The sequence below is a fragment of the Cibotium barometz genome, chromosome 33, assembly GCF_041138505.1.
Source record: "Cibotium barometz isolate CiBa-2024 chromosome 33, ASM4113850v1, whole genome shotgun sequence".
NCBI lineage: Eukaryota > Viridiplantae > Streptophyta > Polypodiopsida > Cyatheales > Cibotiaceae > Cibotium > Cibotium barometz.
This window is the reverse complement of record NC_141078.1, coordinates 12,175,150-12,247,238: the sequence shown is the minus strand read 5'-3', so window position 1 is coordinate 12,247,238 and position 72,089 is coordinate 12,175,150. Positions and strand designations below refer to the sequence as shown.

The 72,089-nt window shown below is 40.3% G+C and overlaps 1 pseudogene; it reads left to right on the top strand.

Moving 5' to 3' along the window:
- Positions 1-41,633: 41,633 nt before the first annotated feature.
- On the top strand, positions 41,634-49,723 carry LOC147619308 (polyadenylate-binding protein 2 pseudogene; annotated as a pseudogene).
- Positions 49,724-72,089: the final 22,366 nt, after the last annotated feature.

Genomic DNA, 72,089 nt, shown 5'->3' with positions numbered 1-72,089 from the left:
TATGCTTACATTCATTGATTTTTTTTGGTCATTTCATGCTTTCATGCTTTTCGGTAACATGTATGTAACTAGTAAAAAAAAATAATGCTCGACCAAAGATTACTTGTTTCTTCATTATCTCGGTATTAAGCTTGTGGAAACTACCGTTGGGATCTTGGTGTTGAAGGGAGTGAAAGGGGCGCAAAGGCCACGTGGAAAGAGAGTAGGCGGGCTCACCAAAGTGTAGGAAGAGAAGTAAAAGGTGGGTGGAAGCCGACCTGCGTGAGAGTGGTTGTAGGTGGAGGCGGAGCCAAACAGTGAGAGCAAAAGAAGGTAGGCGCAGCAAAGAGAGAGAGAAAAAATAAAAAAAAAAAGAAAAAAGCGAAGGCGTCAGGCTCAAGGCGGCCAAAAAAAAAAAAAAAAACGCTGAAGGAGTTGCAGAAGGCGGGCTGTGGGGGGCGTCTTCATCGGGCGCACTGGTCTAAGATAGTTTGCAGGCTACGTCCAGTGTCACCGCAGGGCAGGCAAAGGAGGATGAAGCATGGACTAGCAGCGTCACAGAAAGTAGATGCTGCGCCTCCGGATTGCAAAAAGCGACGTGTTGCTGCTGCTGGTGCCCGCCCGCGAGGGATTGAAATTGATATACAGCAAGCAAGCAAGCACGAATCGATCATCCTGATTCCTCAGCCAAAGTTTGGGATAACAACCAAGGTAGCCAACTTGGCTCCAGAATTATTATCGAAAAAGTCCAAGTGACCTTGCACTTTGTTTGAGCTCTGGTCCGCGCAGCAGCAGTGGCTGTCGAAGAGGAGGTGACTGTGAAAGTGGCGTCGGAGCGGCTGACGTCGGCTGCTCTGCAGGCGTGGAGTAGTAGTCGTGGTGGCCGCGTGGAGCGAAAGGCTGGAGCATAGGCGGCAGCTGCGGTTGCGAAGCCAGCAGCTGGCTACAGCAACTAACGAGGAGTCTAAAGCAGAGGCGGGTGCGAAGGCAGTACTGGCCGGCTGTCAGTGGTGGAAGATCAGAAGGGTGGCTTGAGAGCAGCAAGCTGTGGAACGAAAGCTGGTGAAGGTGAGGCCGCGTCAGCTCCTCCGCAGGCGGAGAAGGCGCAGCAAAACGCGAAGGTTGACGAAGAGCCGGCCGCGTGGTGGAGGTGAAGCAAGCGCAGAAGGGAGAAAAAAGGTGGTGTAGGCGGGCAGTAGTGGTGGCTGTGGCTGCGAAGGCACCTGCTGTGCTGGTTATGGACTGCAGAGCAGAAGAAGGCAAGAAGGCGAGGAAGACGAAGCGGTGAGGAGGCACGTGCGCGCCGGCGAAAAATCCGGGAGGGAGCGGGCGAGCGGCGAGGGATAAGGTAGGTGCAATTTTTATTTTTTATTTTTTTTCTTTATTTTTTTATTAATTTTCCATGTTTTTTTTATTTTTTAAATAAAAAAAATTAATAATAAATATAAAAAAACAAAAAAAAATTAAAAAAAAGGAAAGAAAAAAGAAAAAAAAGGAAAAAAACAATTAAATATTAAAAAAAAAGAAAAAAAAGATTTAAAAAAAAAGAGAAAGAAAACCATAAAACAATAAATTTATTTTTTTTAAAAAAAGAAGAAAAAAAAACAATTTTTATTTTGAAATCATTGTTCATCATTTAAATTTTTGCATAATTAAAGAAGCTTGCATTTTTTATTTTTATTTTTTAGAAGTATGTAAATGATGCATAATTAGTAAACTCATATTTTTTGGGCACGAAATTTATTTTTTTTAAAAAAAATAAAATAAAATAAAAATAAAAACAAACTAACTAACAAATAATAAAAACCAAAAAAAGAAGGAAAAAACAAAAGAAGACAAAAGAAAATTTTTGATTTTTTAGGAGTCTACTTTTTTGCATAATTTGTAATTCTTCATTCTTTAATTTTTTGCATAATTAGTTTAACTTGCATTTTTTAAATTTTTGTAACTTTGTGCATAATTAGTATTTTTTTAGTGTGATTCATAATTTTTGTGTTAAAAAAAAGTAAAAATCATAAAATCATAAAATCATTAAAAAAAAACATTTAAAAAAACAAATAATAAAAAAAATAGGGTAGATAGTACACTACACATATTCTTTTTAGTTGCCTTTAGTGGTTAGGTAGGGTGAGAAATATATAAAAACCAAAACCAAAACAAAACAAAAACACATAAAAAAAAACCAAAAAAAATTTGACCTTATGCACTTGCGGTCGGGACGTCGTGTAGATTCTGCCATAGGACCTAGGGCACCTTCTAGAGTACCTACGCAAGAAAGTGGGACCCAATCGGTAGGAAATTTGGCAGATATTGCTGAAACCCTATCTGAATCCTAATCCGATACCCTTTCCTCTAGAACAACTAGTTCATTGTCCATGGACAATCTAGGGCCGACAAATAGTCATCCCGTAGCCCCAAATAGGACACCCTCCAGATCCTTTAATCCATTTGAAGCTGACACCATGGGGTTAACACTCAATGTGAGACTCCAATATGTCTACACAAATGCTCAAGGAGCTGAGATCTTTAGGGACCCACAACAACGGTATCTTGTTAAGATCGCCGACATATTCTCAGAACTTGATAGAGCACCTCTAGTCAATGACCAGGGTAACATGTATATGGGTGGAGATGGTGTTCGCTACGAAGTCACCTACCATCCAGAAAAGGTAGACAAATTAGGGGAGCTCTCTAAAACCGAGTTCTTAGACTTATCAGAACTTTCCAGAGCAAGGGAGTCTAGAGATGATTGGCTCATTGAGCCGGATATACCTGGACCATCCAATGCCCAATCCTCAAAGCCATCCATAGATGATTTACTCCTTGTAGATCTAAATTTGGAAAGGGATAGGAAAGGCAAGAGCAAACTGGATCAGGGGGCTGAATGCCAATGGGAGTTTGTACAACAAATTCCTGTGACAAAGGTCTTACAGGATGACCCACTTCAAGAGGTCTATAAGGACTCGTTAGAGCGATATTATGCCACAACTAGATTGCCACAGCTGGATCTTCCTCTAGCTCATGTGGTGGTAGTTGAGAAGCTTGCAGGACACATGAACAGAATAGTTGATAAATGGGCCAATGAATACCAAACCTTAGATTGGAAAGAAATTCGGGAACTCACGTGGAAAGGACAACCATTATTTATGGAAGTGTTCTCAACAAATACAGCCAAACCAGGAGAGACAGCCTTTCTTGGAGAAACTGTTGCTCCTCCCCTACGAGAGTTCACTAGAGAGGGACCTTCAACATCTAAGTGGACCACTGCTAGTAGCCCAACTCTAGCACCAAGATATTGTCCTACACCAAATGTGCGACCACAAGTCACATCACACCAACATCTTTCTCATTATAACAATCGGAGAATAGGGGAGCTAACTCGGCCTCCCATAAATGCACCTCCTGAAATGAGGGTGACAAGATCTTTGGAAGGGATTGGTGAGGCTGGTAATAGGGTACCCACACCAATTTTGGAAACATGTGGACCATCTTTCCAAAGAGAGGAACAATTCCCACTAAGAGCGAGAGGCCGTAGGCCCTATGACGAGTATTCAAGACAAGTAAGACCATCAACTCTTCAGAAATTGGTTAAGAAGTATGAAGGGTCGGGAGATCCATACGATCATGTAGCAGCTTTTAGGCAAGCAGTTCGAGCTGAGCAAGTTGCTGATAAGCATACTCAAATAGAAGGGTTTGGACTCACTCTTGAAGGAAAAGCCCTTGCTTGGTTTCAGGCATTAGAAGCTTCTGACAAAACTTCTTTACGAGTTTTGGAAGAGCGATTCATTGCAGCTTTTTCCTTGATGGGAATTCAACATGACACGGTAGCACACATCTACTCTTTCAAGCAAGGCGAGAACGAGAGTGTTAGAGACTGTGTAAATAGAATGAAGCAGTACATTAATCGTTGCCCAGAGGATGAGAAGCCCGCCCAAAGTCGATTAATTTCTCTCTTCTTAAAAGGACTCAAAAATTCGACACTGCATACACATCTCTATGCGAAGAAACATACAAATTTCAATGAGTGTTGCCATGATGCTATGGATTTCACCGATAACTTCAAGTTCCAGGATGGTTCTGGCCCTGAGGTGAAACCTAGAAATCAGTGGGGTGATGACCAAAGTTCAGGGTCTAGCGCGCTAGTAAATCCAGACCAGATAGCTAACCTAGTACTACGGAGATTGGGACAGACCTATCGTCCACCCATGCAGCCACAACAACAGCAGCAGAGAATGAGGAGTGTACTTCCTACAGGTCCTCATCTTTGTGGAGCATGTGGCGGTGACCATAAAACAGAGGACTGTAATACCTTTTCTCCTCTAGTCACAAACCAACCCACAAAAAAATGGTGCCAAGCCTGTGCTTGGAACTTTACTCATACCACACAGGAATGTACTCGCATCGCGAGAATGAGACAGGAACGTGAGCAGCCGAGGGGTGGAGTGGCTCCACAAATGTATCAACAGTATACTAGTTTTGAACGTAAGCCACCGATGGCACAAGAGCAAGCACGACCTGTTCTTGGTGCTCAACCTCCTGCTCCAGGGACTGCTCCTGTGAGGGTTGTCGACTATGATAATTTAAATATGTGTAGAGACTTGGTAAACCCAGGCTATGTGGAGGAGGAATATGTATCATATTCATCCAAAGAAAATATCTTTGAAAGTCCCGCATACCCAAGCCCAGCACTGGACGCTCAACCAGGGGAACAAAACTCTTTAATGTTGCTAGGCGGCTACCAACCTAGGACTCCAGGCCCCTCAGGTCAATGGCAGCCAAGGAAAGTAGAAGCCAAACCAATGGGCCCCTGTTATGAGTGCGGAGAACCCCATTGGGCTCGTGATTGTCCACATCGCTCAAGGCAAGCATCTCGGTCAAATACAACAGTACAACAGTTTCCACCGATTGAAAGATATTGTCTAGGGTGTTGTGTAGAACACTTCCCAAAAGACTGTCTGCTGAAACCACATGAGGAAGGCACCTCTCAACCAAAGGTTTCACTCAACCTTGTAGGCACAGTTCCATCGCCACCTTCATCTGAGAATGAGGATGTCGTGCCACTTAGAGTCATGACTAGATCACAGACACGAAATGCAGAAATGCAAACTGATGAGACACCTCGAACTAGGGATGCAAAGACAAATCTAGTGGATAAGACCCTACAGTCCAGTAGAAAAAAAACCACTCGGAGGAAGAAGAACCGAAACAAACAAACTAAAAGTACATCCACTAGTTCTCAGGAAACCTCTAAACAAAACATACGGGATAAAACTTTTACATCCCAGGAAGTGCGTGAGGAACATCAACCTCAACCTGAGCCTAGTGTTAAACAAGATGAGGCTAGTACGACTGAGGTTAGTTCTGGGGGTTCTGTTTTTGTGGATAAAGTGAATGAGACTCTAGAGGCCATCATTGATGCTCATAGAAGTCGCATTGCAGCTTTATCTGAGCTACCCAAGAAGCTTCAAGAATACCCAAACCCTCGTGAGGAGAAGATCAATCTAGCTGTACATCAGCAACTCATTAGGGAAGCTCAGTCAATACTTGAGGGACCACCACCACCTATTCCTCGGGGCCCAACCTCTCTTAAGCCAACATTAGAAACCATACCGGAAGTGTCATCAAGTCGGGAAATGAAAAGTGAGCTCATTTCACAAGCTCATAGCGAAAGGTCTGCACCAATTGACACTCCATTGAAAGATGAAATTCTGCCACCACCTAGCCTTGTCTTCCCATACAATGATGAAGTTATTGATGCTAATGAGGACATGGCAAATGACATGTGGGCCGCAGTAAATGAGAAAGTTCATGAGAACATGTCTTCCATTAGTTCGCCTCCATTCTCTGAGGTGGATTTTACCAGAGGCACGGAAAATAAATTTAGACACCCAAGCATTCAGGAGGAAGTTCAAACAATTGTTTCTCCTAGAAGTAAGCATACAATGAAAACCTTACCATCATATCTGGGAGAATATGAGAATTGTTCTCAAACCTTGAGGATACCCTCCATGCATAAAAGGTTGACAAAGGAGAAGGATATGAGTATGGTGCAAGCTATTTTGTCAGCACCAGTGGCTTGTACCTTACCTTTGCTTGAGTTGATAAAGCTTAAACCTGAGTTGTGGAATGATATTGCCACATGTTTGTCAGAGCAGGTATTGCTACAAAAGGGTCACCAAGAGTGTACTCTACACTCTGAAACAAAGCATGTAATGCCAGTTCCTATCAACAAAGTAGGAAAATTTTGTGAAGACGATCAGGGAAATGCTACCCTCCCATTAGAAGTGCGAAAAGTATCTTCAACTGCAATACTTGATAGTGGCGCAGGAGTGGGCATTGTGACAAGGTCCATTTGGGAGAAATGGGGCAAACCAGCTATTAGGAGTACAAGGATGCGCTTGCAGCTAGCAGATGGAAGCTTAGAACATCCCCTTGGGTTGCTTGAGAACATATTGGTCACCACATGTGGGATTGAATATGAGCATACCTTTGCAGTTGTGGATTTTGGAAAGCATCCAAACTATGAAGTGATATTGGGTAGACCATTCATGCGACAATTTCAAATGATTCAAGATTGGGGATACAATTATTTGTACCTCCGACATGATTCTGTCATCACAAGGGTCAACCTAAGGAATCACTCATATCGTGATGTAACAAGGTCTCCAATAGATGAGTTTGATTCTGCTTCATCTGAGGGCTCAAAAGTTACATTGACAGATGGGCGAGAAGATCTGTGGATGTGTGGAGCCTCATGTAGGGATTTCAACACTGAGAGACTTAAGGGTAATCGAAGTGTATCAGACGAGGCATACATTCCACAACCCTTCCCTGAGCATTTAATTGATCCATTAGAATGGAGTCATGTCCTTGCAACATTATCGACATGTGCTTTACCGAAGCCAATTCAATTCTGTGACTCAGATGGATATGATATTGTTCCTATACGAATGGTACAACCACATAACCTTCGAGATGATTTGTACTATAGGAATGCATCCACAACAGCTATGCATGTCGAGGAAGTCTCAGTTGAGAATTTAACACTCAAATTTGTTAATGATGCTGATAAGAAAGAGACACAAGCTCCAAAACAAATGATGTGGATAATTGATAAGTACTCAAGTGAGGGCCATGGCTGGCATGTTCCAACTACTCTAGTTGCTGCTCAAAGAAGGCCGGGCAAGAAGGAATTATCAATGTGGCTACCCAAAGATGCGTACAAACTTGTACCATCTAGTCCAGTTGCTAAGCCTCCTAAGAAGCACATCATTTCCAAGCCCAAACCTCGGATTGTTAATCGATGGGTCCCAAAACATGTTCTTAAAGCACAAGGCTATTATGAGGGTGCAACAGCAATTTGGCTTCCAAAATGCCATGCTTTGGCAGGGGTAAAAGAGTGTTTCAGACAGAGTCCAAAAGCCACCCTTGATTTTCCATATCAGTGGGTGCAAAAGAAATCAACACAAACTCTTCAAGAAAGGAAAGGTGGCTGTGATAGCACCTACAAATCTACTTGTGTTGATCTTCCTAAAACATGTATTGAGATACCTGTTGTCCCTATTTCTCCTTGTTTCACAATTCAACCATCAACTAGTGTACCCAAGACACATCCAACTCCAAAGGAGTCTCATTTGAGCATAGATTCTAGCATTTCAAAGCCTAAATCCTCTTATCTTGCTCAAATTCCTCGACAATTGATAAAATTCCCACCCAAGAAGGACATACCTAAAACCAAAGATAAGGCATTAGCACTACAAATGAAGCTCTTTGGTAGATCAATGTTTGAATAATGTGGTGCCTTACGCCTTTAAAGGATTATGTTCTTTTTGAGATAATCTCCACTACCAGGGCAAGGGTAAGCTCAGCGACTCCACAATAAGATCGACAAGCCAGGGCACTTTTCTCCCATTGGGTTTTTCCCCTCGGCTATATTCGGTGTTTGGCACCAATGGCAAATTTTATTTTTTTTCTTTTCTTTTCTTGTTTGTTAATAAAAATTTTGCAGAGATCTTCGCTAAAACAAGAGCATCAAACACGCCCCAATAGTCCACCTATCGTGCACACAAATCAGGAAGGGGGGAGACATGCTACGCTTACAAAGATCAAGGAGGAGCAATCTGCACAAAAGTAGCAATTAATCAATGCAAACGAACAACATCAACAGGGCACTACAACAGGTGTATTCAAATCTTAATCTTTATTTCTTTATGTGCTCTTATCTTTCGAATATATGGTTTGCATGTTCACACAATATTGGCTGGTTTGAGTTTTTGATTAGTTGTTAAAATATGGTGAGTGAATTCTAGAGTCTTAGAAGACTTAGGAAAAGATATTTCTACTTAAAGACAGTGTAGGATATATACCAATGGAGTATGCCAAGTACTTATGTTTTCAAGGTATATTAGTTATCCTTAGTGGTAGTTACCTCTTAGATATGAGCTAGGTGCTAGGAGTCATAAAAATTTATGAAAATATACCCTAAAAATATATATATATACAAAATAAATTGAGACAGGAAGTGTCTACCGCCATGTGAAATGCTTGGTAGGACCTGAGGTTGTCTTAGCACCTTGGGGCCGATGCCTTGGTTTCCATGGGGTGAACACTGATGTCTGAAAACTTCAGAAGAAGAACTTTGAGGAATCTATCGCCTTGATAGATGTTGGTAGGACTCGGGGGTACACTATGGGCCCTCAAGACCGATGCTTTCATCTTCAAGGGGTACTCCTTAGGTCATAACAGAAAGAAAAAGGGTCTGTCGCCCTTGAGATACTTAGCGGTCTTTAGATTCTCTTGGCGGAGGTCTCTGGGCCAATGCTTGGGTCTCTTTGGGATAGAACCTTAATCTTTATCACCTTCTACACACATATCAAAAAAGAAAAAAAAAATGAAAAAAATGAAAAAAAAACGAGAGTTCCAATCACCTTTGCTCATATTTAGGAGTAGGGTTGCCACTTAGGAATAACTTACATACTTATATGACATTGAGACTGCGGTCATAACCGGCGGTGTACAAAGCACACTTGCCTTTGCATAGCATTATCTACTACTTAAGTCTCACTTTGACTAGTCTTTACTCACCTATTTTAGTACTCATTAAAACTTTAATCAGCCTTGCACTTGTATGCTCACGTGTGAAATCATCATTGCTGATTTTTCTTTTCTTTTCTTTTCTTTTTCTTTTTCAATAAAAGACTTCAATGTATCAATTGTTTTTTGTTGCAGCTCTTGCTACTACCGCGCTCGAGGACGTGCGCAAAATAGGAAGGGGGGAGTGTTGCATGCAAATGAAGATCAATACAAGGATGCAACAAAAAAACGATATTTAGGGCTCTTGTAAAGAGTTCCACTTTGTAGATGTATGTGGGAGAGGGCTTCACAATAATCCCACATGGGAACTTTTGAGAGTTCTAGAATTTTTGTATAAAAGGTGGCTCATTTGAGAGCATGGACACATTGGGCAAACTCATGTTTGAGCTCTCTTGAGACTAGCTCTCCCTCTTCTTCCATAGAGGTGCAAGCTCTTCTCACTCCCCATCAACATTGTTGTAAGTTCTATTCTTTTGTTAATTTAATGCAATGAGTGATATTTGTCTCTCTTCTCTTGTCAATTCTCTAGTATGCATGTTTCTTATTGATAGCTTAAAGGATTGTGTGCATGCTAGGGAAATGAGTATTGAGAATGAGGAATGCTTGATCTTGTGTAAGCAATAGCTAGGCTTTCTTCTTGTTTGGATGTATGGATGAATGGAATGTGGAGTTGAGTGAGCAATAGCAAGATTGAGCTTGAGTGTGTGTTGAGTCTATGTCAATAGTAGTAGTTTTCTTAGCATTCTCTCCATCAAATGGATAAGCTTTTGTGCACCGGTACGGGTTGAATCCCTAGCTCCGAAAGGGATGCAAATCCCATTGGATTGAGCTAAGTGTGGATCATACTACTCTTGCTACAAGTGAGAGAGTTTTTCCGTCTCTCCAGGATACAGCGTGGCCCTGATGTGGATCCGAGTGGCATAGATATCTCGATCGAGATATTGTGGTGGCGGTGACATGTATTGGTGACATGGATGACGCCTGGAAACCCGGATCTGCTAGCATGGCATTAGTTGGCATCTCGATCGAGATATGTCGATTTAGGCTCGGGAGGTACGTGTCGTCTTTTGATTCGCGGCACTATCACGATCGAGGTACTCCGCCCGAGATGCATGGATGTCCCAATTTTAGAGAGAGTGAACGAAAGTGAGTACCCTCATCTTGCAACCACCCAAAAATGGATCGAGGCAATGGAAGAGTATTTTGATGTAACCAGTTATAACGAGAAGAGCAAGATGGCTCTTGCAAGATTGAAAATTGTGGAAACAGCCAAGGTCGCATGGAGGAACCATTGCGACACAAACCGTCTTGACCAAAATACCCAGACCTGGCCAGATCTTCAAGCTTACCTCAGGAAGAGGTTTTGTCCCCCCTCTGGGCTTCCTGGAAACCAAAATGAATGAGTTCTTGGAACTGAAGTAGAATAGCCGGACGATTGAAGAATACCATCAGCATTTGCCCTTCTCCTCAAATATTCTCCACTTTTGGATGAAGAGTAGTTGATGGCCAGATTCATTCGAGGGATGAACGAGCCATTGGAGACTTTAGTGAAAAATACCAAACCAGTCTGAATGGCAGAAGCTGTCAGAATGACAAAGGACTTTGCCAAAGCATTTGTTTTTAAGGTCCCACTGAAGCCTGCACCCTAAAACTTTAAAAGGTTCCAAGCCCTGGGAAGTGCTTCAAACTTTCCACCGCCCCAAAGAGGCAGCAAGGTCCTAATCAGAATCAAGATGCTGGAAAAATTAAGAAGGGAAGGAAGACCCTTCCCTCAGAACACTTTCTCAAGAGCCCCACCTCTTTCTCAGGAGCCCCACCTCTTTCAAGGATTCAGAGGGATGAGCTTAGAAATGAGAACAGGTGTTTTGGGTGTCAGGGTTTCGGTCACCAGCTTAAAGACTACCCACCGACTCCTGCCATGTCAAGAGGACAGGGAAGTCAAGGACCCAGAGTGCTGAGACGAGCCCCTTCTTATTAGTCAACCGTCTTGCCAAAATAAGGGCAAGCCTAGGAGGACTCTAGCTCAACCATCTGCCTCTGTTCAGAGTAATTTCAGAACTCCCTCCTAGAACTGGGATAACCAAAGAGAAAGAGTTCAGCCCCAATCTGTAGCAGCCAGAGCAGTTACGATAGCAGAAGTAGTGGAAGAAAGAGGCCATATTTATGCCGCAATTGAAAACCAAGGGACAAATCGTCAATTCTCTATCATCCATGCTCCAGCTGAGTATAAGGGTACGCCATTTAAGCTTTTGATTGATTCAGGCAGTAATCATTCATTTATTTCCCCAGGATGCTTGCATAAGCTAGTCTTAGAAGAACAGAAATCAGGGAAACCTATGCAAGTTGAATTGGCCAGTGGGAAGATTCTTTTCACTCACCATGAGAGAGATCGTATTCTATTTAATCTAGATGGGAATGTAAAGTGACTACTGTCAGGTAAAAATCTGAAAGGTGTTTTGAGCTAGTGTACATATGGGATGCATGGTTTGTGAATAAGCTTTGCCTTGAATGCCCTGGCAAATGTATAGAGCGGGTGGTTTTACAGTGAGCTAGTATATGCGTGTTGTTTTTTTCGGAGCAGATGCTGGAGATTTGGAAGCTTTTTTATTGCAGCAGTATGGTGTGGAGGTGGTTGCCAAATGCAGGGCACCGACTCATTCGGAAGAGAGGCCGCCTTTGGAGCAGGGGCAATGGTCGTATTTTGGTAAGTCGAGGTGCTGCTGATTACAAGTAGGGGCAGCTCTGGCACTGGAAGGAAGGTTATGGGCGCGGCATGTTCACCTGAAGCAAGGTAATGAAGAGTGTGTGGCCATCATTTTGAGGCTTTAAAAAATAATAAAAATACACCACAACGTGGCCGGCTGTAAAAAACCACGTGGAGGCAAGCTTTGTTGCAACATAGCCGCCAGCACACCCTCTAGAAGGTTGGCGAACAGCTGAAGGGCCGCTTTGAAAAAGGGAGACGCTCGACTATGAGAGGTGCGAAGCCTCATTGTGGAAGGCCGCTCTGGTGCAACTGCGGAGACAGAGGATTCAGCAGGTGAGCTGTCTTTATGGTGTGGGTGGGTGGTGAACTATGAGAAGTGTTCCAGCCGGTGTGGCTGGTGGTGCCCCCGTCCGTACTCGAAGTTTGGGAGGTGAAGGGCTATAGAAGCGTGGTCTTTTTTCTTTTTTTCACCTCACAACTACCAGTTTAGAGTCTTACCTTTGGGAGTTTTCAACGGAATCCTTGGAATGGATTGGCTCCACAAAAATCAAGCTGACATTCAGTGTCACAATGGAACCATTTCCTTCCGTGACGACCTTCACGGGAACAAAGCTCAAGGAACTCGAATTTTTGGATCCCTAGATCTGCAATTAGTAAAAGCTTCTAGGACTAAAAGGACTTAGAAAGAAGCAGCTCATTTATGTTGTCAAAATGAATTTGGTAGACACAAAGTTAAAGGCTAAAGAACTAGAATGGTTAAGTGAGTATGATGATTTATTCCGAGCACAACTAACTAAGATGCCTCCGATTCGGGAAGTAGATCATGAGATAGAATTGACCCTCGGAGCTCAACCACTAGCCCAGCGCACGTACACAATGCCAGTCCCTAAAGCCATTGAACTCAAGGAACAGCTTATGCAGCTGTTAGAACAAGGGTTTGTAAGACCCAGTGTTTCACCTTGGGGAGCGCCAGTTCTCTTTCAGAAAAAGAAGGATGGAACGTTAAGACTCTGTGTGGATTACAGAGGTCTCAATCAGCTGAATCAGTATCCTATTCCCAGAATTGATGAGCTTCTGGACAGGCTAAATGGAGCCCAGATTTTCACAAAGATAGATCTTAAATCAGGATATTACCAGATCAAGATTAATGATCAAGATATTCCAAAGATAGCCATCAATACTCGCTATGGGCACTATGAATTTACTGTCATGTCGTTTGGATTGACAAATGTCCCAGTTACATTCAATCGCCTAATGTAGGATATTCTCAGAGAATACTTGGATGATTTTGTTCTTGTTTTCTTTGATGATATTCTGATTTACTCAAAGAATGCAGCTCACTACCATGAAGCTCACATCCGTAAAGTTCTCGAGATTCTAAGAAAGCACCGACTCTTTGCAAAAAAGATCAAATGCACTTTCTCTCTCGACCATGTTGAATACTTGGGCTTTCTGGTATCCAAAGAGGAAATTTCTCTAGATTTCGCAAAAGTCCAAGGAGTCATAGATTGGCTTGAACCAAAGATAGCAAAAGAAGTCAGGGGATTCTTGGGATTAACTGGTTGGTATAGAGTTTTTATACCTAAGTATGCTCTCATAGCTTCCTCCATGACTAATCTTCTCTAGAAGAAGAATACCCCGTTTCAATGGTCTGCTAGGTGTCAGAGCGCTTTTGATAAGCTTGGTAACCAATCCCGTTTTGAAGTTGCAAAATTTCTCTCTACCCTTTGAGGTAGTAACTGATGCTAGTGGTTTTGCTCTGGGAGGTGCGCTCATGCAAGAAGGTCATGCAGTGGCCTATGAATCTCGAAAACTCAGAACGCATGAGAGACATTATGCTGTCCATGACTTGGAGCTACTTTCAGTAGTCTATGCGCTGAAGTTGTGTGGAGACATTACCTACTGGGTCAAAGATTCACTTTAATGTGACAAATCATCAGAGCTTAAAATGGATCTTCACTGAGAAGGATCTCAACACGCACCAAAGAAGGTGGATGCAAACCTTGCAGAAATTTGATTTTGAAATCAAGTACCGCCCACATGCAAAGAAAATGTGGTGGCAGATGCCCTCAGCAGAAAAGCCTCCTTGCTTGCAATCACAGTGGTGTCAAATCCATTGATTAATGAAGCAAGAGAGAAGATCATGCACGATAGACTCTTTGGCCCTATTGCTACCCTACTTATGCAGGAAAGCAAAACTCCTCAAGAGTTGAACCGAGTTCAAGAGTACAGCCTGGATGAAGGAATTATGTATTATAATAGCAGGCTATGCATTCCCACCAATGATGAGGGAACTAAGGGTCAAATTTTGAATAAAGCCCATGATAGCCTTATAGCAGGACATCCAGGTTTCAGACCTACATGTCTGTAAAGAAAAGCTTCTTTTGGCTTGGACTAAAAAAGGATGTACTTAAGCATGTACATCAATGCCTGATATGTCAGAAAGTCAAAGCCGAGAGAGTAAAAATGCATGGGAAGTTACATCCATTAGACATCCCCTAGATGAAGTGGGAATGTATTAGTATGGATTTTATTACTAGACTACCTTCAGTGCAATCAAGTTACAACTCCATCTTCGTGGTAGTTGTTGACAGAGTAACCAAAGTTGCCCATCTGATTCTAGTAAAAGAAACCTACACTGCAGTGGATGTGGCCAGAGTGTTCCTCAAGGAAATCTTCAGATTGCATGGCCTACTACCTAGGAGAATAGTAAGTGATAAAGATCCCAAATTCACATCAAGATTCTGGACTGCATTCTTCAAACTTTCTTGGATCTCAGCACAGCTTACCACCCCGAGACCGAGGGTGAACCAAGTAATCGAAGATATACTTCGGTCATGCTATGGCAGAGAACCCAAGAAGTGGCTAAGCTATTTGTACCTAGTCAAATTCACCTACAATGCTTCTTATCACCAAAGTATTGGGATGAGCCCTTTCAAAGCTCTGTATGGACAAGACTGTCTAACACCATTAACTTCGTCTGACCCATTGATTAGGGTCAAGATGTCCAGACACATGCTTGATGACATGGAGCAGCAGATGTAGTCAATTTGCAAGGATATAAAAGTTACCCAGGATAGACAGAAGCAGTATGCAGATAAGAAGAGGTCAGGTAGAAAATTCAAAGAAGTGGATATGGTCTTCATTCGAGTACTCCCCAAAAGAGGTTCTCTATCTCTTGGGAAGTACAAGAAGTTATCCCCCAAATACTATGGGCCATATCTGATTACAAAGAAAGTAGGTGACTTAGCCTATGAACTTCTTCTGCCTCCTCATCTCAAATTACATAATGTATTTCATGTCAGCCTACTTATGAAGTATGTACCGAGCAGCTCGAATCATGTGCTTAATAATGAACTCTTAACTTCTTTAACCCAAGGGCAGATGGAACTCCAACCTGAAGAAATCCTTGATATTCAAGAGAAGGTTCTCAGGAATAGAATTCCGAGAGAATTATTAGTCAAATATATGGAAAAATATCCCTTCTTATTAAAATAAATTCCCCCGAAACAAAAGTTTAAAAAGAAATTCCTGAGGTGCATTAGAAATAAATTATAGTTTGCACAAAAGACCTTAGCCTAAGGGCCCCTATTTTTAAAAAAATTTGGATTAAGGTCCAAACAAAGGTTTGACAGGCCAATGAGGTTAATCCAAATGTAGGGAGGAGATAAATTGAAGAATAAAAGAAAAAACTCCCCAAAAATGAGTAAATGCTCACATAAGATGAAGAGTGGACTAAGGACCAAAGAAAAGAATTAAAAAACTGAATTTTGACACCTCAGTGTGGGGATCTCCCCTCATGAAGTAGGCACCTTTTTCTTATCATTACCCCTAATTTTTAATCAATAAAATGAGATATTTCATCTCTCCTCTCTCCTGTTTCAAATCTAGATCCAAAAAGTAAGCTGAACTGACCCAAAAATGGGTCAAAAATTGACCAAACTGATCTCAAAAATTCTAGAATCAATTTGCTTCATTAGAGACTCACTTTTCCTATAAATAGAAGCCCCCCCTTTTGTAAAAGCTTAATGGTGTTTATGCACTGTTACTCTACTCCTGTCTGAGCCATCTACATTGAATTTTTTTAATAATTCAATTGTTTTTGGCCTAATCCTCTCCAAAGTGAATTGGTGGCCACTATTTCTTCAAACAAGAGTAGAACCCTCAATCCCTCAAGCCAAAGGAGAGCTTACAAGCTCCATGTAAGCTAATTTTCCTACTTGTTTACGAATTTTAATGAAAATCTATGGTTTTCTTGATTTTTATGTTTTGCAAATGATTGAATTAAATTCAAATGCCATGCCTTGATGAAAAGGCCACCCCCTTGTGTTCTTTACATTCCAACCTTTCTTAATATTAGAAAGATTAACTAAGTGATTAATTAAACTCTTCTTTTTGTTTACTCTCTTGAATTTAGAAAATTGTGTAGATTAGAGTTCTATAATTCTAAATTGGGTTAATTAAGTTAAGTGAAGAAAGATAAAAATGAAAAATGGTCAGCCATACAACGGAGGTTATTGTAAAATTTTCTAGAATTTTGTGAAAAAGAAAGTTTGTTTTTATGTTATTCCAAAAGAGTAATTCCCACCATTTTTGCATCTAAAAGAAATATTCTAATTACTCCATGTACATATTCATCTATGAATATGCATGGATATCTCTGATATTAATTATTAAATTTGATTTCAATGCGTATAAAGATGCATAAAGGAAATTTTTTAGTATAAAAGTGTTATTCTTATTAAATTTGATTTCTATGCATAGAAGGATGCAGTGAGTACCCGCAGTACCCTTAGCCGCAGCACCCCCCACGCTGCCCATTTGCATAAAGGAAATTTTTTTATTATAAAAGTGTTATTCTTATTAAATTCCATTTCTATGCAAAGAAAGATGCATAAAGGAATTTTTTTAACTATAAAAGTGTTATTCTTATTAAATTTGATTTCTATGCAAGATGCATAAAGGATTTTTTTAATTATAAAAGTGTTATTCTTATTAAAATTGATTTCTATGCATAGAAAGATGCATAATGGAATTTTTTAAATTACAAAAGTGTTATTCTTATTAAATTTTATTTTTATGCATAGAAAGATGCATAAAGGAATTTTTTTATTACAAAAGTGTTATTGTTATTAAAATTGATTTTTATGCATAGAAAGATGTATAAAGGAATTTTTTTATTATAAAAGTGTTATTCTTATTAAATTTGATTTTTATGCATAGAAAGATGCATAAAGGAATTTTTTTTATAACAAAAGTTTTATTCTTATTAAAATTATTTTTATGCATACAAAGATGCATAAAGGAATTTTTTTCATTAAAAAAGTGTTATTCTTATTAAATTTGATTTCTATGCATAGAAAGATGCATAAATGAATTTTTTTATTTACAAAAGTGTGATTCTTATTAAAATTGATTTTTATGCATAGAAAGATGCATAAAGGAATTTTTTTATTTATAAAAGTGTTGTTCTTATTAAATTTGATTTCTATGCATAGAAGAAGGATGCATAAAGTTTATAGAATTCAAAAAATCTATCGAAAGCAAAATATTCAGATAAATGATTAATTTATTTCTCATTGGAATTCGTAACTAATTTAGAAATCAGTTGAGTGAATATTCAAAGAAAGAAATTCAGTAAAATAGACTGAATTATCAAACCTTTTCGAGAAAGATAGTTCAGGAAAAATCTTATCCAACTCGAACCTTGAATCAGACTATGACTAAGACCAAACTTTTTCATCAGTTTCAAGGAAAGAAGGTGTGACCAGTTTAGAAAAATACACTCAAAACTCCCGCCAAATCTGAAACTAAGTTTGAGACCCTTCGAATTGATCCAGCCATTTGGTTCTTGAGATCTTTAATTTCGGTGAGAAACACATCCACCATTTTACCTTCATTTAGTGTCTCTTGTTGAAGCTAATTTTAGAGATTATGAATCCTTGAGAAATTTATGGCTTTGTACACGCTCTGTAATAAATCCCTTTTAGCTATGGAGTCATGCTGAATCATGGCTATTGTAGAGATTTCGAGATTTTGAATCCTTGAGGGATTTGTGGTCTTGTATTGGCTCTCTATTAACAAATCCCTTGTAGTCGTGACATGTTGAACCATGGTCAGCCCACTATATTCCATGCTAGTAAGGATGGTGTAGAAAGCATCGAAATCCCTTCATCTCCAAGCTTGGACAAGGTTGACAACATGTGGTATAGTGTCCCTTGTTAGTGGTGGTTAAACATCAATACTAATGATGGTGTCTTAGAGCTCATAGAAGGAAAGAATATCCTTAAGCTTGAATTTCCATGGAGAATAGTTGTTGGTACCATTAAGCTTTCCATTAGCATCATAAATGATGGTAGTACGGGGTCTTGTAAAACATGCCATTTCTCTAAAGATTAAAGATGCTAGATGTAACAGTTAGCAAAGAAAATTTATACCAAGCCAAAATTTTGATACCATGTAAGAGGATACAACATGCTGTGTACACACAAGAGAATACTCATAAGAATCACATGACAAAACTTTAAAAATAAATCTTAGACAATAACACAAATAGAGAAGAATAATGCATTTCTGAAGTGATAGCACAACCCTAAACCCATGCGCTCCTATGAATGGAGTTGTGACGGCTTTTTTAGAACTACTAAACGAAGGTTGTATGCTAGTTGAATCTAGAGAGCTAACTCACCATGATGACTCATGAAATATGGAGAAGGGGTAGGTTGTGTATCTTTATAGGTCCATATAGGCAAGGCATCCATGCCATGAATGTGTAGGTCCATAGTCATAGTCGATATGTGCCACCATTGATCGCGGCATAGACTCGGCCCATAAAAATGTTCTTAAAATTGCATAGCAGCACTGCCTATGCATAGTAAAAATTGTCCCACTAGTATCCATGCATCAAATATTGACCACAAATGATCTTACCAATGTCAAATATCATGTATTGACTCAAGATAAGAATTTTTCATTGCATTTTGAAGAAATGTTTGCATGACCTTCGGGCAACTGCTACTAGATCTCAATCCAAAATGTGACCACAAACAAAGCCTAAGCATGGGAAATATATATATACCAAACAATTGCAATCACTTTCACTTTTCTTGTTCCATTTCTTTCCCCAAATGCAATTACAAACTTGTTCCATGTGCCATTTCTTTTTTGCCCCAGATGCAATTACCAACAAGATGATTTGTCGATGAAGTGTGTTAATGCTTTTGCTAATCTCTCAACCGAGGACTTCCCACCCTCTTACCAAGTTTGGTATCCAAGGCAAGATTTGGGGCCAAGTCTTCACTCTGATGTACCTAATCCCTCATTGTATCATTGTACCACAACAGTCATGGCACGGTGAGTTCAAACCATCCTCCCCTCGGTCTCTTCTCCACATACTGAGTTACCCTCACACATCACTCGGGTAACTAGAAATGAAAAGTTTAGAACAATGTGATGTGGAGAGTGATTGAATCTCAAATAAATGGTGAGATCCATTACAAGTTGATTTTAAGCATGACACATGCTCTTAAAAATGTTCATATACTCAATCATGTACTCATACTCATCCATCTTCAAGCCATAGTTCCATAGCTCCCATATGATCTCAACACATCAAGTGTCTATAGTATGTCCTTACCATGGAATAATATAAGCATAGACAATACAACCAATCATCATTTAAGCATGGATTTCATCAATGCATGTGTATGAGAAAGATTCTTTCAAAATCCCCTTGATGCCAATCGATTCAATCTTACTAGATTTGGTGTAAATATTGCAAGAGAATCTCCAATCAAGGTATTAACCATTCCCTTGTGCATAAAATCAATCATGAAACACTGAAAATGGAAAAATTATCCATGTAATAATCCCCATTTTCCATCAAAGCAACAAGCAAGTGATTAATGCTTTTACTAACCAAGCATAAATTTCACCAATGCTTATGACTTGAATCACAGCCAACAACCACAAAGCATGGCCATCAATGCATCCACGAACCCGATCTGCCAATGCATAGTTTATGATAGCTAATGATGGTACTGGAACACATCCCATTATCTTGCAATCATGCATGTAACATCTCCAATGGCATGTATGGAACTAGAGAAACCATCCAATCCTTGCTATAGCCAAAGCTTGCCTCAATGGATAAATCTTAGCACTCAATGGGGATATGTGAATCTTAATAAGTTTAAACTAGAAGAAAAGCCTCATTCAAACATGAAACAAGCCCAAAAACCCCGATTTTCATGAAAATCCCCAAAATTTACAAAATTAAATGGCTATTCTCATTATGCATGCAATCCTTTATTTAATGGATCATTAGCATTGTCATTTGAAGATATTAAAGAGCTTACCCCTCATGGAAATCCCCAAACTTGATGTAAGAGAGAATTATTCAAGGCCAAATTGGTAAAAATTTACGAGTAGATGCATCAATCAAGCATTGGTATGGTAAAAGAGCATAAATTAAGCAAGGCAAGAAACTTCATTAAGGAAGTAATCACTCATGAAATCCTAAATTAGGCACAAATCATTTTTCCCATACGAGAAAAGATAGTGCTAATCCGAACCATAATAGGTACTTTATGCCTTATAACAAGAGAACAAGACATAGGAAAACAAGCTTTGATGATTGTAGTAGCTAGTGTTTGAAGATTGTACCAAAACGTAGGCGGAAATCTTCATGCATAGGTTGTGAGGTTGCATGGCCATTTTGCTCAAATGAAGCTTCAAAATGATGCCAACAGTCCCTCCAGTGCCATCCCAAATGTCCAAGATAAAAACATTGCTCCAAATCCACCGAGAATCAGAAATGTGAGGGAGAGATGAAGAAGAAGATGCAAGTCCACACCTCCAAACTTTGGCCCCTAATCAAATTTTGGTCCAAACTATGTCTATTCATCACCAAGATTTCTCCAAATTTGATGCAAGTTTTACCAAATTGGGCTCAAATCTTGACCAAGATCCATGATACTCATGCCCATGGATCCATGTGTGATGAGCTAATGAACATGAAACAATATTTTCAAGAGAATTTTGGAGAAATTTTAAGAAAATCAAGAAGATCAAGAAAATCAAGAATCACAAACATCTTTTTTTTTTTAATGGTCAAAAGTGAATGAAGAGTAAGAAGATAGATCAAGAGCTAGGCTCTGATACCAATGAAAGAAGGGATGAAGGAGACGACTTGTTAACATGGAGTTGGGAACACGGGACATTGTTTACATGCAATCCAAGACATTGAATATTGTTTACATAGAGTGCAATGTATGGGTGTTTACATAGAGTGCAATGTATGGGTCACCCATGAAATCTTGCATGAGCAAGTCTTGAATTGATATTGAGTAAAAATAATTTTATGAGTTATCTACAACTTGGCTAAGTTATAATTGTCTTATATACTTTGGTCAACATTTCACACTTATTAATTTCCTTGGCCTTCACATTGGGCCATGCCCAAGGCCCATGTGCCATATCTAGTCTCATAGCACTTTATTACACATGGTCACCTTCACCTATGGGGTGACAGATGATGTGCTCAGGGAGGGTGGTATGATTGATGAGGAGGGCGGGCCTTTTATGGATAACACCATAGGATGGAGATATTTTTATACCATTTGTCATTTAGTCAACCAAACCTATAAGGATGCCTTTAAACCATGGGGAAAATAGAAGGATAGAGATTTCATGTATGTGGTGAAGTGTATGCATGAGAGATTCCCAAACCCGGTGACACATGTATTTTTTTGATGAGTGGTTGAGGAATCGCATAATAAAGATCCTCAATAATAGGAGATCTTGCACAAGGAGGTGTGCAAAAGCTGGGAAACAAATGCCTGCCAACTATGCCATTAAGGAGTGGAAGAAGGCAAAGAAAGAAGCCAGGGAGGGTACTCATCAACACCCTCAACAACAAAATATGGCAAGCATGTGAGTCAACTGTTGAAGTACGGTGTGATAAAGTATGGATGCGGAGGAAAGGCTGACTGCCTCACACGATTTGTAAGTTTTCTCTTTCCCATTTTTCACTAAGTTTATTTCATTTGTCTATGTGCATTTCATATCTCATGCATGTTGTAACTTGTTATAGTAGGAAAGGGTTATAGGTTGTCCCCTAATATCTCGAGCGAATAAGTACCATAAGAATCAATGAAGTTGAGACTTGGGAGTGGCTCAAACACAAGGGAGAAGTCAGCTGATGCGCATATCAATGAGCTCAGTAGGGTAACTTGGTGAGTAGTTAAACTTGAATTTTAATTGTTGTCACCCAACTTGTTTTGTTTATGGCTAGCTTTTTTACATTGTATCAAAATTTAACGTAGGAAGACGATGATGAAAGTGATAGTGATGATGAATGTGGTATTGCACATGGTGAAGATGTGGGCAAAGATGAAGATTATGCATTAATTTATTTAGTTTTTGATGTCTTCATCTTAATTCTTTTTTAGACATGAACACATTAAGCTAGTCCTACTGCATTAATGCAAAAAATGACCCATACTAGAGAACCGGCCAAGTCCATGATTGAGTTGGTCAACTTCATCTCTACCCCAAAAGGGAGCTAATGTGGTGCCCAATTTGTCATGCTAATCATACTAGCATAGAGTTTCCACATCTACAACCCCATCCCACCCTCTACTGCACATATTGGCAAAGATGGGACAACCATGAAATTACAAATTTCTATCAGCAAAGGGCCACTCAAGCCCGAGCCCTGCCTCAAGCCTACTAGTAAACTATAGGCAACCGTTGGCCTTGCCAATACCTGCACTTCATAACGCACCTCAACCAGACCAAGAATTGGCCTAAAGAGGAATCCTTAGGGTACCAGAGATGCCCTTACTGCTCCCTGTACTTCCACCTCAATCCCCATTACCCCGGGTCACCCTTGTTTGTTGTCAACTAACCTTGACATAAATTTTCACAAAGAAGGGGATGAGGGGGAAGTTGTTGAAGGAACCACTTATTACGAGCCTCTTGAACCAAGCAATCTGCCCTCCTCCCAAATTTTAAGCCACTATGTGATAGAGGGCGACCAAATGTACCATGTATACTTAGCTACCCCAACTCCACGAGGAAGGGACATGAACATTGTGGCTAAAAAATGACCCATTTAATGTTGCCATTGCGCAGAACCTCATCGAGTAGTTGAGTATCCGATCAAAAAAGGGATGACAAGTACCTCCGTATAGGTGCTTCCACACTAACCCCTCTATGCATTGGGTGTGGAATTAACCACATGTATAAGGACTCTCCGTTGGAGTAGGCACAGTAGGAAAAGGTCGTGAAGCTAATCCCAGCACTAGCATTAACTATTGAGTATAAGAGATGGCTTAATCCATACGGTCCCTCTCAACATAGTCACGAGATTGCAGAACAAATAAAGGGCCGCAACAACTCACGCTGCAGAGCGGAGGCACCAACCTTGCTTGAGGACAAGCCAAGGTGACCTTTCTCAAAGAACCGCATTTTCTCCTAGAGACATTGCAGGTCTCTCTTCCTTTCTCTCTCCTCAGACCAAGATCCCCATTGGCAGATTGGGGATGGAGGGACGCCTTGGACCAGGGATGCAGGAATCCACGAAGCTAGATAGCTATAATGAGGCAGAGGATGATGAACTCATTGAACCCCTTGGGGATCACTCGCACCCCCACAGTTTGAGTCAACAAACTTGGAAAATATTTCAAAGGTGATGAACTTAATGTGGCATTACCCATAAACCTTCAATGGCCTTCAGGTCACTGCCATCCTGGATGGAGGGGTAGGAGCAAGCATTGTCACCAAACAATGCTGGGAGAAATGGGGGGGCACCAACCATGGATGACATGACCTTATTGGTGAAACTCGTTGATGGAGCCACCACTAGGCCCATAGGTCTCTTAAAGTATTTAAAGTTCAAGTTCCTTGGAACCACCTTCCACCACACCTTTGTGTGGTGATGAACGTTGGGCGACAACCAATTTTGTATGATTGTATCCTTGGACGACCCTTTATGAGGGAGATAAAAATGATTCGTTGACTAGGATGTTGACCACATCTATATTCATAGAAAGGACCAAACAATCAAGATCAACCTACGCACTTGGAAGGTCCATCCCATGAGCTGCCAACCCTTCACATAAGACTTAGTAACAACCATCCGGTCCACTACAGTCCACATGTGCCAAACCTGCCCCATAAAACAATTGATGAGGAAAATGATGGCAAGGAATGTGCACCCCTCCCAAAGTTGGAAGAAGACTCTAAGAATTGGATGCATATCCTTGCCACCTTATACATACTTCCGAGGTGCACAGGAACCCAGTTTGCAATATTTGGGCTAGCCAATGCCCGGGCACCTTCCAGTGTCTGATGTGCACAGCCTGCAAGGAGTATCCCCAGAAATTCCTTGAAGTCTTTATGGATGACCTCTGTGTCAATTCCACATGGAAAGCACACCTCAAATGTTTATGGAAGGTGTTATAAAGATGTAGGCTCTACCGTATTTCCCTGAACCCTCTTAAATACCAGTTTTGGGTTTGGCATGGAGTCATCCTGGGACATATTGTCTCCAAACAAGGAATCTATATTGATGACAGTAAGGCACGGCTCATCCTCCTTAAGCTGCCACCTCCAACCAACTTTAAGGGAATCCAGCACTTCATGGGACACATTGGGTACATCGGCATTTCATTTTCATGTATGCTGATATAGCTCACCCCCTTCATAGACTCTTAATCCTCTTTCAGTGGTGGACAGAGGAATGCCAACATGTGTATAACATCCTAAAGAAAGCCTTGGAAAAAAGTGCTCCCATTTTGAGGTCCCCCGACTGGGACATCATATTCTATGTCCACATTGACACCTCCGCCTTTGTAGTTAGGTGTGTGCTGGCTCAACCCGATGAGCATAAGATGGATTTCCCAATCAGCTTTGCCAATCGCTCAACAAGGCAGAAAATAATTACACCACCACTTAGAGGGAAGGGTTAGCAATGGTTTGCATGATCAAGAAGTTTTACATTATCTTCTGGCAACCAAATTAATCTTCTTTGTAGACCATCAAGCTCTTCTCTATCTAGTAAACAAACCCTGCACAACCAGAAGGATCACTTGATGGTTGCTAATATTTCTTGAGTTTGGCTTCACTACTATCACAATGTAGAAGGGCTCATAACATGTCTTGGTTAACCATATGTCACACATGTCCATGACAATTTACTAGACGGTGCCTTGTTCCAATTGTGCTTAATTCCGGAATGGGGAGAGGAGGTTGCACACCTCCTCACCAATGGCCTACCAGTTGACCCACTCCTCATCAATAAAGACCGAGCATGATGCCTCATCAAACAAGTGGCCCCCTACCAATTGATTGGATGCCAACTCTATAGGCAAGGGAAGGATAAAATTATAAGATGTTGTGTCTAAGAAGATGAATATGTCTTCCTTTTAGAACATGCTCACTTGCCTATGCTAGGGGAAACTGAATATGTAAAGCGATGCGAGACGAATGCCAATGAGCGGCAATTCCATGATTTAAGGATAGTATGCCCCTGAACCTCGTTGTGTCCTTGCAACCATTTGAAAAATGGGGCATTGATTTCTTAGGACCCATTAGTCCCATGTCTTGATACACTCAAGCTAGATAAGTCATCAGCCACATAGCCTTTTGCACAGAGACAAGCGCTAGCCAGCAAGACTAACGCATGATCCACTACCAAATTCTTATATGAGTCAGTGTAGTCACTCGCTTTTGGATGCCCTCTTGAGATTGTGAGCGACAATGGCGCACACTTCAGTAATAAGGTGATACAATTTCTCTTACAAGAATTCCTTGTCACTCACACAGAAAATCCTTCCCTTACTACCCTTAGGCCAATGGCCAAGTAGAAAGCACAAATAAAGTCCTTTGTGTCATTTTAACCAAAATAGTTGACTCCGGCCAAAATGATTGGGAACAAAAATTGTTTGCAGCACTCTAGGCCCATTGAACGTCCTACAAGGCTACCACCAATCCAACACCCTTCAGTTTAACCTATGGATTGAAGTGGTCATGCCTATGGATTTCTTGGTTGAAGTAAAGGAAGAACTCACAAGTAATGTCCTCAGTTGTCACCTATTTGAGCTCGAAAAGCTTGATGAAGTATGCCTCCTCGTTGTCTATAGTATGAATGTCAAAAAATTGAGGCATAAACAGTGGTTTGATGAATAAATTTAGGACAAACGAATGAACAAGGGCAACTGGTCTTCCTCTTTAGCACAAAAAACCATAAAAAGAATCTCAAAATCAAAAGGCTTAAGACCTTTACTACTCTCATTGAGATAACCCCGCAAGGCACAGTGCATATCGAAACACTCGACGACGTCGAGCTGGCATGATATTTCAACGGTAGCAAACTAAAATGCTACTATGTCCCACTCATTGAGTCCACACTAAAGGCCATCCACAAAAAAAAAACAACAAAAAACATAGCATGAAGAAATGAAAGAAACCACCCAATGAGAGGCGATCAAGAAGTTTTACATTATCTTCTAGCAACCAAATTAATCTTCTTTGTAGACCATCAAGCTCTTCTCTATCTAGTAAACAAACCCTGCACAACCAGAAGGATCACTTGATGGTTGCTAATATTTCTTGAGTTTGGCTTCACTACTATCTATCACAATGTAGAAGGGCTCATAACATGTCTTAGTTAACCATATGTCACACATGTCCATGACAATTTACTAGACGATGCCTTGTTCCAATTGTGCTTAATTTCGGAATGGGGAGAGGAGGTTGCACACCTCCTCACCAATGGCCTACCAGTTGACCCACTCCCATCAATAAAGACCGAGCATGATGCCTCATCAAACAAGCGGCCCCCTACCAATTGATTGGATGCCAACTCTATAGGCAAGGGAAGGATAAAATTATAAGATGTTGTGTCTAAGAAGATGAATATGTCTTCCTTTTAGAACATGCTCACTTGCCTATGCTAGGGGAAACTGAATATGTAAAGCGATGCGAGACGAATGCCAATGAGCGGCAATTCCATGATTTAAGGATAGTATGCCCTTGAACATCGTTGTGTCCTTGCAACCATTTGAAAAATGGGGCATTGATTTCTTAGGACCCATTAGTCCCATGTCTTGATACACTCAAGCTAGATAAGTCATCAGCCACATAGCCTTTTGCACAGAGACAAGGGCTAGCCAGCAAGACTAACGCATGATCCACTACCAAATTCTTATATGAGTCAGTGTAGTCACTCGCTTTTGGATGCCCTCTTGAGATTGTGAGTGACAATGGCGCACACTTCATTAATAAGGTGATACAATTTCTCTTACAAGAATTCCTTGTCACTCACACAGAGAATCCTTCCCTTACTACCCTTAGGCAAATGGCCAAGTAGAAAGCACAAATAAAGTCCTTTGTGCCATTTTAACCAAAATAGTTGACTCCGGCCAAAATGATTGGGAACAAAAGTTGCTTGCAGCACTCTAGGCCCATTGAACATCCTACAAGGCTACCACCAATCCAACACCCTTCAGTTTAACCTATGTATTGAAGTGGTCATGCCTATGGATTTCTTGGTTGAAGTAAAGGAAGAACTCACAAGTAATGTCCTCAGTTGTCACCTATTTGAGCTCGAAAAGCTTGATGAAATATGCCTCCTCGTTGTCTATAGTATGAATGTCAAAAAACTGAGGCGTAAACAGTGGTTTGATGAATACATTTAGGACAAACGAATGAACAAGGGCGACTGGTCTTCCTCTTTAGCACAAAAAACCATAAAAAGAATCTCAAAATCAAAAGGCTTAAGACCTTTACTACTCTCATTGAGATAACCCCGCAAGGCGCAATGCATATCAAAACACTCGACGACGTCGAGCTGGCATGATATTTCAACGGTAGCAAACTAAAATGCTACTATGTCCCACTCATTGAGTCCACACTAAAGGCCATCCACAAAAAAAAAACAACAAAAAACATAGCATGAAGAAATGAAAGAAACCACCCAATGAGAGGCGATCAAGAAGTTTTACATTATCTTCTGGCAACCAAATTAATCTTCTTTGTAGACCATCAAGCTCTTCTCTATCCAGTAAACAAACCCTGCACAACCAGAAGGATCACTTGATGGTTGCTAATATTTCTTGAGTTTGGCTTCACTACTATATCACAATGTAGAAGGGCTCATAACATGTCTTGGTTAACCATATGTCACACATGTCCATGACAATTTACTAGACGATGCCTTGTTCCAATTGTGCTTAATTCCGGAATGGGGAGAGGAGGTGGCACACCTCCTCACCAATGGCCTACCAGTTGACCCACTCCTCATCAATAAAGACCGAGCATGATGCCGTCTAAGAAGATGAATATGTCTTCCTTTTAGAACATGCTCACTTGCCTATGCTAGGGGAAACTGAATATGTAAAGCGATGCGAGACGAATGCCAATGAGCGGCAATTCCATGATTTAAGGATAGTATGCCCCTGAACCTCGTTGTGTCCTTGCAACCATTTGAAAAATGGGGCATTGATTTCTTAGGACCCATTAGTCCCATGTCTTGATACACTCAAGCTAGATAAGTCATCAGCCACATAGCCTATTGCACAGAGACAAGGGCTAGCCAGCAAGACTAACGCATGATCCACTACCAAATTCTTATACGAGTCACTGTAATCACTCGCTTTTGGATGCCCTCTTGAGATTGTGAGCGACAATGGTGCACACTTCATTAATAAGGTGATACAATTTCTCTTACAAGAATTCCTTGTCACTCACACAGAAAATCCTTCCCTTACTACCCTTAGGCCAATGGCCAAGTAGAAAGCACAAATAAAGTCCTTTGTGCCATTTTAACCAAAATAGTTGACGCCGGCCAAAATAATTGGGAACAAAAATTTCTTGCAGCACTCTAGGCCCATTGAACATCCTACAAGGCTACCACCAATCCAACACCCTTCAGTTTGACCTATGTATTGAAGTGGTCATGCCTATGGATTTCTTGGTTGAAGTAAAGGAAGAACTCACAAGTAATGTCCTCAGTTGTCACCTATTTGAGCTCGAAAAGCTTGATGAAATATGCCTCCTCGTTGTCTATAGTATGAATGTCAAAAAACTGAGGCGTAAACAGTGGTTTGATGAATAAATTTAGGACAAACGAATGAACAAGGGCGACTGGTCTTCCTCTTTAGCACAAAAAACCATAAAAAGAATCTCAAAATCAAAAGTCTTAAGACCTTTACTACTCTCATTGAGATAACCCCGCAAGGCGCAGTGCATATCGAAACACTCGACGACGTCGAGCTGGCATGATATTTCAACGATAGCAAACTAAAATGCTACTATGTCCCACTCGTTGAGTCCACACTAAAGGCCATCCACAAAAAAAAAACAACAAAAAACATAGCATGAAGAAATGAAAGAAACCACCCAATGAGAGGCTAAAGAATCCCAAGCCAAACTTCGGGAAAAAAACATCGTGGTGGTCAACATGGCCCAGGTAGTAGACCTTGAAGAAGAAGACAGGTAAGTGAAACCTGCTTGGTTGTGGCTAAGAATGACCACCCCGACAAGATTCACCCAAAAATTGGCTCTTGTCTATATAAGGGACTATCACAACTTACTGTTCTATGACACACGGCTCTCCCTCGGGAGGCATTAAAAGCTACCCCAACCACGGCCACAATAATGGCCTCGCAAAGTTGTTCAATAAGTTTAGGCACAATCACAACCTTATTCCACATTGGAAAAAATCCCTTGGAAGGGAGTTTTTATATGATGCATGCAGGAACTATGCATGAGGAAATTCTTCTTGGACAAGGATGGATGGGACAAAACCGCTGCAACATCGACTGGGACGCATGGACTACCACCCTATAATTAGGTTATAGTCTTAATGATAGAAGAAGAACCCGTGACCTCCAATCACTCATTCCAAGATGATAACCCCCCTCCTCACCTCACCACTATTATTCCATCCTCCGACCAACACTGATCCATGCTAGTTAAAAAGAGGCCTCTTCCCCCTCATAACACCCAGTAGCCTCACATATCCTCACTACTATACCCAACTCTACAGGAGCCCAACCCAACATCCCCAATGCCACCACTGCTACTGCTAACCCCCCTTGCAAGACTAACTGCACTAACAACACTAACCATACTAACAAATCTAACCGATGCACACAAGGAATGCACTCTCACCAATGGATACCTAAGATGCTTCTCATGGCTCAAGGGTATTATGAAGGTACCACTATTCATTGGATACCTTGTCAATCCACTTCCCACACTCACATACTAGCAAACCCAATTCCTCATCCCTCTTGAAGGCAACCCATTTTGTACCCCAACTAAGCCCACAAGCTAGAGGATAATTGCCAACCCAAATGCTCCCCAAGGCCAAACCATTCTCACCCACACCCTCAGCTTTACCCTACAACACATCACTGGTGGGTCCCTAAGCCTCTGTTTCAAGCTTAAAACTACTATCAAGGCAATCTCCACATTTGGGTGCCCAAACCACAAAGGTACCCCATTCCTACCCTTGTCATCTTGTCGTTATTACCAACATTCCAATGGAAGCCCAAAGTGGCCTCCATCACTACTACTGCATAGGATAAAGGGAAACAAAAACTTCACGAAGCACCCTTGTACCTCCAACCAAAGCCCATATCCCTAACTATGATATACCCTTGACTTTGGCTACTCCCCCACCACTCATTATCCAGCAACCTTGGTGTACTCCCACTCAACCCTCGACTACTCCCTCCTTGAAAGCCTTTGAACTTCTAAGGGATATACCAAACTTGCCACCACCAAATTGGAGCCGTCTTCTCACTTTGCTAGACTGTACACAGAGTCAATACAAAACCTGCCATGGGGTGGTGGCTACATAACCCAGGGGTACAAAACCTATTTGCAGGGTGCCCAAAAAAAATGGAAGCCATGGCCATACCCTTGTCAAGCCACGGCCGTACCCTTCTGAAGCCATGGCCATACCATTCTATATACCACATACCATGGCCGTACCTTGGAGAAGTGTAAGATCCCTGTTCCCGCCGAGCAATGGATTCGGGGTACTGACAGCGGAAGTAGCGCTTCTCGCGCGGGACAGGGGTCCCACACTCGGGGCCTCGCCCACGGATATCCGGATAAGAGACTAATCCGTCGGTTGTTCCAAAACCGAACCCGAAAAAAAAACTTCCTTAACCGGAAAGCACGGGCGATTCCACCAGGATAACTTTTTACTCTAACGTAGTCAAGATCATTTCTGATCGAGATGATCCGATTACATCTATAAGATACTTAGTCAGTTCAAGGAAGAAACTTGCACTTGGATCATTGGGATCAACGCTTTTTTTCCCCATTCAAGAGGCACAGCCGTTGATTCCTATCCATAGAACAGTTACTGTCCGGGATTGATTTTTTTTTTCTATCGTAAAAACAAAAGTTTGAGTCTCGATTTACGGATCCATCAGTCCAGCCTAACCCCATCCGATCCCATGGGTTAGCCAACCGCCCAACCACTGTAGTGATGGGATCCAATTAAAAATTTGGTTAGGTTTTGTCCCGGGTACCAAGGAAAAGAGTTCCAAGGCCCCCTAGCCGGATGTTCATGCAAAATAAAGCTAGTCACACCACTCACACACCCAATATGAAATTGCCCTTTTTCAACCAGATTCAACCAGTTTAAAACAATCCTTTAATAAAACCATAGTATCATTGATCACCATCTTCCAATTTATCCAATTGATTCTTAATTTCCCATCATTCCTTCATCAGAGTATCTATGGCATCATTGGCAACTAGAACGCTCAGGAGCCGTTTCGATAGTTCCTAGCCCATAATACTTGGCAATATAATCACTTAACAAGATGGACTCTCGTTGAAGATCAGCAAGATCAACCAACAGATCCATATAAGGAGCCATGGACTCATCCATTGAAGACCAGCAAGGTCAATCAACCAGATCCATGCTCGATTTCAGAAAACAACTCCAACTCTGTTCCAATATCTTCCTCGACGCACGCGTGGGTATCCTAGGCAACCCAGAGCCCGAGCACCGTATGGTCAGCACCCTCTAGGATCCTTCGCAGGTAACCTAGCGCTTCACGCATAGGCCGCTTCCTTGGCCCCTCATCCACCGTACCGGAAGCTCACCATTTTAATCGCACCGAGGCTGGTCAAGACCTCGGCCGACCTTGCTACGCGAGACATCCTTCATTGACTCCCCGTCAGCAGTTGCAACTTTCTCATCACGACCTTAATCACAAGACGGTCAAAATGCTCCCCCCAGCATTCTTGACATAAATCAATCATTTACAGACAGCATTTACAAACAGCATTTACAAACAGTTTACAATACAATTTCTATTTTAACTTTCATTTTTCCACATTATCCCTCCTCAATCTACATTACTTATTCCATATTCCATTTATATGTATACTCATCCCATCACATCATTTCCATCCCATCAACTCAGATTCCCTCACATCACAATCGTATATTCACATCCATACATCCACAATTATATGCGTACATTCACATCTACATGCATACATCTACATCCCTATGCATACATCCACATCCACATTCACATTCACCTCTATACATCTACATCTACATGCATACATCCACATCTCCATTCACATCTACATCTATACATCTACATCTACATGCATCCATCCACCTCCACATCCACATCTACATCTATACATCTACATCTACATGCATACATCCATATCTCCATTCCCATCTACATCTATACATCTACATCTACATGCATTCATCTACCTCCACATCCACATCTACATCTATACATCTACATCTACATGTATACATCCACCTCCACATCCACATCCGTATCTATACATCTACATCTACATGTATACATCCACATCCACATCTATACATCTACATCTACATGCATACATCCACATCTCCATTCACATCTACATCTATACATCTACATCTACATGCATCCATCCACCTCCACATATACATCTACATCTACATGCAAACATCCACATCTCCATGCATAATAAAATTCTTTTAATTAATCTAGGATGATAGTTCCTAGAATATGGTAGGAAGTCCTCTTTTTATGCTTTGAATGAATTTATTTTATGCGTAATTTCTATAAAAATTTTGCCATAGCTCCGCTACTATGACTGATAAATCTCAAATTTTTTTTCTAAGGGATAAAGCTCATTATTAAAGAAATAATTAGAATGGTCTCTAATTGGATCATCAATCCATAATGGTCTCTAATTGGATCATTAAGAAAACAATTAGAATGGTCTCTAATTGGATCATCAATCCATAATGGTCTCTAATTGGATCATTAAGAAAACAATTAGAATGGTCTCTAATTGGGTCATCAATCCATAATGGATTGAATCATCAATGTGCATAAACTAAAAGCATAGCAAAAAGCCATTAATTTGGCCTCAAGCATAGCTTAATCTTGGATTAAGGAAAAGCTTTATGAAAAGCTTCATTTGGATTGAGAATGGGTCATGAGTATGACCATTTCTTGAGTGAGAGAGAGAAAAAAACCATTAGAATTTAAATATAAGTGGAAATTAACTTCTATAGCATTTATTAAATTATGTAACTCTTCACTACTATTCACCAATTAACTTCAATAGCATTTAAAAAAAAAACCATACCAATTAAACTTCTCAAGCTTGAGAGGGGTTGAGAAGAGAGAATCATTGAGAAATCATAGAAAAGATCAAAATTCAATATACTTACCTTATGATTTGCTTGATTCTTTATTCACGGTAGAGGCCCCCAACCAATCAATTGGTTTAGTATGTTGATGGAGCCACCAATGGGGATTGAAGAAAGAGGGAAGTATCAAAAACTAGTGAAATATTAAAGAATTCACAGTTCTTGGCTTAGGTAGAGTAGAGTAACAAGGCATAAGACACTATATATTTTAGCTTAGGTGGAGTAGAGTAACAAAGCATAAGACTCTATCTAATTTGGCTTAGGTGGAGTAGAGTAACAAGCACAAGAGACTATATATTTTGGCTTAGGTGGAGTAGAGTAACAAAGCATAAGAGATTATATTTTGGCTTAGGTGGAGTAGAGTAACAAAGCATAAGAGACTATATTTTGGCTTAGGTGGAGTAGAGTAACAATGCATAAGACATTATATTTTTTTCCACAAGGGGAGGCTTCTATTTATAGGAAAATTTGAGCTCCTAACCAAACAAACTGATTCTAGAATTTTCCAAGTCAGTTTGGTTGAATTTGGACTAGATTTGGACCTAGTTTGGTTACTTTTTGATTCGGTTTGGTTCCATTTTGATTTGGTTTGGTTCAAGAGAGATGAGAGATAAAAATATCACATTATTTTTGAGTTTAAAACTCATTCAAGCATGTGAAATATGCACCTCCTTTAAAGAATTCCCCTTCCTTACATATGTGTCAAAATTTTATTGCTCATAGTTTTTTACTAATAAACCTTGTACATTTTCAACTCTTCATCTTATGTGAAATGTGCACCTCCTTTAAAGAACTCCTCTTCCTTACATATGTGTCATAGTTTTTTTACTAATAAACCTTGTACATTTTCAACTCTTCATCTTATGTGAAATATGCACCTCCTTTAAAGAACTCCCCTTCCTTACATATGTGTTTATTTACTAATAAACCTTGTACATTTTTAACTCTTCATCTTATGTGAAATATGCACCTCCTTTAAAGAACTCCCCTTCCTTACATATGTGTTTGTTTACTAATAAACCTTGTACATTTTCAACTCTTCATCTTATGTGAGCATTTACTCAATTTTTGGGTATCTTCTTTTACAAATTGGATTTATCTCCTCCCTACACATGGATTGATGCTATTGGCCCATAGGAACCTTAATTGGACCATAGTCTAAAGATTTATGAAAATCTAGACCCTTAGGCTAAGGTTCTTTATACCTATTTCCAATTAATTCCAATTGCACATTGGAAAATTCTTTTTTAAATTTCTGTTTCAGGGGAGCTCATCTGAATTATAAGAGATATTTTTCTATCCAGAATTATTCAGAATCTGAATATTCTCTCTCTAGAATATTTTCTCTCTCTAGGTTAAAACAGTCACAAACAAGATCTCTTATATTTCAGAAAAGGAATTGATTACAGGAGAATATACTAGACATCAAAAAGGGGGTTGGGGGAGGAATCTTACATTCTACCCCACTTAAAAAACGCGAGATGTCCTCATCTCGCAACTTGGAATAATTTCGCAAGATGCACGAATATGAGACTTAGAGAAAAATTTTAATCACGATTAACCACCAAGAAAAGTCTTAAAGAGAGCAAGATTCAAAATAATAACAAGATTTAAACTTTATTCATTCTCGGAACTTATACAGTAAAGATAGAGAAACTCTTTACACTTCCATAAGCCCGTCCATCATATGGTCACAAAAGCAGTCCTCACAAGCTGCACAAGTATAGGGTAACTCATCTATGGGAATGATTCTGCTGGTTATTGCCGCACCTATCTCAGTGGTATGAGGTGATCTAACAAAAGGACCTCTGAGAGGCAAGCCAAAAACGGGGTAAAGGCATATCTTCTCATGAGGAAGAAAACACGCCAGTAAGAAGACCCGCTCAGAAAACCCAAGATGCCTTGATCTCATGATGCAGTAGTATCGGGGACCCAAACCCAAGGCTTCGATAACCATGGCCAAGCGGACATTGTTACGAAAGTGCTGCTGTCCCCAGGGTGTTACCCTAGTTATGTTTTGATAGGTCCGCCATTTGGTCTGCGCTACAGAAGTTCCTAGGTGAGGAAAAAGTGAGCGCTCATACTGTTCTATAAAGTCTTTCTTCACAGACTCTCTTGCGTCTTGAAGGTGAGAAATCATCAGGGATAAAACTAATTCCTGTTGCCAAGCCATGAAGGAGATTAAGAAAGAAAGGAGATTGATGGGAGTAAGATTACTGTGAGCGACAAGTAAAAGTTACGACTTATATAAAGGAAGGAGCTAGCGTAACCTAGAAGCCAACGGTAACTTGCCACTGAAGTTTTACCGTCTTTCCATGATTTGAGTTTGACACATTTTTCTATAGAAGGCATTAAGAATTTTGAGATAAGGAGATAAAAGAAGCTTGTAGGTTAAGTCACCTACTTTCATTGAATTCAGATATAAGGGTCACAATATCTGGGGGATAACTTCTTATACTTCCCAAGAGATAAAGAACTTCTTTTGGGCCGTACTCGAATGAAAACCAAAACCTTGGTATCCAAAACACCGATTCTCATTTCTAAACTCATTGTTCTAAATCCTTAAAACAGGTGGGACTCTTGAGAAGTATTCTAGGGAAAGGGTCTTCCTTTTTTAAACAGAAACTTTCTTTTATTTTAGAGAGGGAATAATTATAAGATCAGAAAGGGAGATTCTTACTCCTGTATACCTCGAAGGCTGGGGAGGAATCTTACATTCTACCCCACTTAAAAAAATGCGAGATGTCCTCATCTCGCCAAGTAGAGGACAACTCTTTTTCTTAAGATCCAATTTATTCTGGGGTTCCTTATATTCTGGTCAACCCAACAGAACACTGGGATAAATATCCCTTATATAGAACTCATTATCAAATAACAATTCATTCAGATCATATCATTCATATCTTTAACATGATAATGGTCCATTAGACCGAAAAGTTTCCTTCGAAACATTCCTCCACGGAAATTTCAGTCAAGCAAGTTCTCAATTTGACATCCCTTAACTTGATCTACCGGTCAAATATTAACAGTAGCAATCTAACAGCACACCCATTAACCTCATAGTGATTTGCTGAATTCATTATCATCATTCTAGTTATGAATATCATTACAGGGATTCGTCCCATTCCCCCTCATTGTGGTTTCATTATATTTCAACTAATTTTTTAAAAATCAACATTTTTCAATCAGCATTTTCAATCAGCATTTTCAATCAGAATCCAAATCAATTCATCCATTCTCAAACAGAATTAAAAATCATATCAATCACATGCAAAATCATCATCTGGATAGCATTAACGCTTATAATTTCAAGTCTTAGATTTACTCGTATATACTGTCAGTAAAGAGCTGCAGTATACTCTCGGTATATACGGGTAGTCACGGCCCTTGGAATTATAAGGTAAATACTATCATGTCTAGGCCTCAAGCAAGTCGGGAATTCTATATAATTGCGGTACTTCCATCTGAAGACCCAATTACCAAATTACGAGTTTCAGTTTGAATATCAAATTGTATGAATTATATCACACAATTATAACCTTTTGTGTTTCTTGATAAATTTTTGACCTATTTGTCTTCTCAGGTGATCTTTATTAACCAAAGGCTCTGATACCAACTGTAAGATCCCTGTTCCCGCCGAGCAATGGATTCGGGGTACTGACAGCGGAAGTAGCGCTTCTCGCGCGGGACAGGGGTCCCACACTCGGGGCCTCGCCCACGGATATCCGGATAAGAGACTAATCCGTCGGTTGTTCCAAAACCGAACCCGAAAAAAAAACTTCCTTAACCGGAAAGCACGGGCGATTCCACCAGGATAACTTTTTACTCTAACGTAGTCAAGATCATTTCTGATCGAGATGATCCGATTACATCTATAAGATACTTAGTCAGTTCAAGGAAGAAACTTGCACTTGGATCATTGGGATCAACGCTTTTTTCCCCATTCAAGAGGCACAGCCGTTGATTCCTATCCATAGAACAGTTACTGTCCGGGATTGATTTTTTTTTTTTCTATCGTAAAAACAAAAGTTTGAGTCTCGATTTACGGATCCATCAGTCCAGCCTAACCCCATCCGATCCCATGGGTTAGCCAACCGCCCAACCACTGTAGTGATGGGATCCAATTAAAAATTTGGTTAGGTTTTGTCCCGGGTACCAAGGAAAAGAGTTCCAAGGCCCCCTAGCCGGATGTTCATGCAAAATAAAGCTAGTCACACCACTCACACACCCAATATGAAATTGCCCTTTTTCAACCAGATTCAACCAGTTTAAAACAATCCTTTAATAAAACCATAGTATCATTGATCACCATCTTCCAATTTATCCAATTGATTCTTAATTTCCCATCATTCCTTCATCAGAGTATCTATGGCATCATTGGCAACTAGAACGCTCAGGAGCCGTTTCGATAGTTCCTAGCCCATAATACTTGGCAATATAATCACTTAACAAGATGGACTCTCGTTGAAGATCAGCAAGATCAACCAACAGATCCATATAAGGAGCCATGGACTCATCCATTGAAGACCAGCAAGGTCAATCAACCAGATCCATGCTCGATTTCAGAAAACAACTCCAACTCTGTTCCAATATCTTCCTCGACGCACGCGTGGGTATCCTAGGCAACCCAGAGCCCGAGCACCGTATGGTCAGCACCCTCTAGGATCCTTCGCAGGTAACCTAGCGCTTCACGCATAGGCCGCTTCCTTGGCCCCTCATCCACCGTACCGGAAGCTCACCATTTTAATCGCACCGAGGCTGGTCAAGACCTCGGCCGACCTTGCTACGCGAGACATCCTTCATTGACTCCCCGTCAGCAGTTGCAACTTTCTCATCACGACCTTAATCACAAGACGGTCAAAATGCTCCCCCCAGCATTCTTGACATAAATCAATCATTTACAGACAGCATTTACAAACAGCATTTACAAACAGTTTACAATACAATTTCTATTTTAACTTTCATTTTTCCACATTATCCCTCCTCAATCTACATTACTTATTCCATATTCCATTTATATGTATACTCATCCCATCACATCATTTCCATCCCATCAACTCAGATTCCCTCACATCACAATCGTATATTCACATCCATACATCCACAATTATATGCGTACATTCACATCTACATGCATACATCTACATCCCTATGCATACATCCACATCCACATTCACATTCACCTCTATACATCTACATCTACATGCATACATCCACATCTCCATTCACATCTACATCTATACATCTACATCTACATGCATCCATCCACCTCCACATCCACATCTACATCTATACATCTACATCTACATGCATACATCCATATCTCCATTCCCATCTACATCTATACATCTACATCTACATGCATTCATCTACCTCCACATCCACATCTACATCTATACATCTACATCTACATGTATACATCCACCTCCACATCCACATCCGTATCTATACATCTACATCTACATGTATACATCCACATCCACATCTATACATCTACATCTACATGCATACATCCACATCTCCATTCACATCTACATCTATACATCTACATCTACATGCATCCATCCACCTCCACATATACATCTACATCTACATGCAAACATCCACATCTCCATGCATAATAAAATTCTTTTAATTAATCTAGGATGATAGTTCCTAGAATATGGTAGGAAGTCCTCTTTTTATGCTTTGAATGAATTTATTTTATGCGTAATTTCTATAAAAATTTTGCCATAGCTCCGCTACTATGACTGATAAATCTCAAATTTTTTTTCTAAGGGATAAAGCTCATTATTAAAGAAATAATTAGAATGGTCTCTAATTGGATCATCAATCCATAATGGTCTCTAATTGGATCATTAAGAAAACAATTAGAATGGTCTCTAATTGGATCATCAATCCATAATGGTCTCTAATTGGATCATTAAGAAAACAATTAGAATGGTCTCTAATTGGGTCATCAATCCATAATGGATTGAATCATCAATGTGCATAAACTAAAAGCATAGCAAAAAGCCATTAATTTGGCCTCAAGCATAGCTTAATCTTGGATTAAGGAAAAGCTTTATGAAAAGCTTCATTTGGATTGAGAATGGGTCATGAGTATGACCATTTCTTGAGTGAGAGAGAGAAAAAAACCATTAGAATTTAAATATAAGTGGAAATTAACTTCTATAGCATTTATTAAATTATGTAACTCTTCACTACTATTCACCAATTAACTTCAATAGCATTTAAAAAAAAAACCATACCAATTAAACTTCTCAAGCTTGAGAGGGGTTGAGAAGAGAGAATCATTGAGAAATCATAGAAAAGATCAAAATTCAATATACTTACCTTATGATTTGCTTGATTCTTTATTCACGGTAGAGGCCCCCAACCAATCAATTGGTTTAGTATGTTGATGGAGCCACCAATGGGGATTGAAGAAAGAGGGAAGTATCAAAAACTAGTGAAATATTAAAGAATTCACAGTTCTTGGCTTAGGTAGAGTAGAGTAACAAGGCATAAGACACTATATATTTTAGCTTAGGTGGAGTAGAGTAACAAAGCATAAGACTCTATCTAATTTGGCTTAGGTGGAGTAGAGTAACAAGCACAAGAGACTATATATTTTGGCTTAGGTGGAGTAGAGTAACAAAGCATAAGAGATTATATTTTGGCTTAGGTGGAGTAGAGTAACAAAGCATAAGAGACTATATTTTGGCTTAGGTGGAGTAGAGTAACAATGCATAAGACATTATATTTTTTTCCACAAGGGGAGGCTTCTATTTATAGGAAAATTTGAGCTCCTAACCAAACAAACTGATTCTAGAATTTTCCAAGTCAGTTTGGTTGAATTTGGACTAGATTTGGACCTAGTTTGGTTACTTTTTGATTCGGTTTGGTTCCATTTTGATTTGGTTTGGTTCAAGAGAGATGAGAGATAAAAATATCACATTATTTTTGAGTTTAAAACTCATTCAAGCATGTGAAATATGCACCTCCTTTAAAGAATTCCCCTTCCTTACATATGTGTCAAAATTTTATTGCTCATAGTTTTTTACTAATAAACCTTGTACATTTTCAACTCTTCATCTTATGTGAAATGTGCACCTCCTTTAAAGAACTCCTCTTCCTTACATATGTGTCATAGTTTTTTTACTAATAAACCTTGTACATTTTCAACTCTTCATCTTATGTGAAATATGCACCTCCTTTAAAGAACTCCCCTTCCTTACATATGTGTTTATTTACTAATAAACCTTGTACATTTTCAACTCTTCATCTTATGTGAAATATGCACCTCCTTTAAAGAACTCCCCTTCCTTACATATGTGTTTGTTTACTAATAAACCTTGTACATTTTCAACTCTTCATCTTATGTGAGCATTTACTCAATTTTTGGGTATCTTCTTTTACAAATTGGATTTATCTCCTCCCTACACATGGATTGATGCTATTGGCCCATAGGAACCTTAATTGGACCATAGTCTAAAGATTTATGAAAATCTAGACCCTTAGGCTAAGGTTCTTTATACCTATTTCCAATTAATTCCAATTGCACATTGGAAAATTCTTTTTTAAATTTCTGTTTCAGGGGAGCTCATCTGAATTATAAGAGATATTTTTCTATCCAGAATTATTCAGAATCTGAATATTCTCTCTCTAGAATATTTTCTCTCTCTAGGTTAAAACAGTCACAAACAAGATCTCTTATATTTCAGAAAAGGAATTGATTACAGGAGAATATACTAGACATCAAAAAGGGGGTTGGGGGAGGAATCTTACAAGAAGCCACACCCATTCCATCTAGTTTTCCATAGCCATACTCTTGTGAAGCCATGGCTGTACCATTCTATATACCATATGCCATGACCATACCCTAGAGAAGCCATGCCCATTCCATCCAATTTGCCACGACCGTACCAACCTCAAGCCATGGCCGTACCAACTTCAAGCCATGGCCGTACCAACTTCAAGCCCATACCTTTTTGGTTGCCACGGTCATACCATTCTCTGCCATGCCCATGTCCTCCCTACAAAACTATAAAAAGGGGCCCACCACTTCATTTTCCTCACTCTTTGCTCTCTCCCTAGCCAAACCCTTGCCAAATCTTTTCTTAAGCTTGCACCTTCTTGCATCCTATCCTCCGCACAATGGCCGAACATTCAGACTCCTCCCTCAAAGTCCTCACCCATACCCCACAGAAGAAGAAGCATATAGCTGGGGGCCTCTTTGAAGAATATGCCAAGCTCCCCACACAGTTGTACCATCTTGGGGAGAACTTGATGCGTCAGGTCAGTGGACACACTATCCACAGCCTTATGAAAAATAATCATAAGGTGGAGCACAAGCTCCTGTATTATGCAGGGCTTTGCAAAGCTATCTCTCGCAGACCTTCCTGGAGCAGATTAGGCTTGGCAGTCTGCCCACACTGGAACCATGGGGCCCCAATTTGTTCAAATGCCTCTATTTTATCAAGACATACAATGCCAATGCTGCCATTGGATAGGTGTTGGATGCTATAGGCCAAACCCAGACCATCCATCTTAGTCTCCATGTGGTCCTCAAAGCCCTACACCTCCCAAGGATGGACTACCCATATGTTCAACTGACCAATGCCACCCGTCTTGCTCACGACACTTACCAAGGCACCACCACCAAGGATGGGGTGGAATGGTCGAACATCACCAAGGAAGAGCTTGTCATGTGGCTAGGGACCTGTCCTTTCTTATGATCACCAAATGGACAAACCATTTAGTAGGTGCAACCTATTTACACTCGTGAGATCCACTAGGACAACCTGCCAACTCGGCAGAGTACCTACACAAGGAGCTGCACTCCATAAGTGCAAACCCACATGGAAAGCTTGCCATCACACCCATGCTCACAAAGGTGTTATACCATGCCGCAAGGTGGGAAGAACTTCCCAAAGCCATCTAGCTAGAGGGTCCAAGTGCAGTTTCCAACCTCTCTCCCTCCCCCTGGCTCCTTTCCAACCTCTCCACCCCCTAAGCGCCATCACCCGCCAACAAGAGCAGGTTCCCCCCCACTCCAGTCTTGGCCCCAACACCAAGGCACAAGCCGCTGAAGCCCACTGTAAGGCTACTGAGAAGGAGGCACAGTGCAAAGCATTTTTTGACCAAAACTTGTACGAGAGACACAACCGCCGCCTCTGGGCTCCTCTCCATTCCCTCCTTACCTCCGAAAAGCCGGCCCACCTTTCCCTAGTACCTCCTCCCAATGTAACACATTGGAAACCCTCCGCTGGGTGCGAATCGACAGTTATGCTCACATGAGGCTTCCTCAGAAGGCATCCGTTCATCGCATGGGGAAGTGTCAGACTTTTCCCAAGGCTTCTCACACTTAGCCAAAGAGCTTATTAGTCAAATGACAGATTGCATGTACAAGCAGCAAGAAGTGGCGACCATGGCACATCAACAGATGTTGCTTGCACAAGGACCCAAGAGCAATAGAGTCAAGAACCTCTTCATGATGCCATCGTCCGCCAACATCAACATCCAACGGGCACTGGGTGGTGGAGGATAGAGAGAAAACCCTGGCGACCAACACCCTCTCCTTGCTCTCTGAGCTTCAACGACAGCTCTAGGCAATGCAAGAGGAAGAACAGGGTGGGCAATGCATGCCCTTTCTCTTGAAGCACAAGACCTCTCGACAAAAAGTAGCCAAAGCTGAAGAGACCCTCACAACACCAACTTTATCTTCCAGTAATACCGCTAAGTTGCAAAGAAATCCCTCCACCACAAAACCTCTCAACTCAAAGCCATGGAAGCTTAGGCCTCCCACCTCCCACCACCCCATCTGGCCATGTCCCCAGCACACTAGAAAAAAAGGTTGACGCAGTGATGGACACTGCCATTGAATTCCTCATCTCCCCAGAAACTAGCCCAACTCCTCGAGCTTCACTTTCAAACCATTCACTTGAATTTACTACAATATGATATTTTCATTGACTAATCCCTCTCCCAAGCCACCTTCTCCTATATCCTCACCAAATTACCCCTTCAAAGTGTCTCCCTCCAGGCAACCTTTTTCTTTCATGGCGGCCAGCATTCTTTCACAAACCCCACCACCTTTTTTGAACTCCCTACCCATCCCCACTAAGCCAATCTCATGAACTGGGCTTATCTCCTCCGCTTTAGGCAACCAACCGAGAAAACCAACCCAATTGACCTCGCAGTCCTAGACGGTCGGCTATGCCCTTACCCATACTCCTCCCCCCGCATAGTTGACACCCTTCATCCTCCACGGCACTGAATGGGATATTGTATACACAGCATACAAATCCCTATGCCTGCTATACAAGCTCCCGCCATATACAGTTGAGGGTCCCTCATCCTTTACCATCGGTGCCATCTTCAAATGCAGGTAATATAGGCCACAGGGATCATGCAATTTGATGACTCCCACGTGGCCTTTCCCATGGAGTTCACCCTCCAAGAAGCCGCCAAAGCCAAAACCTTATTCCACTCCAAGAGCCCTGACAACACCTCCTCCGATGAGAGCAACAACGATAATGATGATAAAAGTAGAGGAGCCCCACTAGGAAACCACCCCCATCAGCAACCCCCACCCTTATCTCCCCCGTATCAACCCCCTCCTCCCAGCCCATCTCACCCCAGCACTAGCACCCAACCCCCACCACACCCACCTAGCACCACCACACTTTCTCTCTTTCTCTCACAAACCTCTACACCCCCTCCTCCCAGCCCATCTCACCCCAGCACCAGCACCCAACCCCCACCACCCCCACCTAGCACCACCACACTTTCTCTCTTTCTCTCACAAACCTCTACACCCCCTCAGCTCCCCACTCCGCCTCCATCACCAACTCCTCCCTACCACTCTGAATATCCACTTAGGCCTTCCCATACCCCTAAAAGACTTACCCTTGACATTGACAAGGCCTCCCTCTTTATTTACCGCAACCCTTGTCGCCTTTGCCTCATTATTGTCCAACCCTCCACCTTTGTCATAAGTGCCGCCAATCGACATCCCTTCCCCCACACCCTTGGAGGAAGGGGAAATCCCCCCACACCCACCGTGAGAGAAGGAGAAGGTAAATCCATTGCTAAACCCCTCAGCTGGCATGATCCGTTAGATCAGGCAATAAATATCTTACTCAGTCAACAACTCTAGGTGGTCCCCATCGCCAGGGTGAATGACCACATGGACATCCATGTCATATGGCCATACCTTAATGCCAAACATTGCAACTAGAAGCACGAGCACCCCCCTTGTCCAACGTGGAGGCTACCACAGGCCCCCTGCTAGCTGCTCACCCCATCACATTTGAACTCATGGGCGAGCAGCCAGCCTAGCAACATCCTTTCCTCCTCAAGTGATTCATTTGGGACCAGTACTACAAGATGTCGTGCCAACATTGCATTGATCAAGAATATGTACCCATCCCGTCTTGCTGGGCCTGGAACCTTTTCCATCAAGAGCAAGCAAAGAACCCAAATCTTCTCTACAACTTTCGTTGGTTCACTCCTCCACCATGCTGAAATGCTTCCATGCCTTCATGGTCGATAGATACAAGAAGGTGTCGGATCTAGCCGTGGTGTCCACCATCCAGGTTTTCAACCTCATCATCACTCTCTTAGAAACCTTCCCGGATTGGCGGCACTACCACGAGGGTAGTCAAGGCTTGGTCCCCGACCTCAACAAAGGCCCCAGTCTGAAACAACTTTTCGGCTACTACTCCAAGTTCATCGAGTGGAATGCCTACCTAGCACCTACAGACGTTTGAAGATATGATGGAGACGGCCTTTTTGGACAAGGTACAAAGTCTTCCATCAAGCCCCCCCACATCGTAGAGCGAGACTTCCTCCACACTTATTCAATCTACTACCGCTAGATCCCTTGCCATTTCTGAGGATGGACCTGAATTCAGGAGGGGGGTATGTTAACCACACTAGCTAACATCGTTTTTCAAGTGTGGTTACGCTTCTTCTAGTCCAACATTATGTAACCACGCTATGCAATTATTGAGAAAAGATATATGGGATGACCAAGCCTATGACTTGTGTAATGCCAGTCTCATAAGAATGAGCTAGATGTACATAGAGCTAGGAAGCTAATTTTGGGTCCCCAAATATAAATGGCCATCCAACTATTGTAAAAAGTGAGCTAATGTATATAAATGATTTATGGAATATGAAAAGAAACAATCCCATTTGTCACAATTGAGTCTTGCCTTGTCTCTCTCTCTCACACACTCTCTTGTGTTTATGGTTTGTGAATGTTTTCTTGCTTGATTTTGGTGTATTCATGGAGTGGATGATGTTAGTCTAAGCTTCTCTTCTCTTCTCCTTTCTCTTGTCTCCCTCTCAATATCCCTCTTGCATGCACATTGGCATTGAATAGAGGTAGAGCTTTCCGTAGCTCCCTTCTTCCTTGCTTACTACCTAGCTTGTGGATCTCTATTTGGGTGACACAAGTGGAGGTGGAGTGAGCCCTAGCGGCCTCATGTAGGGGAGTTAGCCCTCATTAGGGTTGGCTAAATGAAAGTCTCTGAATCAACACTTGCATGGTATCATTCTCTTCTTCTTTCCCTCTCCTGTGCAAGGTAGTATGTTTTGGTTAACAGCCAAGCATGACTAATGTGTTAACCAAATATTTGGTTAACGCATTAACCATGGTTCATGCTCAGGGGGTTCACCTAAAAATATGTAAGTATACCATGTGAGCTCAAATATTTGGTTAACACATTAATTAGTCTTCATGTTATACACTTGGGGCTCAAAAGTTGTAAGGTCAATCACAGCAACTATATTAAGTCCACTAGAACTTCACTTTTTATGTTTTTGGGCAGCCACAATGTGAACACATGGCCCAAGTAAACTAGTGAACCCTTACTAATGTTCATATTAAGTCACCTAGAACTTCACTTTTTATGTTTTGGGTGGCCACAATGCAAACACATGGCCCAAGTAAATAACTAAACTCTCACTAATGTAATGTATACTCTTACACATAATTAAACACCTCTTTGTTCAAATTGTGTGTGTGTCTAAGAGAGTGACAACATGAAAGAGAGTGAATTCGTGAGAGAGTGTGTAAGATTCCTCCCTCCAGTTTTTGAGGTGTAAAGGTGTAAAAACCTCCCCTTCTGTTCTTGTAATTATTTCCCTCTCTGAGATAAAAGAAAGATCTTGTTTTACCCTATTTTGGCCTAGAGAGAGAAAAAGTCTAGAGAGAGATAATCCTAAATTAAGATATCTTTGGATATAAAAATCCTCTTAGTGTCTAAAATGGATTCCCCTGAAACACAAATTCAAAAAGAACATTCCAATGTACATTTGGAATTCATTGAAAATGTGTATAAAGGACCTAAGCCTAAGGGTCTACATTTTCAGAAATTTTAGGATTATGGTCCAATTAAGGTTCCAATGGTGGGCCAATTGGATTAATCCAAGTGTTGGGATGAGAAAAATCCAAAGAATAAAAGAAAATACCCAAAAATGAGTAAATGCTCACATAAGATGAAGAGTTGACTGAGTACAAGGTTTATTAGTTAAAAACTATGAGATATTACTAAAAAAATGAGATATTTTGGAATAATGCTGCATTTTTGACACCTTGGTAAGAAGAGAGGGACTCTTGAGGTAGGCGCCTAATTCACACATGTGGATGAGTTTTTAATTCAAAAAAATTATGATATTTTTATCTCTCCTCTCTCCTGGATTAAACTAAAAAAAAAGGGAGCCAAACTGGTCCAAATCTTGTCCAAATTGAGTCAAACTGAACCTAGAAATTCTAGAACCCAGATGGACTTGGTTAGTGGCCTCCCTCACCTATCGATAGATCCTTAGTCTTTTGTAAAAAAATCTGTGAACTATACTGTGGAGTGGAAAAAAGAACACGGAAGCAGGCCTCTATAGCTTCCCACTCCCCCAACCTCGGAATCACTAGCAACCTGGGGCACCACCAACACACTGGCTCGAACACTTCTCACACGACTCAACACACCACCCACACCAGAAGAACAGCCAAAACACGGGCACCATAGTCAAAGTAAACACCCACATCAAACACATACACTTCCATTGTGTGCATGACGAGGTAATCGAAGGCTCGCACAAAGTGTGCTGTGAGAGTGTAAACATGTGGACTACACCACCAAACACGTCAATCATGCCTTTTCTTGCAAATCAACACACACAGGATACCAATACACAACCATAGCCAGATACATCACCAGTATCATTCATCCCTGAATTCCCAACCAACACTTCCATACATTCATACAAATTGATAATCAAAATAAAAATTCATAAATTGGTAATTGGGTCTTCAAATGGAAGTACTGCAATTGTATGGAATCGCTGACTTGCTTGAGGCATAGATATGATGGTATTTACCTTATAATTCCAAGGACCGTGACTACCCGTATACAGCTTTTTACTGACAATATATACGAGTAAATCTAAGACCTTGAAATTATAACCAAAAATGCTATCCAGATGATGAATTCAAATGCTGGTTGATATGATTTTAGAATCCTGGTTGAGAATTGATGAGTTGATTTGGATTCTGATTGAAAGATGATGATTCTTGAATTCTGATTGAAAGGAGATAAGTTGAACAAAGCCGCAATGAGGATGAATGGGACAAATCCCAGTGATGATATTGGTAATTGGAATGACAATTATGACTTCAGCAAATCACTATGAGATTAGTGGATTGTGTCGCGACAGATTGCTGCTGTTACCCTTTGACCCCCAGTAGATCTAATTAAGGGATGACAAATTGAGAACCTACATAACTAAAATTCCCATAGAGGAATGATTAGATGCAATTTTCGGTCTGATGGACCATTACTGTGTTAAGAATATGAATGAATTATTCTCTGATATAATGAGTTCTGTATGTTCTTCTTGTAGAAGGGATCTTTATCCCATGATTCAGTGGGGGGCTGACCAATCTAAAGAACCCCAGAATCAGTTGGATCTAAAAGGCTCGATTGGACTGCCCTCGTTTATGCTTTCAAACAAGTGGTGCAGCCCGGCGACAGGCTTGTAGTCCTGGGCATCATACCTTCGTCTCGTGACCGCTTCTGCTCTTGCAATACGCACTGAGAAAGGGCCTCTCTCAGTGCCGCTCATTCCGTTCTTTTAAAATTTACATAGTACAGTATCCACGACAGATGGAGATTAAACATGCACGTAGTAGAGGAATATACACAGAGGTTATGAAAGAGAGAGAGAGGGTGCGCGCGCGAGAGAGAGAGAGAGAGAGAGACTCTGGTCATTGCTTTTCTCTTGTTGTCTGTGTGCATGAGAGAGAGAGAGAGAGAGAGTGAGAGATAGAAAGACTCTCTCTCTATTAGAGGAGGAGAGTGAGAGAGGTTATCAGCATTCACAGAGGGCAGCCGCATGGAGAGGAGACGGCCGATTGTGACACAGCCGAGCATCCAAGGATGATAGCATAGCAAGGGGGCTGCTGCCATGTAAAGAGAGAGAGAGAGGAATAGAAGTGTGTGTGTGTGCATTGCAGGGAGCGATGGCGCAGATGGTGCAGGCTCAGCGGCTATCGTCATGCCTGCCTCTGCCGTGGGGCCACCCAGCCTGTACGTACGACCTCCCTCTACGTGGGGGACCTTGACCCCAGCATCGCAAAAACTCAGTTCTACGAGCTTTTCAACCAAGTCGGGCAGGTGGTTTCCATTAGGGTTTGCCGGGACCTGATGACCAAAAGATCTCTGGGATATGCCTATGTGAATTACAATAATGCGCAAGACGCATCTCATGCTATGGAGTTACTGAACTTCACCCCTGTGAATGGAAAGTCCATACGGATAATGTATTCTCATCGTGACCCGAGCATCCGCAAAAGTGGAGCAGCCGACATTTTTATCAAGAATTTAGACAAAGATATAGACAACAAGGCCTTACACGACACATTTTCTATTTTTGGCCCCATCCTTTCATGTCGAGTAGCCTTGGATGAGTCAGGCAATTCCAAGGGCCATGGCTTTGTTCAGTTTGAACAAGATGAGTCTGCCCAAACTGCAATTGAGAAAGTCAATGGCATGCTTATAAATGAGAAACAGGTTTTCGTTGGTCCATTTCTCACTAGGCAGGAACGAGATCTGGCTGGTGTTGGATCAAAGTTTAATAATGTGTATGTCAAGAACCTTGCTGCTGACGCCACCTCTGATGATGAACTGAAGAAGGTTTTTGAAGCCTTTGGACCCATCAGCCGTGTGATGGTGGGGTAGGGAGCCGCCATGTGTCGGAGTCACACCTTCACGGTGTGAGTCTCACAAGGCCAATGGGGTACCTATGGTGGCTAGCCTATGTAGCTAGGTCGACCGTGCACTTTGCATGGAACAAGGTTGCCAAGGCTTAATGGACATAGCCTGACCGTGAGGTCATGAAGAGGGGACTGGCTTGCAACGAAGGCAAAGGTACCGGGGTGCCAAGTTTCAAACGAGTCACTAACGTGATGGTGTCTTGGCTTAGAGAGGCCGCATGGCTCAAAGGACAGAGCCTAGGCCGCATCTTGGAGCCGACTGGCATACACATGGGCAAGGTACCATTATGGAGAGCTTAGCCACACTACTAAGGGGGATGCTCGTGAAAAGAGTACGCACACACCTAGGAGCCACATGGGTGGCGGACTAGTCATTTGGGCTGTTCAACATTGGGAGGTTATCATGGTAGACAGTGAGAGAGAGAAAGAAACGTGTGTGTATATGTGGGAGGTCTCCATGCTCTCAAGCTAAAATGAGGAGAGAGAAGGTGAGGAGAGAGAAGGTGAGGAACCATAGCAAGTAGAGGAGACATTGTGTGTGGGTAGAAGAAGAAGGAAAGAAGAGAGAGGGCAATATGGCTACGCTATATGTGTACATGCAAAATAGGAAAGAGAGAGAAAGAGATTTGATCACTTTGACATGGTGCATACTTAAAAGTAAAAGCATGAGAGTGTGAGAGAATGTATTAGATTGTGTGCATTATTCTTGTGTTTGTGTTTCAGGAGGAGGAAGAGAAAGAAAGAAGAAGAAGAAGAAGAGAGTTCACGAGAATAATAAGTAGAGAGAGAGAAGAAAGAAAGAAAGAGTTTTGAAGTGTGAAAGAGAGAGAGTGAAGAGTGGAGTGAAGTGAAGATTAGCCAAATGTTGAATGCAGTGATGCTGTTGCAGATTGACTGAAACGTGGAAGTGTTGGAAATATCGGTTCTTTTTCATTAAATTCTTGGAAACAATTTACACAAAACCATTTTGATATTAAATTTCTTTATTCAGTTTAGAATGGTGAAGTTGTGTCTTGAAGATCTGTTGGGTCGTAGTAGTTTGTTCTTTTTCATTTGTGTGTTTGTGTGGGTGTGTGTAAATAAAACATTGTAAATTATTTCATACAAAAAGATGTCTTTTCGGTGTGTGTTTCTAGGATTTAGGCTGTGTGTGGTTGTTATTTAGGACGCATTCACTGTTTTAGTGGGTATTTAGTGCGTTGGACTAGAGAGTAGGAAGGCCAGTCATTTTTGGTGTGTTCGCCGGGAGTCACTAGCTAGTTAGTAGCTATGGGATATCTCGGCGCATATATTTTGCGTGTGAGAACCAGGGTTTAGGAGTTCAAAAAAAAGAAAAAGAAAAAGAAAAAAAAAACGGCACGATCCTAGGATCAGAAGGACTTAGGAGTGGCCCGCGAGGAGTCAAATGAGAAAGGGGCATAGGTAAACACATGTGATTTTTTGAGAGTTTTGCTAACTGGGTTCCGTACGAAGAAGAACGACAAGAGTGGGAGGACATATTCATTCAAGAATATTACCCACGGTTTTCCAGTGATGTGATACGTAAGATCAAGGCCACATACTGCAAGGATTATCTTAGATCCATAGAGCCCTTTGGTTTGTTCCATGCACCAATTTGGTGGAAGTGGTTTATCAAGGCAATTTTAAGGTCCATCAAGCTAGATAATCCAGAGAATCACGAAGAACCTCAGGAAGTAATAAGTGTATGAGTGAGTCTACTCAGGGTCGAACAATTGACCCAAGACAAGCAAGGGAAGAAAGGAGGAAAAGGAGGGCTGAACGAGCTGAAATCTGCCTCGCTGCGCAATTAGAGTTAGTGAACCTATTGTTGAGAGAGCAAGAACCGAACGTGACACAAGGAAGATCCTTGGATAGCGGTAAATTTCAGGTTAGCGTTCCTTCTAGTCTAAGCGGGGAAGATCTTTCGTGTGATGACCAAACAATAAGGGATTTAGGAGTCAGCAATCGACCTGTACAAGTTGATAGCCCAACAAGAGAAGAAAGAGAGACTATTGCAGGCACTAGCGGTAGTGTGCCTAGAGGACTTAGAAGCTATCCACGATTACCTAGGGTAAGACCTAGAGCTTTAAATTTCTGGGACGATCCAACTTTTGAGGTATTACCATTTTTCCAAATGGCTGTTCCAGCACAAAGAGCAACAATCCGGTTAGCCGACTTTGTGCAATTTGTGGGACTTTGGGACGAGGATCCTGATGCGCATTTACAAAAGTTTGAGGTGACGTGTTGCTAATGAGATAATTGATCAAGATCAAAAGCTGCATATCTTTTCGGCAACTTTTAAAGATGAAGCAGCAAGTTGGTATGGCAACTTGGATGCAGCCTCCAAGGCCACGTACAAAAATCTATCAACATCTTTTTTGGTCAAATTTAGAAGGCAAGGTTTTCAAGATAGATTAGCCCAGCAATTAGACTACTTGTTGCAAGGAGTGAACGAGAGCATTGACCATTACATACAATGCATGGAGACCATTGTGAGGAAGATGGGAGTAGCAGCCCCTAATGATGACACACAAAAGCGTCATTTGATTGATGGTCTAAGGGATCCAGAGGCTCAGAAGTATGTTGGGCTTCGTCGGTCTGTTGATTTGAACGCGGCCAAACAAGAAGCTAGAAATTGGGAAGAGGTACAGCTGGGACAGCAACGACGGAGGGAATTACTTTATGGCCCTATGGGGACATCACCTATGGTTAGCTCTATGAGACCCCAGGAGGTCTCAACAATTGCCGGTCCCTCACAACCACAAGTGGTTGTTAATACAAATCCAGCATCATACATGCCTCCAAACCCATATATGACTGCACCGGCATACATGCTTCAGACCGGAACACCACCACCACCTTTAATGAGCGAGGCAAGGGTGGGGGACATTGTGACAAGTGTGTTGGGAAAATTTAAAGAGGAGATCTTAAGTGCTGTGCGAGCTCTGGTAAGGGACGTTATGGCTATAGAGCCACAGCTGCCTACTATGCAAGCCAATGCGCAAAGTCCACTCCGAAAGTCCACTCTGATCAAATATATGGTGTGGGAAATGTCATGGCTATGGCCACTTGGCTACAGAGTGTCCTACTGTATCTCGAGTTGTACCTGATCAACCACGAATCTTGTTTTGTACTTATTGCTTGAAAAACAGTCATATAGAGGAAAAATGCTTCATTAAGCAAGCACATGAGAGAAGGTAAGCGCAGGGGATGAACACTAATTTTAATTGCATGGATAAGAATAATATTACTTATGAAATTGGACCTCTACCTCGACGGGCGAGGGCAAGGTGGAATGAGGGGACAAAGGCCAAGGTCACCATATCGGCCATATTTTGGCCGGGGTTATCAAGGATATGGAAGTCCTAATACAATTACCCAAGGAACAGTGATTTGTTGGAACTGCCACCAAGAAGGCTGGACATTGCTGCATATTGGCCGAATGCAAGGGCACACCAAGATTATGTTCCTTTATGCAAGCAATGCAGTGAGGAGGGCCACGAGGAGAAAGATTGCCCTAAAAGTAATGCAAAATTAATAGGGGACAAAGGGAAGCAAATTGTAGATGAGGGTCCAACTTCAGCAAATTTAGTGGAAGTAGTCCCTATAGTAGGTGCTACGAAAGAATCGGACAGAAAATCTAGAAAGGTGACATTTGCTCATAATCATCCAATGGTGGGAGTTGTTACTAGATCCCAGGGGAAAGTGCAAAGGATTGCAGAAAGCTTGCCGAAATCAACCCAATTAGAAGGAGGAAAAATAAGCATGCTTAAGGAGGCATCTTTAGAGGAAGTTGCAGAGAGTCAAGAGCCAGTGACGGATGAGCAATCGTCTGATCAACCTCCCATAGCACGCGTAGGTTGGTGTAACACCTTTCCTTGATAGATTAAAAGTACCACGTGCTAAGAAGGTCGGGATAGGTGCTAAAGTTGATCTAAAACCTCAATTTGATTTATGGGATATATTGGAACGGTGTGAGGTGTCTATTAGTCTACCTACATTAGCGGAGATCTCTCCAATATGTCCAAAGCAGATGTATCAACGACTTGCACGTCGACGTTCGCGGGTGAGAAAAGAAGTGACCCCTAAAGAACCTTTGGAAACAGGAGTGCAAGTAATTGATATGTTTATGGATTCTGAGGCTGCAACTATTACGGTAGAAATTGGACATCATCAGGTCATGGGGGTGCAGCTAGATGGAGGAGCTGCGGTGAATCTCATGACTGAATACACAATAGAAGAGTTGGGCCTAAAGGGTTTAGAGCCCACAAATATCATGTTGCGAGTAGCAGATCAACGTCGAGTGAAACCATTAGGTCTGCTTCAAGGAGTAAAGACTATAATAGCTGGATTGGAGTTTTGCGTTACCTATCTAGTAGTGCGACCGCATTCCTATGGTGCAGCGTTTCCAATCTTGGTAGGACGACCTTGGTTAGTACAAGCTCGATGTGTTCAAAAGTGGCATAAAGGGATAATAACCATAGGTCCACGCACGGATAGAGTTCAATTGAGGGTTGTGTCTAAAGAATTCTTGAGGGAGTTCACTAAACCACCTTCTACAACCGAAGAAATGACGAGATATGGAAGTGATACATCCGTTGGTGAGGAAGTAGTCCAAGAACGCTTTGCATTAAATAAAGATAAGTATGCTCATTTTCTTCAAAATGGGTATCAAATGCAAATGGTTGATACAGATGAGCCTATAATGCAAAAGAGAGAGTGCTCTAACTTTGCTTTGGATGCCGGTATGGGAGAATATCGAGTGCATTTTTCTTCGGAGAATGACTCTGACAATGACATTACCGATTGGTTGTCATCACCAGAGGAGTGTGTAGTGGATTGCTTTTGCACGGATACAATCAAGCAGAGGAGAGCAGACGATGGGGATAAAGCAAGGCACCAAGAGCTATATGCCCTTATTGAGAAATTGCAAGAGCAGTTAGAGCTAGAACGAGTTTTTTCTAGTGAATCGATGGATGCATTATTAAGGAAGGTGAAGCTACTAGAGGAAGATAAGGGACGAGCTGAGATAAAAATTAGACATTTGCAAGATTTGACCTTGCAACTTGAAGAGTGCTGTCATGAAGAAGAAACTTCTTAGGAAGCCTTACTTCGAGAAAAAGATCGTGAGATTGGTCGTTGTCGACAAGAACTCAAATATAATGCGAGGTATACTCAAAAGTTGCTCAGAGAATGTGAGAGATATAAGCAAAAAGATAACAAGAGTGAGGATGGCTCGTCGTTGCAAAAGATGAGTAGAAGGAAAAATAAGTCATTTTCCAGAGAGTTCTTGAAAGCACAATACAATGAAACAATAGGAGGTGATAGAGGAGAGTTCAATGATTGGACTGATTCCAAGATGATTGAGGTAGTGAGGGATGCTTTTATGGTCCAAATCGAGGAGCCTATCAATGATGAAGAGGAAATAGACCCTTTAATGGTGATACCTTATACCCATGAAAGTCTTGTAAGTGCTCATTCTTCGCACGAAGAGGAGGAGGAGTGTAACACCAAGCAAAAGTTTCTAGAAAATGTTTGTTTCAAAGTGAGAGACCATCCACCTATACAAGCTAGATCTCGTCGACGATCAGCCTTTGTTTCTGATGCATTAGAAATTACTCAGCGCTCGGAAGTTGAAGAGGGAAAATGCTTTACATTGGGGAGTCAATTGCAAGAACAAACCTTAACTAGATTGAGAGAGGTTCTACAAACATACAAACATGTCTTTGCTTGGTCCTATAAAGACTTGCAGGGAGTGAAACCTGAGATATGCCAGCATTACATTGATTTAGAGCCAAACGCTAGGCCGGTATGCCAACGTCAAAGGCACACAAACCCTGTCTATGCAGAGCTTGTGAAAGTAGAAATAACAAAGCTGTTAGATGCGAGTTTCATTTATCCTGTGGCATACAGTGAGTGGGTTTCCCCAATTGTAATTGTTCCAAAGAAAAATCGTAAGATTAGAATTTGTGTGGATTATCGAAAGCTAAATGATAAGACTAAGAAGGATCACTTTCCATTGCCTTTCACTGATCAAGTTCTAGACCGAGTAGCAGGGCATAAATTGTATTCCTTCTTAGATGGTTTTAGCGGTTATAATCAAATACAAATCCACCTAGATGATCAACCAAAAACCACTTTTACAATAGAATGGGGAACGTATGCTTATCGAGTGATGCCATTTGGATTATGTAATGCTCCATCTCGGGTGATGATGGCTTCATTTCAAGAGTTTTTACAAAAGTGGATGGAAATCTTTTTGGACGAGTTTTCAATTGAAGGGGATGAGGAGGATATGCCTGAGAAGTTGGCTAAGGTCTTTGATCGTTGTCAGCAAACCGGTATTTCCTTGAATCCGGAGAAATGTGTTTTTGGCATTAAGAAAGGAATCTTGTTAGGTCACATGATTTCATCTGAGGGCATTACTGTGGATGATAGTAAAATCAATAAGATACGTGATCTGCCTGCTCCTACAACCATGAAGCAATTACGAGGGTTTTTGGGACATGCTAATTATTATCGCCGATTCATATTGAATTTTGCTTCGGTGGTAAACTCTTTAACTACTCTTCTTCGGAAGGATGTACCCTTTGAATGGTCACAAGATTGTCAAGAGGCTTTTGATACAATCAAAGATCGATTGATAAAAGCACCAGTTTTGATACCCCCAGATTGGTCTAAACCTTTTCATATTCATGCAGACGCTTCACACACAGCTGTAGGAGCAGTTCTTTGTCAAGCAGACGATAAGAAGGTAGACCATTCGATTTATTATGCGAGTCACAATTTGACAGAGACAGAGAGAAATTACACTACAACGGAGAAGGAATGTTTATCCATGGTATTTGCCGTGAATAAATATCGACATTATTTATTGGGCAAGTTGTACAAACAGCTTGAAGAAATACTGTGACAATCAGAGGACTCAGAGGAAGAGGAATGTTCTAAAAAGAAGAAGAACCATCTCACCCTACACCAAGTAGCAAAAATAACCAAGGGATTTTCTTAGAGCAGAGATGAATCTCCACCTAGACTGCCAGTCAAGGCGAAAGGGAAATTCTAGAGCAACACAAAAGAAGTGAAAAAACTAAAAGCAGAATTGGCTGAACAATCAAAAGAATTGAGATAAGTGACCTACTACTATAACCAAGCTATAATGGATAATCAATCATCTACCCAGGATAATATGCAGCTAAAAGAAGAACTTGAGAAGTATAAAAAGGCACTTGCCAGATAGCAGGGAGAACTCGATTGTCTACTAACACCATATTGGGGAATATGGGAATTTCTCACAAGTTTGGGACACGTGGTCAAAAGTTTGGATTAACCATAACTTGAACACCACTAATCCAAAATGAGCGCTTTATAGCTCTTTAGATTCCATTTTTCAAGCGCTTTCCAACGATAGGTCATATGATAGGGTTTTGAGAAACTTACAAACATGTTATCCATGTCCCCTTTTTTAAGTATTCAAAAATGGGAATTAGGAAATTCCCAAATTCACTAATAGGGTGTTCTAGAAAAGAATGGTGAGCTCGTATCCAAAATGGAGCTACTACAAATTCAATGCATAGAAGCACTGGCCAATTCCTTTGAAACTAGTATCAAGATGCTCAATAGCTCTCTTGATCAAATAATTCTGGGAACAAGGATTAGAACAGAGATCGCCAACAATCAATCTACTTTCCTCTCCCTTGATGTGTTCATCGACACTAGTGCCACAATAAGCCTAATTAGGCCAGGGCTCATTTGTTCATCGACACTAGTGCCACAATAAGCCTAATTAGGCCAGGGCTGATTTGACCCAAAAGGATGAACAAATGTAGAATAGATGTCACTTATGCAAATGGCACTAAAGGACTAATCTCACAGAGACATTCGTCTCACGGACATCTTGATCAACAATCTAGCAGTTCCCATCATGTTGTATGTCCATGAGAAGCATGACTGCGATATCCTAATCGCTCGGCACCAACTTTTTGCACACCTTTGAAATGTATGCAGTGTATCCCAAAAGGAACATCTTCAGAATTAAGATTAAAAAGGGACATTATGAATATCTAAAGATAAAAGGAGTAGCCACCCTTACAAGCAACCCTATCAAGAGAATATTTGAGCTACCAAAAAAAGAGGATTCTACTACAGAGGCGTTCTTCAACAGTGAAAGGCAAAGGTATGCTGCAAAAATCAAGGCTATGCAAAAAAGTATCTAACTCTTTGCTCCGAATACCCCCTTGCCAGATGGGAGGGATCAAAATTTACAGTCAAGCTACCACTTAAAGGAGTCACTCCGACCAAAGCCTCTCACCTTGGAATGAATCCTGATGATCTTGAATAATGCAAGAGACGTATCCAAGAAATTCTAGCCAAAGGATTAATCAAAGAAGCAGATTCAAAGTGGTCCTCTCCTGATTTCTTCGTTAACAATCATAATGAAATCAAAGGAGGAAAAAAGACAATGGTGATAGACTACAGGAAGCTGAACTAGCATCTAACGGATAAAAGGTATCCTTTGCACCTTTTTGTCAACCACAACAACAATGCTATCTACTGGGCATATCGGTAGCATACACCTCACTCTGAAAGGTACACTTTTCGGAATACACCCATGTGCACCTGAAGGTAGTGCGCTTGTAAAGTTTCTCTTTACAAATAATACCCGACTTGGGCCTCAAGGCATCTAGCTTGAATGACAAGACATTCGCCTTGTGCTTCAAGGCAGCAAGCTTGGGCATCAAGGCATACTTGGGTATAAATAAACGCCCTCACAAAGAGAGAGACACGCCTTAGTGTATGCTTTCTCTAGTTTGTGAGCCTTCCTTAGCCATCATCTCCCTTCACTCTCTTGTATATTGAGTCGCACGTTTTTCACTCTCAGTCCAGAGTTTTTCTTCCAATCATAATATATGATTATTGAGATCATTGTGTTCATTTATCTCGTTATACTCTTGACAAGTATTTCTTTTACGGCCTGTGTTAATATGATTGTTAAGATTACCACTTCGTATAAGCCCAAGTTAACCTCTCTTATCCACAAATAGCGTTCTAGTATGAGAGCTTGTTAATCTCTCTTTAAACGTTCTTCTTATAGTCTTAGGTATTGATCATCATTCACCCATCTGTATTGGAGTAATAGAGTATTTTTCTCTCGCAGTCTAAGGTGCTACTTTCTTGAAGCCTATTCCATCGGCATTAAGTCACGAAGCACAGCCAGGGGGCGTGACATCAGACGTCCCCTAGCATGAAGCGGTAATCTTAACAGTTGTATTAACAGAGGCCGTAAAAGAAAGACTTGTGATGAAGAGTATAACGAGAGAAATGAACACAATGATCTCAATAATCATATATTATGATTGCACGAAAAAATATGGATTGAGATTGAAAAAACTTGTGACTCAATGTATAAGAGAGTGAAGAGAGATGGTGGCTAAGGAAGGCTCACAAACTAGAGAAAGCATACACTAAGGCATGTGTCCCTCTTTGTGCGGGCACTTATTTATACCCAAGTATGCCTTGATGCCCAAGTTGATGGCTTGAAGCCCAAGCAAAATGTCTTGTCATTCTAGCTAGATGCCTTGAGGCCCAAGCCGAGTGCCTTGCAAGTCAAGCCGGGTATTATTTGTAAAGAGAAACTTTACAAGTGCACTACCTTCATGTGCACATGGGTGTAGTCCAAAAAGTGTACCTTTTGGAGAGAGGTGTGCGCTACTGATATGCCTGGTAGATAGCATTGTTGTAACTTGTAGCATACTCTATCGACAAGCCCAATAGATAGCATTTTTATATTATGTGGTTGACAAAAAGGTTCAACCACTCACCCAAGCCACGTGGGCTATGTTACATCAATTTTGGAGCAATGTGCGTACAATGATTCTACTGACCCTTCGCAAGTCATAATGCCAGCAACATAATTATTTGTGCCTTTGACATGTTTGCATTTGAAATTCCAACAGGCAAACCATCCCGCCACCCGAAGAAGTCGACCATTACTGATTTTTCGCACATTTTCTGAAGAGAGAAATCCCATGAAATAATTGAGATCTTTCTTTAGTGTGAATTGCACGGGAAGAACAAATAGTTGGAAATTCTCAAAAAAAAATTGGCGAGATAAAATTTCCTTGTGGATGGAAGGGTAATTTAGTTCTGCATCATGAAATCTTCGTGCAGCATATCTGCAAATTTCTTCCTTCCTATCCTTCGATTCCATGAGAATGCCGCCCCAATATTTGTCAGAGGCGTCCGATTAGATTGTAAGATGTCCATCTGTGGGGAGACGCATCTTCGGAAGAGAGAGGAATTTTTCCTTGATCTTTATGACCGCTTCTATTTGTTTGCTAGTCCATTTGGACTTGTGAGTCAAAAACTTTTGGAGAGCTTGCCAATCTTTGGAGAGGTTGAGCGGGTAGATCCAAGAGACATAGTTGAGACATCCAAGGAACCTTTGTGCAACCTTGACATCCAAAAATCTTTCGGGAAAAATTACAGATCTTCTATATAACATGTTCCTGGAGCATTATCTGTCCTAAATAAATTGTTACTCCCAAAAAATTTATCTTCTGAAGGAACATGTGAAGTTTTGTTTCAGAAATCACAAATCCAAATTTCTAAGGCTCATTGAAGGCTTGTTCCAAGTGCTTGAGGTTTTCTTTGAGACATTTTGAGAAAATTAAAATGTCCTCAATGTAAGAAGATGCAAACTTCTTGAATTGTCTGAAGACCGATCGAGTCAATGCATCTTTGGAATTCTGAAGGTGCATTATTTAATTTGAATGGCATCACTTTCCGTTGAATTGTCCTTATGGGACTACAAAGGCCGTTTTGTGTTTATCTTTCTCAGCAATCCTGATTTGATGAAAACCGGACTTCATGTCCAGCTGAGAACCATTTAGCAACAGAGATTGACTTGATCAGATTGTCCTTGTTGGGGATAGGCCCTACCTTTTATCTGTCAGATGCTAGTTCAGCTTCCTGTAGTCTATCACCATTCTCTTTTTTTCTCTTTTGATTTCATTATGATTATTGACGAAGAAATCAAGAGAGAACTAGTATTTGAATCTACTTCTTTGATTCATCCTTTGGCTAGCATTTCTTGGATAAGGCTCTTTCGTTCTTCAAGATCATCAGGATTCATTCCAGGGTGAGAGGCTTTGGTCGGAGTGTCTCCTTCTTGAAGTGGTAGCTTGACTTCAAATTTGGATCCCTCCCATCTGGCAAGGGGGTCTTCGAAGAAAAGGGTTAGACACTTTTTATGCATAGCATCGATTTTTGCAGCATACCTTTGCCTTTCAGTGTTGAAGAACGCCTATGTAGAATCCTCTTTGTTTGGTAGCTCGACTATCTTCTTGATAGGGCTGCTTGTAAGGGAGGCTACTCCTTTTATCTTCAGATCTTCATAATGTCCCTTTTTAATCTTGATTTTGAAGATGTTCCTTTTGGGATACACTACATACATTTCGAAGGTGTGTACAAATTTGGTGCCAATTAGGATATTGCAGTCATGCTTCTCATGGACATACAATCTGATGGGAACTGCTAGTTGATGAGGATGTCCGTGAAAAATTTCTCTATGATTAGCCCTTTAGTGCCATTTGCATAAGTGACATCTATTCTACATTTGTTCATCCTTTTGGGTCGACGAATGAGCCTTGGGTTGATTCCACTTATTGTGGCACCAGTGTCGATGAACATGTCGAGGAGGAGGAAAGCAGATTGATTGTTGGCAATCTCTGTTTTGATCCTTGTTCGGAGAATTATTTGATCGAGAGCGCTACTAACCATCTTGATACTAGTTTTGAAGGAATTGGTGAGTGCTTCAGTGCATTGAATTTGTAGTAGCTCCATTTTGGCTAGGAACTCACTATTCTTTTCTAGTAGACAGTCGAGATCTTCCTGCTGTCTGGCAAGTGCCTTTTTGTAATTTTCAAGTTCTTCTTTTAGCTGCATATTATCTTGGGCATATGATTGATTATCCATTATGGCCTGGTTGTAGTAGTAGGTCACTTGTCTCAGTTCTTCTGATTGTTCAGCTAATTCTACTTTAAGTTTTGTCACTTGTCTCAGTTCTTCTGATTGTTCAGCTAATTCTTCTTTAAGTTTTGTCACTTCTTTCGTGTTGATCTGGAATTTCTCTTTCGCCTTGACTGGCAAAATCTAGGTGAAGATTCATCTCTGCTCCAAGAAAATCCCTTGGTTATTTCTCCTACTTTCTGTAGGGTGAGATGATTCTTCTTCTTTTTAGAACATTCCTCTTCCTCTGAGTCCTCTGATTGTCATAGTAGTTCTTCAAGCTGTTTGTACTGCTGTTTTGAAGATGTGTGAGACCCCACTACCCCCTCCGCGCACCCGATTTTCGGTTGCTATTAGTGGAAGTAACTTCCTCTTGCGCGCGGGGCAAGGTTTCCCACTCGCGGCCTCGCCCTCGAATGTCCGGACACAAGACTAAACTGGTGGTCATTCCAAAACCGAAATCGAGAAAATTTCTCTTGCCCGAAAAACGGGGACGATTCCACCTTTTTGATTCACCTGATTAAACCATATAGAAGGAAAACTATCATTGACTTAATTTGAGGAAATCAATGCTTTTTCCTAACCGAAATCAGGCACAGCCGTTGATCTAATCATATGAGAAAATCGACGCTTTTTTCCTAACCGAAATCAGGCACAGCTGTTGATCTACTCATTTGAGAAATTCTTTAGGGTTTTATTTAACTACTCGAATTCTAAGCGTATTCCTATTATTTCAATTTAATTATTAAAACTCTACTGATTCCAGCCTAATCTGGCCCATGGGTTAGCCACCACCCAACCACTGGAATTGGTAGAACCAGACAATTACTCACCCACCCATAATTGAATGCCTTTCTTAACTTTTGCTTTCGAATACAGATACGCACACACTCCTGTTTAAAACTTTAACATATAAAATAATCCATTGACAAACAGTTATTGGTTACAAATGTCATAACTCAAAAATTCCATCCAGTCTCTTCTTTCTTAAAAAACAGTATCACTCTCGACTCTCCGTTGAGTCCAACTGGTCAGCAACAACGAGATCTACTAACAGATTACAATAATCATTTCGTCCATCATACAATCTTCCACGACATACGCATGGGTGTCCTAGGCACCGCGAGCCCATGCATTGCCTGGTCTCAGAACCCTCCAGGATCCTCCTTAGGTGTCCTGGCACTTCACTCAGGGAGAGGACTGCTTCGTCAACCCTCGCCCATCATACCGGAAGCACACCATTTTTCAACCATACCGAGGCTGGTCAAGACCTGGGCAGGCTTTGCCGCATGAGCTGTCCTTTGAACACTCCCTTTAAGAAAACAGGGTTTCTATGCAAGTTTTTAGTTTGATTTTCTTTTGAATACAAGGAGTATTTCTTGAATCAGTATCCCCAAAACTTCTTGATCGGAATTCTAAAATTTCATACCATAATTCCTTGAATTCTATAACCTTGATCCACAGATCGAAAGGTCTCAAACTTAGTTTCAGATTTGGTAGGAGTTTTGAGCGTATTTTTCTAAACTAGTCACACCTTCTTTCCTCGAAAAACTGACGAAATAGTTTGGTCTTGGTCATAGTCTGATTCAAGGTTTGAGTTGGATAAGATTTTTCCTAAACTATCTTTCTCAAAAAGGTTTAATAATTCACTTACTATTTTACCAAATTTATCTTTCTTTGAATATACACTTAAGTGATTTCTAAATTAGTTACGAATCCAGTGAGGAATAAATTAATCATTTACTTGAATATTTCGATCTCGATAGATTTCTTGAATTTTCTTTTTACAATCCGTGTGAATATAAAACGATAGAAATTTCTCTCTTAGAGTATTTAAGTAGTCATTTATCAAAAACTCATAGAATTTAAACATAGAATTTAAGAGAATTATATTTTTGATAACAAAAAATTCTTTATGCATCTATTTATGCATAAAAATCAACTTCAATGGGAATAACACTTTTATATAAAAGAAAATTTCTTTATGCATCTATTTATGCATAAAAATCAAATTTTATAAGAATAACGCTTTTATAATAAAAAAATCATTTATGCATCTTTCTATGCATAAATTTAATAAGAATAACACTTTTGTAACAAAAAAATCCATTATGCAACTTTCTATGCATAGAAATTAAATTTAATAATAATTACACTTTTATAATTAAAAAAATTCCATTATGCATCTTTCTATGCATAGAAATTGAATTTAATAAGAATAACACTTTTATAATAAAAAAATTTCCATTACGCATCTTTCTATGCATAGAAATTAAATTTAATAAGAATAACACTTTTATAATAAAAAAATTTCCATTATGCATCTTTCTATGCATAGAAATTAAATTTAATAATAGGAATAACACTTTAATAATAAAAAATTTTCCATTATGCATCTTTCTATGCATAGAAATTAAATTAAATAAGAATAACACTTTTATAATTAAAAAATTTTCCATTATGCATCTTTCTATGCATATAAATTAAATTTAATAAGGAAAACACTTTTATAATTAAAAAAAATTCCATTATGCATCTTTCTATGCATAGAAATTAAATTTAATAGGAATAACACTTTTATAATAAAAGAATTTTCATTATGCATCTTTCTATGCATAGAAATTAAATTTAATAAGAATAACACTTTTATAATTAAAAAATATCCATTATGCATCTTTCCATGCATAGAAATCAATTTTAATATTTAATATCAGTGATATCCATGCATATTCATAGGTGAATATGTACATGGAGTAATTAGATTATTTCTTTTAGATGCAAAAATGGTGGGAATTACTCTTTTGGAATAACATAAAAACAAACTTTATTTTCCACAAAATTCTGGAAAATTTTGCCATAACCTCCTTTGTATGGCTGACCATTTCTCTTTTTTATCATTCTTTATTTGACTTAAATTAACCCAATTAGATTTATAGAACTCTAATCTACCCAATTTTCTAAATTCAAGAGAGTAAACAATACGAAGAGTTTAATTAATCCCTTAGTTAATCTTTCTAGGATTAAGAAAGGCTGGAATGTAAAGAAGAGAAGGAGGTGACCTTTTCCTCAAAGGCATAGCATTTGAATTTAATTCAATCAATTGTAAAACATAAAAATTAAGAAAACCATAGATTTAAAACTCATAAATAAGTAAGAAAATTAGCTTACATGGAGCTTGTAAGCTCTCCTTTGGCTTGAGGGATTGAGGGCTCTACTCTTGTTTAAAGCAAGAGTGGCCACCAGTTCACTTTGGAGAGGACTAGGCCAAAAACAATTGAATTATTAAGAAATTCAATGTAGATGGCTCAAGACAGGAGTACAGTAACAGTGCATAAACACAATTAAGCTTTTACAAAGGGGTAGGCTTCTATTTATAGGAAAAAGTGAGCCTCTAACCAAGAAAATTTATTCTAGAATTTTCCAGATCAGTTTGGTTAAATTTTGACCATTTTTGGGTCAGTTCAGCTTACTTTTTGGATCTGCTTTCAAAATAGGAGAGAGGAGAGATGAGAATATCTCATTTAATTGATTAAAAATTAGAGGTAATGATGAGAAAAAGGCACCTACTTCATGAGGGGAGATCCCCATATTCTGAGGTGTCAAAATTCAGTTTTTTAATTATTTTCTTTGGTCCTTAGTCCACTCTTCATCTTAATATGTGAGCATTTACTCATTTTTGGGAGGGTTTTTCATTTATTCTTCAATTTATTTCCTCCCTACATTTGGATTAATCTTATTGCTCCATTAGAACCTTAATCCAAAATTTTCAAAAAATCTAGACTCTTAGGCTAAGGTCTTTTGTGCACATTATAATTTATCTCTAATGCACCTTAGGAATTTCTTTTTAAACTTCTGTTTCAGGGGAAGTTATTTTAATGAGACGGGATATTTTTCCATCCAAAGATATCTAAAAACTAAGCTATCTCTCTCTAGAATATTTTCTCTCTCTAGGCCAAAACAGTTAGAAACAAGATCTTTTATTATTCTGAAAAGGGGATTGATTACAGGGGAAGAAACTGGACATCTTGAGGGGTTGGGGAGGAATCTTACATTCTCTCCCACTTGAAAAATGTGAGATGTCCTCATCTCGCAGACTGGGGATAATCCCGCATCAGTTCGGCTTCTTTCTCCCAGGTGGCATCTTCAAAAGGATAGAACTTCCATTTGACTAATAATTCTCTCAGAACTTTGTTCGTGAGAACCTTCTCTCGATTATCAAGGATTTCTTTAAGTTGGAGTTCCATCCGTCCTTGGGTTGAAAGAGTTAAGAGTTCATCATTAAGCACATGATTCGGGCTCGGAACATACTTCTTAAGTAGGCTGACATGAAATACATTATGTACTTTGAGATGAGGAGGCAGAAAAAGTTCATAGGCTAAGTCACCTACTTTCTTTGTAATCAGATATGACCCACAAAATCTGGGGGATAACTTCTTGTACTTCCCAAGAGATAGAGAACTTCTTTTGGGGCGTACTCGAATGAAGACCATATCTACTTCTTCAAATTTTCTGTCTGACGTCTTCTTATCTGCATACTGCTTCTGTCTATCCTGGGAAGCTTTTATATCCTTGCGGATTGATTGCATCTACTGCTCCATGTCATCAAGCATCTGTCTGGACATCTCCACCCTAATCAATGGGTCGGACCAAGTTAATTGTGTTAGGCAGTCTTGTCCATACAGAGCTTTGAAAGGGCTCATCCCTATACTTTGGTGATAAAAAGCATTGTAGGCGAATTCGACTAGCTTAGCCATTTTTTGGGTTCCCTGCCAAACAGCATGACCGAAGTATATCTTCGATTACTTGGTTCACCCTTTCTGTTTCACCATCGATCTCGGGGTGGTAAGCTGTGCTGAGATCCAAGAAAGTTCCTACATCTTCGAAGAATGCAGTCCAAAATCTTGATGTGAATTTGGGATCTCGATCACTGACTATTCTCTTGGGTAGGCCATGCAATTTGAAGATTTTCGTGAGGAACACTTACTATTCTCTTGGTTAAGCCATGCAATCTGAAGATTTCCTTGAGGAACACTCTCCACTGCAGTGCAGGTTTCTTTTATTGGAATTAGATGGGCAACTTTGGTTAATCTGTCAACTACCACAAAGATGGAGTTGTAGCCTGATTGCACTAAGGGTAGTCCAATAATAAAATCCATACTAATACATTCCCACTTCATTTGGGGGATGCCTAATGGATGTAACTTCCCAGGCATTTTTACTCTCTTGGCTTTGACTTTCTGACATATCAGGCATTGAAGTACATGATTAAGTACATCCTTTTTTAGTCCAGGCCAAAAGAAGCTTTTCTTTACAAATATGTAAGTCTTGATGAAACCTGGATGTCCTGCTATCAGGCTATCATGGGCTTCATTCAGAATTTGACCCTTCGTTCCCTCATCATTGGGAATGCATAGCTTGCTATTATAATACATAATTCCTTCCTCCAGGATGTACCCTTGAACTCTGTTCAACTCCTGTATTTACATTCCTTCACCTCCACACCAAAGTGAGAATAGGATTTGGTAGTATGGTTTTATAGTGGATCTATTCGATTTGGAGAAGGACCCATCTTTGCATCAAACCCTATTATGATTTCCCATAATTCATATGAGTCAAGAATATATCGAACTTCTTGTCACCAAAATGATGGTAGAGGATGAACACAACTAGCATTATTTGTAGGTTGGGGTCCATCTCTCCAAATCTACCTTCAAATAGAAAACTACCAAAATAAGCTTCATAATATAAAGCATTGAATTCAAAAGAAGTGGTGAGAAAATAATATTATTGCTAGTATACTTGATTTCAACCTAATGACTTTGCACCCATTCATGTGCCCTCGGTCAGGAGCTTCGATGGGGATCTACAGAGACTCAAGACGAAGGAGTTCTTGCTTACAAGAGTGTTGTAACACAACACAATGAACTTGATGATAAAAAAATGCTACCAAATAAGCCTATATATAGTGCCCAAGGTTGATAAACAAAGGCTATTGAATTAGTCTATATATAGTGCCCAAGGTCAGCATGGATGTATGTTAGCTTTATCACAACCAACCCATAGGGTCCATATTATACTATAATAAAGTCTAGACTTTGTGTAACCCATGACCATTTGAGACCAACTAGACCCTAAAATGGGCCTTGCAACCTAATAACTAATGTATTAACATAACCTACACAAGAATGCATCCTACTTGCGACGAGCAGAGTGCTACTTTGGTAGAGTGTCAGGTCTATATAAGCTATCTCCTCACCATCTAGCCACATCATCCAATGTTTTAATAGCTTGTATTTACAGGGAACCTTGGTGCTCAGTAATAACAACACAAGGGTGGATCACTGAGATAAAATGCTTTTATACCACTATGTTCTCAGCTTCCTTGGCCACCACTCTTCTCTTGGCCTTGGTTTTCTCAACTTCTTATCTCTTTGCTTTGGCCTTCTTAGCTTCTTCTCTTTGAGTTTTTTGCTTCTTGTTTCTTTGTAATTGCTTTGATAACCTTTTTCTTCTGCCCCATTCTCACTTTTCTTATACTAAGATCTTCTTCTTTAATTGGGCCTCCGTATTTCTTGTATGCCTTTCTATATTATGTTCATCTTTCTTTCTCTTTTTCTAGTACATGATATGTTTTTCCTACTACACCAAACATGAACTATGTTCTTGAATATTCTTGCATCCTCTACTTTCTTAACCTTTGCTGGAATATGATCATATTTAGGTTTTAAGATCTTGTTTGGAGTTTCTTTATTCTTTTAATCTTGAGTTTATGTGAAATCTTTCCAAATCATCTACTTATTTCTTGCTAGTCTTAATCTTTCTTTCTTTTTAAACTGAATTCTTAACAAGTGGCCATTGTTACTTTGTACAGGTGCATTCAGGTACTTACACTCTTTTGTTGATAAATCTCTGCCAGGACGTATTTATCATTTTGAGGAATATAAAGGAACTAGTGTTTCCCACATTAATGTTGAGATGTTAAGCTCACGAGTTGACACTCGTGATGTGCCTGGGTGACCGTTCCACATTTACACCATTGGCATGTTTGATAGCCGACATGAAAGATCTTTTCTCTAATGATTCTATAGTTGGATTACACTTACCTAATCCAACCGAGTTATAGCATATCTCACCTACTTAGCGTGTTCACGTTATATGGACTGCTTGTACATATTTAAAGTCTTCCTATCTTGCTAGCTTACCTACTTAGCATGTTCACATTATGGATCGCTTATACTTAGTACTCAAGTACTTATGTTGGTTTTCACTTATCATGTTTAGACCTCTTTTAAGATCAACAAGGAGAAGAATATTTTCAGCCTTTCATCTTTATGTGTCTGTGTTATCCATTTTTGTGAGAGAGTGTGTGTGTGTGTGTGTGCTTGGAAGAGCTCAAGCTCTTGCTCTCCTCCCTCAATCTTTTCATCGTATCAAAGCTTGATTTAGGATAAGGAATTGAGTTGCAAGTAAAGGAGGCTACAAAGGCAAAGGAAGTAGTACATGGGTAAGAGCATCATCGTCTCTTCCTCTTCTTGTTTTAGTATGACACCCCTTGGGTAGGTTTGGGATCTACACATCTTTGATTAAGGAGTTGTTTTTATAGGCATGGAGATGCTTGTAAGGTGTGTAGTACCTTGTAATGAAATTTTATGGCCATATTTTCATTTTGGACATGTTTTGGCCTCTGTTTAGCCACATTGTTTTGCAAGGTGTTTTTGGGCACTTTTGGGAAGTTTTGGTTCGGAACTATTTCGATCCAAACACTAGTTATTACAGTGCAACAGTGCATTCTGGGTGTCTAGACAATGATTACACATGTATTTCTAATTGTGGCTAGATATGCATGTTCTATGGTCATGTGTTGTGACATATAAAGACTATGCAAAAGTACCGTTCTAGGAGTTACACAAGAGATACTACTTTGTTGCAAGTTGTATACAAAAATTATATGTTTGTAGATTTTTGGTTGCAAGAAAAGATGTTTGGCAACATCAACCAAATTATTGTGAGAATCTTGACAAGAGAAACTATTGTAATGCATGAAAGTTTAGAATGATTAATTTCCTGATAGGAAAATAATTTTGGGACTATGTTAAAGGAAACAATAAGGAGCGTCTTGAATTGTTTGAAGAGAATGCTACTCCAGCAGAGAAAAATTCATTCCAATATTAGAACCAAGCTACAAGGAACTCCATGTATTTGCTTTCACACACTATGATACAGAATATAAAGGAGGATGAGGGCATATATAGGAGCATGCCAACACTCCAGCAATCGCATGGAAAAAATTAGTGAAGATGTTCTAGACAAACACAAAGGCAAGGAAGTTGTAGCTAAAATAGGAGCTGCATACAATGAAGAAGAAGAAGGTGTTTACTATCAATGAGTATGCATTGAAGGTCAAGAGTTTTGCTAAATCCATTGAATCTATTAATGTCTCAATGGAAGGTGATGACTTGGTGAGAATCTATTTGAATGGCCTTGATAAAGAATACAAGCCATTCAAGACCTCTAATGCTCTAAGGGAGAATGTTTATAACTTTTGGGATTTGGTGTCTATGTTAATCATCGAAGAAAAGTCTGTGTGAAGACTCTTTCTTCGCAAAGCAAGAGCACTTCACAAAAGGACTTTTACTCAAATTTAGGTAGAGGTAGAGGTTGTCTCATCGATTCCAAGGTGGTAGTCATTATAGAAATCAGAATTATGGATAGTAGTAGAGCAAAAGCACACAGGTGGAAGAGGCCGATCTCAAGATACGGGGAACCAAAGAGTCCAAGGTAATTGGCAAAGGTCGCAATTGGGATAAGGTTCATATCTATCTTGGAGCTTTCAAGCTTCCATGTAGACCTTCTCCCATGTCTTTGACGCCCTGTAAATGAGTCTCTCCTCCCTCCCTTACTTTCATTGGCCTACTCCCTGCTTTGAGTAGCCTCCTTTCTTTCATTTTAAATGTAATCTCTACACAAGGTAGAAGAAATTTTAATGGTACGATAACTTTCTATCCCCATTACTCTACCTTGTAAGACATCCTATATGTCCATAGTGTAGTAGTCAACTTCCTATCCTAGTTATGAGGCCCTTGCACTTTTTTGTGCTTTCTTGGTGGTGAGAATAATTTTCGTATACTTTCTTGTACTCTACCTTATGATATTTCATATATGCCCATAGTGTAGTAGTGAGCTTCCTATCCTAGTTATGAGACTCTTCTTGTACTTTCTTGGTGAGAATAAGTTTCTGAGTTTATTCCATAAAATTTGTTCTACCAAAGACCTACATGTAGCACTTTTCTTGTTGTGACATCTACACCTAAGAGATGTCCTCATGCAGTATCCCGAGTGTGCTTCTCTTAGCATAAATTTTCTCTTTAAATTCTTGTGGCACATACCTTGGTATCATCATGTCTGCTCTAAGATGCTATAGTGCTCGAACTACGATTTTGTACATGCAAGCCTTCAAGACTAACTCTTTCCTTTAATTAGTTGTGAATTACTCTCGAAGCATGAATCTGATGGTGAGCTATTCCATGATGTCTTCCCACTCTAGATCCATCTACATCAAGCAATCTTTGTAGATTCTTCATCAACATTTACCAATCTTCATGAATAGTCAACACCACACCAAGACATGTTTTTTTTGGACTTGTGGATGATCTTGAAATCCATTTCTTGCAAAAAGAATATCATCCATACCAAACCGGGTCTTTTCGGGCTTGTGGATGATGTTGAAATCAAATTCTTGCAGAAAAAAATCATCCATATCATTAGTCTACCTTAAATGACTACCTTATTGATAATGTGTCATAAGGCTTGGTGGTCGAGATAAACCACAAAGTAGCTCCCTAGCAAGTAGTACAAGAACTTTTGCATGCTATATGCACCATTCCGAGAGCTTCTCGCTCCATGGTGATGTATGCTTTCTTGCTATCCGAAAACTTGTAGCTTGCAAAGTAAACTTAAAAATCCAAGTTTCTCTATACATACATACGTATATGCACACACACCTCCACCCACCCACCACACACACACACACACACACACACACACACACACACACACACACACACACACACTCGCACACACACTCAGAAAACATATATACACACATATGGATCTTATTATGATTAAGATATAGGGAGGCTAATAATGTTTTTATACATTGTATTTTTACATATATTGGCTGCCTGTTTCAACTCAGTAAAAGTAAAAGATGGTCGTAAATTGGTCACTTTTTTTCATTCAAAAAAACCTTAATACATGGCCACCTTTTTTGTGCATGCCCGAGAAATGGTAAGGTAACTAATTGGATTCCCTTCAAAAAGTATCCA